Source organism: Convolutriloba macropyga, chromosome 4 (assembly GCF_964194025.1).
Source record: "Convolutriloba macropyga chromosome 4, txConMacr16.3, whole genome shotgun sequence".
In the NCBI taxonomy this organism is placed as follows: Eukaryota; Metazoa; Xenacoelomorpha; order Acoela; family Convolutidae; genus Convolutriloba; species Convolutriloba macropyga.
In genome coordinates, this window is record NC_134471.1 from 19,862,222 (window position 1) to 19,934,310 (window position 72,089).

General features: G+C 36.1%; 2 protein-coding genes across 2 annotated transcripts; both read left to right on the plus strand.

Annotated features, from left to right (window-relative positions):
• Positions 1 to 2,207: 2,207 nt before the first annotated feature.
• On the plus strand, positions 2,208 to 12,256 carry LOC142338306 (uncharacterized). Its single transcript, XM_075387993.1, has 2 exons — positions 2,208 to 2,497; positions 11,681 to 12,256. The coding sequence occupies exons 1-2, from the start codon at positions 2,275 to 2,277 to the stop codon at positions 12,112 to 12,114; spliced, it is 657 nt and encodes a 218-aa protein (XP_075244108.1). The 5' UTR covers positions 2,208 to 2,274; the 3' UTR covers positions 12,115 to 12,256.
• Positions 12,257 to 59,390: 47,134 nt separating this feature from the next.
• On the plus strand, positions 59,391 to 62,986 carry LOC142338307 (uncharacterized). Its single transcript, XM_075387994.1, has 2 exons — positions 59,391 to 59,753; positions 62,462 to 62,986. Exons 1-2 carry the CDS (start codon positions 59,549 to 59,551, stop codon positions 62,899 to 62,901), a joined length of 645 nt encoding a protein of 214 aa, XP_075244109.1. The 5' UTR covers positions 59,391 to 59,548; the 3' UTR covers positions 62,902 to 62,986.
• The last annotated feature ends 9,103 nt before the right edge of the window (positions 62,987 to 72,089 follow it).

Genomic DNA, 72,089 nt, shown 5'->3' on the forward strand with positions numbered 1-72,089 from the left:
AATATCAAAAATCAGTCAAAATACCGCTTGTGATTTAAAAAAACCAATAGCTAGAAACCGAAATTTTGTTCAAACTCCTTTTTCTCATTTTCTGACTTCACTTTAAAAATATAGAGAAAAAACTTAACGCCACAAAATGCAGCATTTTTGTTTTAGCGTGAACAAAATCATCAATTTGACAAAATCCTGGAAATGCGTGAACCGATCTTAAAAAAACATAGCCGGAAGAGTTCCGGAAACGACTCTAAAGTTGTTAGGTGACCGTCATGCCAGACCAAATGCACTTCCTACATAATTTTCTTAGCATTTCAAAACAATAATTGCTAAAAATAAATGAGAAAATTAACTTGTAAATACTGATATAGCATCTGATAAAATTTCTTAAGATACTACTCCATAAAAATTAGGTTTTGATGAAGAGCAGGAAAACTTTTAGTACAGATCGTTTGAAAACAAATGATACCAATCGAGAGATAATCTAAATTAGTTCATACAGAGCGAAACCAACGAAAGTTCAAAAAATTTCTCAACAAAACGAGTAAATTCAATTTACCAACTATGGTTTGGAGGAAAAGTTGGATTCATCTCCTCCTAGATCAGTCCTCACCATACTCAACAGATAAATACTTAACATAATTGAATTGAAGAGAACGAACAACGCGAAAAAATAGAAACTTGAAAATTCTATTTCAGTGAAAAGTGGAAGTGTCTTGTCTGGCTTTCGAGTGTCTTCTGGTCAATTATTTCCACAGAAAACATAATCACATTTTTAACTGGATCAGCCTCACCCTGAATACTCGTCAGCGAAGTATTAAACATCAATTAGAAAATGCACGGAATAAGAACTTGCAAAAACTTTAAACTATTATTCATTTCACTTAAAAAAGTCCTGTCTAGCATTCCAGTGTCGGTTTGCAGTAGCAACAACTATAGAATAGCACCTTATTAAGAGTTTATCAAGAAAAACTTCAGGGAAAAGCAAAATATCGGAAAAAATGAGGCAAAAAATCTTCAAAACAGAAAAAAACTGCAAACATTTGGTCAAACAGAAACAAATCAAAATTAATGCCAATCAAAACGAAAGACAAACAAAACCTCTAGAATAACCAACTTTAACCATAAAAATCACCAAATGCTTTAAACAGTTAAAAAACATTGTTCCCTTATATCTATCCCGGACGGCATACGCGGCAGAGGTGACAGAATGATAGAAAGACTGACCTGGCCAATTTTACAAGAAAACCTTAAAGGCAACAGATTTATCTTGTATAAAACATCACTATCTTTTTACAACCAGTACATATATCGATACATATTTAACAGGTGACTATGTATTAACAGATGTAGAATTTCGATTATCAAAAGTTCAACTGCTGTTCATTTTTATCAAAGAAACAGTAGAAACTCGTATATAATGTATTATCCTCTGTTCTTCGAGAGTTTTATCCTGCATTCTTTTAAACCCTTTCATTTGTTCTTTTGTAAACAAGTTCCTGAGTTATGAAAGTTCGTCCGTTCATTCCGATTCCCAAGTTAGCTTGTCATTCTTTTCTTTTGCAATTTTGAGATAAGTCGCCAAATTCATTCTTGTGTAATCTCGCTTCTGAAATTCAGGTATCAAAAATAAAATTTTATTCCACCAGGCAAAATTAATTGTACAAATTGAACTTGCTGACTGGCTCCGGAAACTCCAATTGAGTTCGTCCGACAAGGTGGTGTGTTGACTTTGTTTTGTTTTTGATTTTCTACTAAAATGTCATTGATTAGAATATTTTAAAGTTCTTTCCGCTAAAGTTTTCACACTTTTGAGGATGATATCTTGTCAAAAATTTCCAATCACTTGCAGAATCACTTTGCCAAAATTTAGTCTTCAGAAAAACGGAGGTTGAGTTTTCCCTGAAAAAAGTTGTTTGCTCTATTTGTCTTCAATCAGCGGGTACCGGATATCTTTCAGGATGTCTATTTGCTTTGAAATAACTGGAGCATGTTAATACTTATGTCTCTGGCTCATGGTTGTGTAGTAAAACTTGAGGTACGGCTGCATTTTAAGTATTTTTTAACAATTAAGAAACATTAATTCAGGAAAGAAAGAAAAAAGGCATATTTTTGCTTCTGCTTAAAATGAGCTGTTTAATGATAGCTGAACGATTTGAGCAAACATACGTCATTAACACACACAGCCTTTGCATACTAAACGAACGAGAGATTCGGCAAATATCGCACTGAATCGATAAATAAAACGTTGTTATTACAAACAAATAACAAAGTAGATGTATGGAAAATATGTTTCTCAAACAGCTCGTATTAACAGCACTGTCATTGGCTAATTATGCACAGAGCATGCAAAATTTTTGCCCCGAAGTGGTCAGTGCTTGGGATGTTTCCCCCGAGATGCTAACGGGAAGATGGTACGAGATTAAGAGAACCTACTTCCCACCTCAGAAGAGGCAGTTATGCAGCGAGTTTCATTTCTCCAATTACAAAGAGTCGGAGAAAGGTAGGACAAATTTTTCAACCATTTCATAATTTCAAATTTGTTTTTATATTTGCAGTGTGAGGAAATAATCCATTAATTATTGAAAGTAACAAAATCCATTTTTAAATAAAGCTGTAAAAATCGTTGCGTCACGATAGAAAGAAAGAAAGAAAGATTTAATTTCGTTGTTGAATAGTTGTAAATGAACAAGCAACGTGGACAAATAACGAGATCAGAGTGATCTTCTTTTTCAATTTGCCCAATAAATTACCGACAACGATGACTTGATATAAGTTCGTTAAATACATGCAAAATATAGCAAACAAATTATTCAAATAGGATATTAATTCAATAAACTAGAGTAGCACATGTTCAACATTGTTGTTCGCTTCAGTTAAAAACGAATCTAATTAGCTCATAATTCTCACATTTAGATTTCTCACATTACAAGCGTCTACCGATACAGAAAAAAACTGTACTTACAATAAATGTGGCTCACGATTTCCCCCTCTCGATACGAAGCAATGACCGTAAAATGGAAACGACATTCGGTCAAATGTGGAATATGGCTTTTGGCACGGTGACCGAGATTCAGGTCCCAGACGGAAGCAAGTATGTCCAGACCGAAGATGAACGTGCGAGGGGGGGGGGCGTGCGTTCAAAATTATAGTCTGGAAACATCGAAAGATGTAGTCTGGATACATCGAAAAATGCACAAAAGTCTGTTGAAGGCACGAAAATCTGGACATAAACGCACGAAAGTCTGGTGAACGCACGAAAGTCTGGAAGTAGGCACGTTCCGTCTGGGACAGTCCGGACATGCTTGCTTCCGTCTGGTACCTCAACCTGGGGGATTATAGTTTGCAAATTTTGAAATCGGCTTTGAAGGAAGCCAATTAATTAGTAAAAAGAAACCACTTCCAGTGGGAGTACTTTCAGCTATTAGGGATAATTGTTCCGACCCAATTTAGTTAATTTCAGAATGTATTGATTTCTACTGCTTACAGAAATTTTGGCAAAACCCATTTACGTGCAAATGAGGCTAAATGAACAAATAAGGTCATTTCAGTGAAATACCAATAGTTTTATTGTTTCAATTTTGTTTGCGGTTTGACTTTTTAAAATGAAAAAATCAATGAATATTTGAGCTTTTGAGCTTTGCCGCCTACTTTTTGTCTGATTTTAATTGACTTATAGTATAATCTCAGCCAAAAGGCATCGTATTCTATTTGAAGCTATAACATATTTTGTTGACCACGAATTTTTAAGTTTTAAGCAATGATTTTTTACCTGTGATTCTATTGTTTTAACTGCTCGGACGCCGTTTTCTTGGAAAATTTAATTTAGTTTTTGATTTTTCTCTGTTTTTTGTTTTTTTTGTAGTCATATGACATAATCTGTTTAATTATATGCCGCATATTTTTTTGGAGGAACAAATGATTTTTTTAGAAAAATTTTTTTACGACGGATTAGAAGGTTATGATGACTTTGAAATTAATTGTTTTAATAAATTTGGAAAATTTTTTATTTACTTTTTGCTCTTCTTGTTCCTCGTTTGCTTGTTACCTAGTCTCATTAAGGTTGGGTGAAATATCTTTAGTAGTGAAATACAATTTTCTTTTGTTGATAGCTACGCTACTGTCAGCCTCCAAACAGCTAACATTATGCTGCTCTTTTTACAATCCATAGCGTTTGGATGGTATTGGTTAGCAATCGTTTTTTTTAAAGAAAAGAGGTCTGTTTACATTTCTTTCAGTTTTCTAACCTCAGTGAGAAGTCCAATTTGTTTGGTGGTTTAAACCCAGTTGGCGTAGTAAAGGGAGGAAAGGAGGGAGTAGGTTTGAAGCGTGATCTGTTTTCAATGTACCTTTAAAGTGGACTGAGAAGTGAGCAATTTGTATTTGAATAGAATTTTGTATTTGAACAGAATTTTGGATTTTGAAAGCGATTTTTTTCACGTACAGCAACCTGGTATCTGTTCAAAGTGTTTTTATTGCGAATGATTTTAATGGGATACATATGTATTCTAAAGGCGCCTATCTGAAATTACTTGACTTTTTCGATAGTCAGCTAATTCTCTTACAACTTTGACAATATTTGGTGTCGAAAATTTTTTGTAAATATATGACATTAGCCAATTTTTAAATTATACTGTTGTTGTCTCACCACGTAGTGTCGATGATGACAGGTGTGATTGGTTAATTATGAGGTGTAAATGATTTTAATTAATGTTTCAACTTCTTAGCTAACTGTTTTCACGACTTTGACATTTTCAGTTTGACGAGTTTCGCGCTTAGACAATCAACGTTTGGATGTCTCATCATTTAATCTTCTGAATGACAATTATTGTAGGTTGCCATAAGAAATTAATTTAGGCGGTTTATTTTCTAGTAAAGAGGCCTAAAGTTGATAAAAAAAATCGTTTGTAAAAAGCTAACAATTTGTATGACTTATACGGTGTTAGTTTTCCAAAAGCGATTTTTTGAGTTCTGCTAGTAATTGTTGTACTTATTGCTGTTTTATCAGGTGACAGATAAGACTATAGTGATGGCAGGTTTGGGCTGCTGATATTGGAGGAAAGTTGAATCTAGTTAGTATATTGAGCTCATAGCAGCCGCTTAAATGATTTTGAGAGTTTCTTCTCAAAAAAGTTGAGTTTTTAGTATTGTATTTTTTGTTGTTTTTCTCTTGCTTTTAATGATTAGTCTCAAAAGAGACCCTTTCTATTGTTCTTATGTTGTGGCGGAAAGTTGGACATTTTGCTGCCTCCAACTCTTAGCGAACGTTTTCATTTACTGTTTCGAGTCGAAGTCTTTCAGTTGATTTTTGAACCTTGCATTCATTTATTGTTCTCTTGTCCTAATTTTAACCGTTATAACTGATAAAATGTGCTTCAAGGCTTCCTAAGTTTTATGATATTCTTTGGATGAGGATCTTGGCATCTAATTGTATAGCTAATGGTTTACGTCGTTTGAGGCAACTGGCCCTTAATGTTTTTTAATTTTGCGAATTTCTTTAGCTTGATTTTGCATCTTTTTTGCTTTGTCTGTCCTTGATTCCTGCAAAATTGTTATATGTGTATTATTTTGAAGGACGTGTAGATCCAAAATTTTAAAGAAAATTTAATATTTGTACTAACTCCCAATACTTAATAAAAAGATTTTCTAGATATTTTTACGTTTAAATTTACTCTTTTTTTGCACAAATGGTGTCATGGGCATCATTAACTTTTGTTGTCTGGTGTTGCTGTAGAAAATTTAATTTTCAGCTTAAAAATTAATCCAATTCTTTTTGATTGTACACAGGTCTGATGTTGCTATGTTTTATATTTCATTTACCTATCGATCAATTGTTTTGCTTTGTATAAGTCACGGCTTTCACATTTGGCTACTGACTTACCTCACTCACTGCTTCAATTGTATGGATTGTTATTCTTTTCACTGATTGAGTTACGCAATGTAGGAACACTTATGAATGGTTTATGTCATTTTTACTTCTTTCGTTAAGTGGGCCAGCTGTGGCTTGTTTTCGGCAATTTACAGGCTATGTTTTATTTTGGGTTTTATGGAATGCTGTTTTGATTTTGTTTTTGTTTTTTTTAAGAAAAAACACACGTTTAGTTTTGGTCGTAAATAATGTTTGTTGTTATTAACTGACCTTGTTGTTTGTCTTGTCCAATAGTCTCGTTAATGTCAGATCTCATCGGCCCTATAATAAAGCGGCAATATTTATCTCATTTGTGATTTCAATTTAAAGCGATTTATTATTCATATATCAATTATTTTCAAAGAAAATGTGAGTTTTTGAATATTTTCGCTTCCTCATTTGGAAGTCAATTAAATCAAACTTTTGGATGAGGGGTTGGAACATTAGGTGCAAACGCACATTACCGTGCCTCTTGTTGTAATTCATTGGCACCTGATCATACTCCATTTCATAATAAATACATATCATTTTTGTTCTCTACCAATTTCGGGGATTGAATTCAAAATTCAAATTGGCTTAATTATAAGTGGTTACGGATCCAATATTTCGGAACGTGGACTGTGCTTTGCAATTATATAAAAGTTAACTACGTCTAAACTATGATATCTAGTTACAAAGCGAACTTACTGGCACTCAGCCAATTTTGCTGGCACCCAGTTGGTTTGTAAGATGGGTTCACTATATTGAATCGAGATAGTAAAAGTGAAATCTATCGTACAAGTGAGTAAACATCAAATTTTGTTTAATGTAAACTCTTGTAAGGTTCCTTAGCTCAGATTTCTTTGAATCAAGGCCGATAACTTTTGAGCTGACATTTTAACACAGCTTTGGCTAAAGGTTTGAACTGGCCCTCTTTATCTGAAGAGTAAGTTAATAGGCAATTGAAATTTTCAGCAAAAAAAACATTTCGTTTAGGTTCATATCTTTATATCTTCGCTTTAATCTAGAAGTTTCTTATCTCTTTGTGTATCATGCAAATTAAAGAAGTTGGCTGCATGTATTGTTTTAGATTAAAGTTGCTATAATGGGGCGGCAGTTGTGGCCCCCTGATTATAAAAATTAGCGCTGCAAGTTCCTTGAATCGAGCCTTTCAGTCATTACCCTACTCAACTAGACAAAGGCATCGCCGAAACATCCTTGCAATCCCTAGACTGAGTGAAAATTCTTGAGCAGTCGACAAGGCGGAGACTGTCCAGTACCATTCGACGCGAAATCTTCGAGAAGAACGCGAGGTGTTGTTGTGGCACGACGTTGTGAACAATTCTATCACCCTCTCATCCAAGCAACAAGGTCAATTCGTTGTCACCTTTGAAGTTGATTGGAATCTTCAAAGGTTTGAGTTGTAGAGTGAACATTTTGTAATGCCACCGTGAGAGAGCTGAGGACATCTTTGAATTGTTAAAGAAATCAGGCGTTTCAACTATCCACGTCGTCAACGACTTGCTATTCAACAGGAAGATCAAGGACGCTTAGCTGATTCAACATTCTCGGGTGGTCCATCAAGAAACTTTAGATGCCAAAAATTTAGCCATTATCAACAAGAATTTAACTAGTCTGCTTTCTTTGACGGCACAGAAGAACTGTCTGTCTAGAAGAAGGCGAAAAACATTGAAAACCAAGCAGAGGCTTCTATAGCTGCTGAATAGCGTCTTGACCACTGATTAGGTTTTCACAAGTTGTGATCCTGCACCTTTTAAGTAGTGGTTATAAGTGCACCCATTTAATGAGAAAATGTTGCGCTCGTGTTATACGTGTACGAAAAAACTCAACGACAGTGAACCAACGTATCACTGTGTGCGTTGCAGTTGTGATTTGCATTTGAAACAAATCCGTACCGGTTTGTCTAGTGTAGCATTAAATGGCATAAAAGAGCAGACTGTTACAGATTTGTTACTCCTGTGCAATAAGTGTTTAGAGACCGGCAAACAGGAGCGACTACTAGCGACTACTATGGCATCATCGAATGAGATGTCAGGTCGAGGCCAGGGATCCAGAGAAATCACGGAATGAGAATATTTTTGCCAACGAACGAGAAATTGATAGAAGTCTTGAACTCTCTTGGAGTAAGCCCGAAAATTGAGCAGTTGCGACAGCTAAGAAAATTCAATAAAAATCGTTGCAAACCAAGAACATTGTTGGTTACAATGACTAATGAAAATGACTTTCGCCTCGTGCTATCCCGAAAAAACGCGAACTTCTGATGCTGTAGAATGTCTTTTTGTTGCCCACTCTGTCAAAAGACGTCTCATATAAAAGAACAAGCGTCTGAAGAAAAGCCCCGAACTGTTGAACGCGAGAGTACCAAGAGATAAGCTGAAAATTCGAAGTCTCGAGTTTTTGAACGACGGTTTTAAAATTGATTTGCCACGCAAGAATGCTGAATCCACTCAGCATTCAGCATGATTAGTATGCGTAAACATTTCGCAAATTAATGCAAGAAGCCTGATAATATTTGAAAGAGGGTTCTAATTTGTCAATGCGTTAACAGCTCATGACTATGACGTTGCATGCGTTTGTGAAACGTGGCTCAGCGAAAACATCGCAGACTCAAAAATTCTATGTCAGAGTATGACGTCTACAGACCTGACCGGTCAACTAGCGAAAGTTAGGCTCACTGCAAACTCTCTTCTATCCTTGAAAATGTCAACATCGTCTACCTGAGTAAATGCTGATCTTCCAGAAATTTGAGTTCTCCGTCAAATCAAGATGAACAACAAATTTATCTTCGTTTGTAACTCCTATAATCCACCCAAGGACAGTCAGTATCAATACGACCTAAATAAATTTGAAAGGACATTAAGTGCCATGCCGAATGAGTGGGACGCTTGTATCTTGCACGGAGAGCTCAACTTTCCGTCCACAAATTGGCATACTTTGTTGAGCAACAGTGAGGAAGAAAGCCAAATCATTAATCTACTGGATTCCATTATATTTCAGCATGAAATAAAGTTTCCGACCTGCTTTCGCAACACATTGCATGCCGTTTCTGACCAAATTATCGTCCACTCTGCTGAAGTGGTTGAAAATTTCAACGAAGTCAATGCCTGTTCTGATCATGTAGCAATCAAAGTGTCAGTCGATTGTTCTATTGAGGAATCCAATCCTCTCCTTCAATTTTTCAGGAGTTTCGGGTCTGTTGACTACGCAGGTTGTTGACTGTGCGAAACACTATGAGTCAAAAGAGCTTACATACACAACATGTGCCATGAGTTCTACGACTACGTGGATCAATTAGTTGTTGAGCATATTCTGTTCAGATTCAGACATCGGCAAATGTTGTGTCCCTAGATAACATCCTCAACTTCAACCCTCTTGAAACGGTTGAAGAGGCAAAAGGATATCCTGACACAGAACCGGCTAGTTATCGGAAGCTGAAGGTAACACAAATAGAGAATAGTTTCGCAGAAGAATGTGAAAAGAATCGAAAGGCGTATCGAGAAGCGGTGATGAGTACCAGAAACACCGATGCTGTCTTCAAACACTTGAAATTTTAGAAACATTCGTCAACTTTACATGAAGAAATCACTTCGGGTGAAAGAACATGCAAGATTAACTAATTTAAAGCCAATCATTTAAATGAATTTTCCCTTCGGTCTTTTCTCCGAAAAAAGAGATCAACTTTAGGGAAAAAATTGCGAGAATCCTCTTTTGACGAATTTCTCCGTTTCACGCAGTTAAATTTCAGAGATCTATCTCTTGACTTTGCAAAGACTCATGGGCCAGATGGTTTACCACAAGTCTTTTTCAAGCAAACAGTGAATCAAATGAGCGAAATTCTTCAAAAAGTTTTCAAGAACATCAAGACGTTACGAAAGACAACAAACCAGTGGAAAATGGCGTCAGTTTCACCGGCCTTCAAGAAAAGACATTAGAGCCAAGTCAGCAATTATAGATCTGTGTCGCTACTGAACAACTCAACGTTTTCGAGAAATGCTTGTATGAGCCATTGATGAACCATTTTCGTAAGCTCTTGTCTTCTTGTCAACATGGTTTTGTGAAAGAGATCTGTCGCGACCAACATGGTTGGTTTTCTACGGAAAAACTATCAAGCATTACATGTTTTCTCAAATGAGTAAATTGTGGCTCTCTACATCCATTTCTCAAAAGCCTTCGGTAAGTTTTGTCACTTTGAGCTGATGAAGAAAGTAGCTAATATTGGAGTCGGAGGTTGTCTCTCGACGGTTCTCTCTTGGGGCCGCTATTGTTCTCCATTTTCGTGAATGATCTTCCAGTTGTCGTCAAGTTCGGCAATCCTTTTCTGTTTGCGGATGATTTCAAACTGTTGGCACACGGAAATCTTGAGTCAGAGATTGAATCTGACCTCGAACAAGTTGCACGATGGGTGAAAGAAAGCAAGGTGGAGATGACCCCGAAAAAGTGTTCTCAATTAGCCATCAAAGGACGTATACCCAGTTTTTGACTCGCCGGATGCCCTCTAGAGTCAACAAACATGGTAACCGACCTTAGTGTAGTTGTCAATACCTCGCTAACATAGTTTGAGCATACGGAAAATCGATTAAAAAGACCAACGATGAACTTTTATTTGAGAAGATATCTGTCGAAAAAAGTGAGCGAGGAAGTCAAGATGTGTCTCTACAAATCGTTGCTACTGCCGATTTGGCCGTATGGAGTCCAGTTCAATCACGTGTCTTGATTGGATTTGCAGATGCTGGAGGAGTTTCAATAGAGAGTACAAAAGTGGATAAGGAAGAACTACAAACTTAACTACGAAGAAATTCTGTTACGAGTGGATTTACTGCCTCTATCTATGTATCCACAATTTAACTTCTTACTTTTTTTCGAGTTTACTGGAGCAGAAGTTCTACTCGTGCCCCATTCCAAATCCTCGTGACGCAGGAACGAGAAAAAAAATCTATTCTTCAACCTCAAAAAGGTCAGAACCGAAAAAGCCCGACATGCATGAGTTCTTCTACCGAATGAGCCGGATTGTCAATATTATCGGAAATGAAGTGGATTTCTTAAATCTGATTGGGCTAAAAACTCCAATTATAAAGCTTATGAAAAATCATCAAAACAGCTTCTCAGAGCGAAACGTGTGTTCTTGGCAGCTGGCATGTGATTGCCACTTTTGCGGAGACCAGTGATCAAGATTTTAATCCAACAACAGGTAGAAATCCCTCATAACAACTTGAAAATCCACAACAACAACAACAACAACAGCAATTAGAAAATTATGTTACGTTTTTGCGATGACCTTTTTTAAATCATTACTCTAATCTTAAAACTATTGTACTGATTCAGACTGATTTTCTTCCCTCGCCTGTTCTCACTCTTTAGTTCCCCTGTATACCTTAGTTCTTCTACTGGGCATCACTGACTAGGACGCTGGGGACATTTTGATGACCTAGAAAGTGGGCTGTTCAATTGTCGCCTGATTAATAAAGTAATGGGATCTTTTCCGTTTGTGCCCTCCTCAGCTTAGTGGGTGCATATTATTTACAACACACAGACGCACGTGCCATATTTTTACATAATGATCACAATGTGAGGGAACGTGCTCTGTAACCGGGGGGGGGGGTGCATAATCTACTGGGGGGGGCACACAAACAAACAGAAAAATCCAAATAATGTTCCTAACCTACGTGAAATAGTTGTTTATTATTGTCGTTCATCTTGCATTTTTTGTCGCAATATCTCTCCGACTTATCTTGCATTTTTTGTTGCAATATCTCTCCGACTCCAGTAAGGTTGTTCCAGGTATAACGAGTGAAACTTCAATGGACCTTGAAATGAAAGGCGTCTTGCCCTCTATGAGCCCGAGCTATGTATTTGCAGCTGTGACAATGACTGATGAATCTTTCAAGAAAAACAACGTTTCCTACTTTTCGACAATGACATTTAACATTCACAAATTCCGACAAATTGAAGTTTACGTGATTGATTATTTGGAGGACAAGTACATGGTTCTGTATTCGTGTTTTCAACAAAAAGCGTCACTGTTCGGCTATGGATACAGTGTTAAACATTACGCGTGGATTTTGGCCCGAGAAGCCGAATTAGACGATGACACAATGATTAGAATTGGCGATAATATGCATTTATTGTTTGAGTTCAAAAACAAATGGTTTCAAAAGCGCGGATTTAGATATGGTAGATGTTTAGCAATGGATGAAATGCAGTTAAAAGATTAGATCAAAGTATTGTTCAGAAAGTGAAATTGTTTTGGTCTAAATATAGGAGTTTAAAATTAGGATCCATTAAAACTATTTTTCATAGTACATTACATGCGTTTTTATTGAGACATTTGTGGTGGAAGAATTTTGCTCAACTGGGTTTTTTGTTCAGTCAATTTTGGCCGATAAATTCATATTAGAGAGTTGAGTGGTATCAATAGTAAGGCAGACCCAATGTGGGCTCGTTTTACAGCCTTAAAGTATAAAGAGCTAGGGATACTTATTTCTGCGCGCGAAGTAGACTTACCTATATCTCTAAGACTAAACGACTCTGTAAAACACTGAGAGTAAACTTCTATTATTACGGTGGTTAAGAAGTATAGCACCGGAGTCAATGGTATACACATGGTGTATCTAACTAAAAGACTGACTACAGTTAGTTCAGATCTCTCTATATAAAAGAGAAAAGTGTCTTCTCAGTCTTTGATTGGTTGAAGGTGCACATTCAGTATTTCCACTGCTACATCTATTGGTGTTGAGATTTTCAAATCCGAATCTGTGAAGTGTAGCAGAAATACGTTTAAAATGTCATTCTCGTTGAAGAGTCGGGTGAAGTGAGTGACGAGTTGTGTCCTCTCTGAAGTGGATTGTTACTTGTGTCATCGTCTGGAGTCCCTGTCAGTGAAGTAGTGACTAGTGTCGTCAGTGAAGAGGTTCGTCTTGTGTAACCAGTGAAGGTGCCAGTTACAGGGTGTGCTGGCCAGTAACGTCAGTCCTGTTGAGAGTATGCCCAACTGCTCTCACTGTCCTGTAGTGAGGATTTATTCCCAGTTGGAGGATCGCTTGTAGTCCCTAGTCTATGTCTGGTTTGCACGAGGAGATTTCCGTTTATCTCCACCTGGTACAAAATTTGAACCAGTCGGATTTACCAGCTTACCTTCTGGTGGAAATCCGTCATTTAGCTACTGTGTGAGCTACTTATCCTATTAAATCTATTGGTGAAATTTAATACCTTCTTTTGTAAGTCCCGACCGGGAAGAAGAAGAAAAGAACTGGTCCTAATGTTGTCTTGTGGAAAAAAAGAATATGGAGAAGATAGAATTTGTATAAAGGAGAATTTTAAGATAGCAAGAAGGTTAAAAGAAAGGAAAAAGAGTTTCTGGTGAGTTTTTTGAGAACAGTGAGTCTCTTTTTGTGGGTCTGTGAGCCCAAGGTGTTGCTGTAGGTCTGTGGCCTACGTCTCATACTCGAACTCGAAGTCCGGAGCTCGGTGAGCTACTTATCCTATTAAATCTATTGGTGAAATTTAATACCTTCTTTTGTAAGTCCCGACCGGGAAGAAGAAGAAAAGAACTGGTCCTAATGTTCAGCCTTGTGGAAAAAAAGAATACGGAGAAGATAGAATTTGTATAAAGGAGAATTTTAAGATAGCAAGAAGGTTAAAAGAAAGGAGAAAGAGTTTCTGGTGAGTTTTTTGAGAACAGTGAGTCTCTTTTTGTGGGTCTGTGAGCCCAAGGTGTTGCTGTAGGTCTGTGGCCTACGTCCTATACTCGAACTCGAAGTCCGGAGCTCGATTGTCTGGATCACGGAAAAACGCGAGGAATTCCGGATCACGTGCCAGACAAGCAGCAAGGGCACGAGGATACAGATCAGCGTTACAGTGTGGTTGTAGGGCAAGAAGGTGATTGAAGACCTGTGTTTCTTCTTGTGAGCTTGTGAGCCGATTGTCGAGCTTATCGACCATCCAGTCCCAGTAGAGGTGGTTGAAAGTGTGGCCATAAGCACACTTCGTGGCGCCTACTTCTACGCATTGTAGATATTCGATTGGGTCGAGGATGGGACGATTAGTCTTGGCATAGAGTGGAGAAAAGATGAAGTAATTTTTGATTGGATCACAATTACGGAGGGTTCCTTCACAATAGTTGGGTTGAATGATGTAACTGTAATTCATATAATATGGTGGAGTCAGTTTTCTATTAGTGTACTGAAGACGCGAATTCATGTGGACAATTGGATTAGTGTGCTGAAAGTGATGCTGCACAAATAAGTAGTTGTGCATCGTTTGACGCATCTTCACCCGATTTACTTTGTGAGTAGTGTTATTTACCTCCATCTGTGTGGGATGTAAAAACCAAATTGCAAATAGAAGGGGTCCTATTTAGCATAAATTTTGTAGGGTGCGGTGTCGAGAGTGAAGAAAGTATTAAGATAGTCGTTTGGGCGATCTGCAAGTGCAAAAAAGTACTTAGACAGATGCCAAAGTCGTTCCCTGAAGCGAGGGTTTAGAGGAAAGTGCAGGCATTTGAGTGGCAAATGCTTGTCCCGTCCTTCTTGGACATATTGAATCTCCAATTGCTCAAGAGAACAGGAACTGGCTGTGGGCTTCAGCGTGTGCAGAGGCGGGGTGGACGTGTAATTGATCCTCTCTGGCACATGTATACCCTGGATGGTATTAATGCCGAGACGGTTTGTTATTTCGTGAAATCTAAAATTTGGTCCATTTGACTGGTGTGGAATGCCGTGTGTTGGTGCGAAAGGGTTAGGCCTTCCGCGAGAAGATGGAGGCTGTGGGCCTCGTGAAGGGCTCGCTGTGTGACGAGCAGGCGACTGTGAAGCCTGTATTGGTGAGGAACGAACGGGGTATATTTCGTGCGCTGTAGCTCGTGGGCGTCTCCTGGGTCAGGGGTCAGTGCACGGGTATTTATCTGTTGACGTGGGTCGGTCGTAGGGGGGTGGCTGAGGGAAAGATTGTGGTGACCTTAGAGGCGGTATAGCCGGGCCGTATCGCGGTGAGGGTACCGGCGGGCGTTGTGTATGCGGTGTTGGCCTTACTGGCTTTGGGTAGACCAGTGGCTGTGATCGTGGTCGTGCTCCAAGGATCCTACAAGAGTACGCACAATTGGGGACAACCGTCTCTGGTGTGGAGTGACCTGACTGTTCCGCTGTGGCCACCTCATCAGCCCAAGAGGGAATGCTCGTAGGATGGATTGGTGGTTGTGATGTAGATACTGCTGTGTGCGCAGTAGAAAAGAGTGGAGGTGGCTGTGGCACCTGGCTGGTTCCCTGGAGGAGCAGCTCTTGTGACGAGCTTTGCAGTCCTGTAGGAACTGACGGTGACCTCGTGTCACTGTCTATGTACAGGTGAAGTTCACTTGAGCTCGAGGAAGAGGTGACGGGTGAAGGCAGTGCGTTCACCCGCGCATAATTTGCCGTGTCCACGAGACTGTGGCTGTGGGGAGGATTGCGCCATCGTGAAGAGGGCTGGTGTTTGCATTTCGCAAACTGGCTCGGGTACTGTGGGTACCAGTACCAGTGGAGTGAGGGGTGGTGGCAGAATAGGTCGTATGCTGTAGGATCGACATTTGGGGGGGAATTGGTTAGCCTCCTTCTTGGTGGGTAGGAACTGCAGTGGAGTTACTAAAACAAAAAGATTGTTAAAGGCGGGTACTTGGAGGGTTAAGAAAAAGTTCTGCTGCAATTTCCTGATAGTCAGGATCTTTGTCAAGAGAGTCTCGTGAAAGAGAAATTCCACGTGAGCGTTTACGTTTATTAGGTTAAGTGTGTAGATGTAGAGATTGAAAATCTGGTTTCGTGCGAGAATCAATTGATGTTTCGTAGCATTGATAAATAGAAGCTGGTAAAGTGGAAGTGTGTCGTTTATTTGAGTTATTGTGTAGAGGAGAAGAGAATTTCTTATAGAAATTTTCAAACTTTTTGTGTAATAATTTCAATTTATGTTGAGAGTGTGGAGTGCAACTGTCAATTGAGTGTCTTCGGCGTTTTTAGGTGATGGTGGTTTAAACTGTGTGGAATGGGATTGTAGCAGATGGAATATTGTTTGTGAAAATACTCCAAAAAATCCGGAGGTTATATTCTTAGCCAATGTGATATTGGGTCCTAAATGTGATTTTATATTTTAGGTGTTAAATGCACTACGAAATAGGCCGAAAAAGCACTGTAAAAAAATAAAAACAGTCCATATTATGGCTATTTCTTTTAATACGTACCAAGTGTATCCAAAGACGCCTATGAGGGATGCCTTTAAATAGTTGCCATTATTCAAGTCACGCCAATCAAGTCTGCGGAGGGTGAATTCTTTGCCGTTAATAAAAAGCTTGTTAAAATGATCATTATATTCTGTGCGTAATTGTGAGAATTGAGCTTGTAGTTGTGCTTGTTTTGCAAGATCTTCAAACTTTACTACCCGTGCTACTTCGAATTTTTTGGCTGCGTCATCGACTAATTGGTTAAATTTCATTTTATCTATTCATTTAGTCCAGTCGTGTTGACTGTAGATTCCAAGTTGTTGCGCGGTAAAATCAGCGTGGTTGAAGCGCTTTTCAACTTCGTCAGGCGTGAAAGTTTTAACGCGGTTTCGCGCCCTAATTGGATAGGGTGTTAAGCTATATGTGTCATTGCCGTTTTTGTCGAATGAGATTTTTTGATCAAAATTTTCAGATTTACATGGTGCTTTAATAGACCAGGGAAAGTCTTTCGGGTGACTTGGTCTACAAATTGTAATTTGTGTTGGTAGTATATAGGAATACGTTCGAAGCATTGATTTTCTAATACATAAAGCGGTGATGAAACAACTTTACATTGAAAGAGTGATATTACTTTTTGACTTTTAAGTGTAGCGAATGTGTTTCGCTGTCCCGTAATAATATAACCAACTAAAGGAAATTTCTGTGTGAGTAAAATGAAAGCGGTTCGTTTTAAATCGCGGTCTAAGTCGCAGAGTTTTTTTTTATAAATATTCAAGTTTGTTTGATCCATTTCGAGCAAGACTCGACTAATCATGTAATCAGGTTTTGCATCTATTTGGACTTTTGGGTGAACAGCGCCAAACCAATATTGTTTTCTAAATAACTTGTATTTTTCTGATTTGTGGTGTAATTGTCATTCTTGTGGAATAAAATATCCATCACGGATATTTGCTTTTGTGTAGGGTGTTAAAGAAGGTGGTCCGTCAGGGACTGTTATGTGTGTGTTATCAAAGTCGGGTGACAGTTCTCCCGAGACAAAATTGAAACCTTCTTTGTATTGTATAAAAATGTCTTGATATTGAGTGGCATAATATTGGCGGTCTTCATTACATTTCTAGAGTGGTTTTGTGTGAACCTCAAAACGAGAAAGTGCGGATTCATCGTAAGGGTGTTTTCGAAAACCACTTGAATACATGTGTGCATTGTGTTTGTGACCAGAATTAGTTTCAATATTTTCGAGGGTTTCAATGAAGTATCTTTTTTGAAATTTAATCATGCTTGCGTGTGATATTCCAACATCCAAAATACGGCAGTGTTTTTCGGATTCCCAAATTACTGTGGCTTTAATAGCGTCTTTTGGAGGACAGTGACCTCGTTCTAAATTGCACTTAATGCGAACTTTGCCATAGTACATGTGTTCTGAGGCAACGTCAAAAGTGATAGTGATGTTAATTAATTGAAGTGACCCTGCTAGTGTGTGGATAACATGATATTCGTGTTCTGGGTCTTTACCGGAACAGTTAGCCCGGGGATGATCTATGGCATTAGGAATCCAACTATGATCGCGTGGGTTATAAACCATGCTTCCGTGTTGGAATGAAAAGAGTCTATGACGATATAAACGAAAACGGCCTTGTTTTTCTTCTACATTAGCTTGCCAGCGAGGGTCGTCTAGTACGTCAAATTGTATCATCTGAGGGCGATAGTGGTGTTTACTTATGAGACCAACGCGTGCAAGTTCTCTACGAGCTTCAATTTCTATGGGAAAGAAATGTCGTTCTATATTATTTACAAACCAATTATCGTGATCAAACCGAAAACCTCTTTTTAGTGCGATTTTGTGACAATAACTTTCTTTGTCCCTAAGTTTAGTGTGTATGGCGTAAGAGCGTACTTGTAGAGTTCGAATTTGTGAAAAGATTTGTGCTTTGGCGGGGAGGATTTTAAAATCGGCCGGCTTAATTTTACATTCGCCAGTTTTATTGAGCTTATAATACTGCATATTTGTGATATGCTTTGGGGAACAATCAAAGTGTGTGACGACAAGATCTTTTATGCCTGTTTTAGGTGTGGAAATGTTATGTTGGTCAACTTTAATTGGTTGTTTTATTTGAAGTGGACATGAAAAGAATAAATTATGTAATATGAGAATTAAATTTATAGTGGACATGTGTAGGAAAGTCCAGAGTGTGGATTATAGAAGACAAAATATCCTGCAGTGTTTTTTGTGTATCTATCAAATTTGTAGTGTGTTTCTTGACAAATAAAGGATGATGGATTAGTTTTTAACTCTAAATATAGGTGGTGCTGCAGCTTGTGGGTGAAAGATAAGTTTATCTTGTTCGACAACTATTTCGACAGAGAATGTGATTTTCGATTGTTTTAATAATTCGTGAGCTCTATGCTTTTGAACGGGTGTTATTTTATAAGAATTAGAGATTCTTTGTTTAGCCCAATTATGTAATTGTGCTCCGTTGTTATGGTCTCCAAAGAGAGCGGGTGGGGGTACAATAAATTTAGGATCTAATTTTAGTGGTAGAGTAGGGTAAGTTCGTGTCGTGTCGGGTTGTTTCCCAATACAGTGATCAGAATGTTGATCAGGATCTGGTGTAGGTGAATTTGAATTTAAAGTGATTGTGGGTGGTGTACCCGGAAAACTTAGTGGTAGTGAGCTGAAATGAAGGTGATGAATTGACTATATTAAAAGAGTGGTTCCAGTGTGCTTGTGATAATAAGCGTCCAAAATTTGTTATTTGTCCTTGTGGCGGATTAAAAGGATTATTCACAATTTGTGATGCAGTAGGCGAAGAAAATTGAGAACTAATTGGATCAAAATTAGAAGTGTCAGAAAGTAGGCTAATATCATGTGTGGTATCGTGAATAATTGAGACAGTGTGAATTGGTTGTGGCAATTCTGAGCTACTAGTTTTATCGGTGTTTGCAAAGTTTATTGGTTGAGTGGAGAACTGTGGAGTGTTTGAGTAATTAAGTAAATCAAGTTGTGGTGCTCGCGGAGGAGCTGGTATAAGTGTGGCTGGTGGGAGTGTCGTATTTGGAAGAAAACCAGAGTATGGCAATTAAGTTTGCGCAGTTATTTGTTGTTGTTGTGCTTGCGTTTGGTGTATTTGCGTTTGACTTTGATGGGGGATATGGGATTACCGATTGTGGGGTAAAGTGGGGGGAGTGTCCAGTAGGACGAGGTCTATCTGCAGATTTGGCAGTAGTAATGACTGAGTATAGGTGTACCTCGGTTTCTTGTGCTCGTGATTTTTTATTAAAAAATTTAAATGATGAGGACGCAATTAGAGGACGCAATTGTGATGATAATTTTGGGCTCAGAGTGGGGCATTGATCTCAATAATGGATTCTATAGTCAGTGGATGTTGGAACAACAATAATTAAAAGATTTAAAGTAAGTAAACTAACTTGGATTGCTGCGATGGGTGACTCTGGTGGGATGACATTATGGAGATAGATGAGATATAAAAAATCAGCAGAAAAAAGTGTTAAGAATTCAGCAATCGTATAGTCTTTTCGTTCAAATGAAAAGACAATGTGTGGGTATATGATTTCACTTTGTGAGTTGTTGTTTTGCGATTTGTTGGCATTGTTCATCCAACCTAAGAAGTTCTCTAATATATTTTACATCGTACGAGGCTGGGTTAGTGTCAATATTAATAGTGTATACAATGTCTGTAGAGAGAAGTTACGATCATTTAGGTGTTTCTTGTTGTGGAAAGATTGGAAGATAGAAAAGAGCAATATGTTCGTTATTAAATTCTCTAATATAGAGGAGGGGTATGCTTTCAGTACTGTTTTATTGGAAGTGGATGTGAAAGGAAGAAATTAAACAATAACAGGATTAAATTTCTAATGGACATGTGTAAGAAAGTCCAGAGTGAGGATTGTAGAAAAGAAAATATCCTGCTGTGTTCTAAGTGTATCTATCAAGTTTATAGTGAATTGCTTGACAGATAAAGGGTGATGGATTTGTTTTTTACTCTGAAAATATGTGGTGCCGCAGCTTGTGGGTGAAAAATTAATTTGTCTTATTATACAACAGTTTCAACCGAAAATGTGATTTTTGACTGTTTGAGTAGATCATGTATTCTTAGTTTCTGTACGGGTGTAATCTTGTAGGATTTAGAGATTCGTTGTTTAGCCCAGTTATGGAGTTGTTCGCCGTTATTATGATCTCCGAAAAGGGCGGCAGGGGGAACAACAAATTTTGGGTCAATTTTTAATGGTTGGATAGGTTCTAGTAGTAGCTGGGTGTTTTCAGGTCCAGTGGTGAGAAGGTTGATCGGGATCAGGTATTGGTGATTTAGAACGTAGTGTGATTATAGGTGGAGTACCTTGGAAACTGAGTGGTAGTGAACTTTGAAAAGACGGTGATGAATTGACTACATTAAAAGAGTGGTTCCAATGCGCTTCTGAGAGTAAGCGGTCAATAATAGAGATTGGTTCTTGTGGCCGAATAAAGGGGTTACTCGCAATTTGTGATGGAGTAGGTATAGTAAAATAAGAGCTGATTGGGTGCGATATAGAAGTGTCGGAAATTAGGTTGATATCTTGTGGTGTATCACTAAAATTCAAGACAGTGTGAATTGGCTTTGGCAATTCAGAGCTATGAGTTTATCTGTGTTCGCAAAATTCATAGGTTGAGTGGAAAATTGTGGAGTGTTTGAATAGTTAATTAGTTCGGGTTGTGGTGCTCGTGGTGGAGCGGGTATAGTATTTGGCAGTTAGAGTGTTGTGTTAGATAGAAAGCCGGAGTATGGTAGCAGAGTTTGTTTGTTTATGTGGTGGGGTTGTTGTGGTTGTTGTGTTTGCGTTTGGCGTATTTGCGTTTGACTTTGATGGGGGATATGGGATTACCGATTGTGGGGTAAAGTGGGGGGAGTGTCCAGTAGGACGAGGTCTATCTGCAGATTTGGCAGTAGTAATGACTGAGTATAGGTGTACCTCGGTTTCTTGTGCTCGTGATTTTTTATTAAAGAATTTAAATGATGAGGACGCAATTAGAGGACGCAATTGTGATGATAATTTTGGGCTCAGAGTGGGGCATTGATCTCAATAATGGATTCTATAGTCAGTGGATGTTGGAACAACAATAATTAAAAGATTTAAAGTAAGTAAACTAACTTGGATTGCTGCGATGGGTGACTCTGGTGGGATGACATTATGGAGATAGATGAGATATAAAAAATCAGCAGAAAAAAGTGTTAAGAATTCAGCAATCGTATAGTCTTTTCGTTCAAATGAAAAGACAATGTGTGGGTATATGATTTCACTTTGTGAGTTGTTGTTTTGCGATTTGTTGGCATTTTTCATCCAACCTAAGAAGTTCTCTAATATATTTTACATCGTACGAGGCTGGGTTAGTGTCAATATTAATAGTGTATACAATGTCTGTAGAGAGAAGTTACGATCATTTAGGTGTTTCTTGTTGTGGAAAGATTGGAAGATAGAAAAGAGCAATATGTTCGTTATTAAATTCTCTAATATAGAGGAGGGGTATGCTTTCAGTACTGTTTTATTGGAAGTGGATGTGAAAGGAAGAAATTAAACAATAACAGGATTAAATTTCTAATGGACATGTGTAAGAAAGTCCAGAGTGAGGATTGTAGAAAAGAAAATATCCTGCTGTGTTCTAAGTGTATCTATCAAGTTTATAGTGAATTGCTTGACAGATAAAGGGTGATGGATTTGTTTTTTACTCTGAAAATATGTGGTGCCGCAGCTTGTGGGTGAAAAATTAATTTGTCTTATTATACAACAGTTTCAACCGAAAATGTGATTTTTGACTGTTTGAGTAGATCATGTATTCTTTGTTTCTGTACGGGTGTAATCTTGTAGGATTTAGAGATTCGTTGTTTAGCCCAGTTATGGAGTTGTTCGCCGTTATTATGATCTCCGAAAAGGGCGGCAGGGGGAACAACAAATTTTGGGTCAATTTTTAATGGTTGGATAGGTTCTAGTAGTAGCTGGGTGTTTTCAGGTCCAGTGGTGAGAAGGTTGATCGGGATCAGGTATTGGTGATTTAGAACGTAGTGTGATTATAGGTGGAGTACCTTGGAAACTGAGTGGTAGTGAACTTTGAAAAGACGGTGATGAATTGACTACATTAAAAGAGTGGTTCCAATGCGCTTCTGAGAGTAAGCGGTCAATAATAGAGATTGGTTCTTGTGGCCGAATAAAGGGGTTACTCGCAATTTGTGATGGAGTAGGTATAGTAAAATAAGAGCTGATTGGGTGCGATATAGAAGTGTCGGAAATTAGGTTGATATCTTGTGGTGTATCACTAAAATTCAAGACAGTGTGAATTGGCTTTGGCAATTCAGAGCTATGAGTTTATCTGTGTTCGCAAAATTCATAGGTTGAGTGGAAAATTGTGGAGTGTTTGAATAGTTAATTAGTTCGGGTTGTGGTGCTCGTGGTGGAGCGGGTATAGTATTTGGCAGTTAGAGTGTTGTGTTAGATAGAAAGCCGGAGTATGGTAGCAGAGTTTGTTTGTTTATGTGGTGGGGTTGTTGTGGTTGTTGTGTTTGCGTTTGGCGTATTTGCGTTTGACTTTGATGGGGGATACGGGATTACTGATTGTGGGGTAAAGGGGGGGGGGGGGGGGTGAAGTGTCCAGTAGGACGAGGTCTATCTGCAGATTTGGCAGTAGTAATGACTGAGTATGGGTGTTCTTCGGTTTGTTGTGTTTGTGGATTTTTATTAAAGAGTTTAAATGATGATTTTAAGGAGTTTAAAGAGTTTAAATGATGAGCAACTAGGCGGTTCTGAGACGGGGAAATACTTGGGTTAGTGTTTGATTGTAGACTAGAGGACGCAATTGTGAGGATAATTTTCGGCCCAGAGTGGGGCAATTATCGCAATAATAAATTTTATAGTCATTAGAGGTGGGCATAACAATTATTAAAAGATTTAAAGTGGGTACATTTACTCTGATTACTGAGCAGGGTGATTCTGGTGGGGCGACATTATTGAGATAGATGAGATCTAAAAAATCAGCAGAGAAAACTGTTAACTCAGCAATTGTATAGTATTTTCGTTCATATGAAAAGATAACGTCTGGATATATATATATATATATATATATATATATATATAATTTCACTGGTTGTGTTGTTGTTGTTTGACATATTGTTGGTATTGTTCATCCAATCTTAGGAGTCCTTTAATATATTTTATATCATATGAGGCTGGGATAGCGTCAAGATTAACGGTATAGACAATATCTGTATAAAGAATATCAGAGAGTTTAGACGTTGCTTGTCGTGGGAAAATCGGAAGATAGAAAAGAACGATGTGTTCGTTATTAAAGTCTCTATTATTAAAAACCCATTCACAACAAGTGTGTGAATATAGAATGTGATCAAGGTTGTAAGAGATACCTTGAAAGCGGACTTGTCTAGGTTGAAAATTATGAATATATCAAAATGTATCCGCGTAAGGTGTTCTTTTATACAATACTTCTAGTCTGTGTTGAGAAGTTATGTGCATACCTGGTAAACTTTTGTCGAAGAGAATTCTTTCAGTACTGTGAGACCGAAAGTTGTGATTTGAGTGCTGTTGTTGTTGCTTCCGTGAGCAGATTTTTGGGAGCTTTCTGTGAGCTGTCAGCGAAGTCACAGAAGTTAGGTGTTAAAAAAGATGAAGAACTGTACTGTGAGGCAGTTCCTTTTTGTTAGAGAGAGGAGAAGTGAAAAGTGAAGATTAGAACTTAGAAAGTGAGAGATTTTTCTAAGTTAAAAGTTAGAAGAGTTGAGAAGAGAAGTTTGGAAGTAGAATGTTTTGAATATTGTTGGAAGAGAAGAAAGAAGAGAGAAGCAACTAAGTTTCGAGAGTGGTGGACTGAAAAGTGAGTTTAGACGATATGATTTTGCCTGACCACGACTTTTTAGTCGGGTACAGAAAAGTTAACGAGTCATATCTTTGCCGATAAATTAGATTAGGGAATTGTTCCCGGACCGAGCTGTGGTTCGGTTATTAACTTAATTTTTATTTAATTTCCTTTTTATTCTTGTAGTGGGGAATGGCCTATAATTCCCTTCTTTTCATTTCCTGATGGAGGGATTTTTGTGGTTCTTCTAGGGTAGCAGGTGAAGAGATAGTCCGTGTGCTTTGTTTACTGGGCTAAGTTGTTTGATTAACTTTCCCCAGTGAAAGTAGTTGTATTACGGGGGAGAGGGGTGGAAGAACTATCAGAATTGTCCCTCTCGTATAAGAGAACGAGGGAATTGTATTTTTATTTGAATTATATTTTGTAGCTATTTAGCGTGTTGTGCTAAATTGTGTTCGGCTATTTAAAGCGAGAAGAGTGATCTAACGTGTGTTCTATTAGTGAAGTGTGAAAGGTTTTAAGTGTGCGTTGTTCTTGAAGCCAAAATTTTTGATTGTGGTATAAATTCTCTGTAGTCTTTTATTGTTTGTCGTCCAAGATGATTGTTTCTTGTAGTGTAGTTTTCCGAAGTGTGTTCGGGTATTTCTAATTGGTTAAATTTCATTTTATCTATTCATTTAGTCCAGTCGTGTTGACTGTAGATTCCAAGTTGTTGCGCGGTAAAATCAGCGTGGTTGAAGCGCTTTTCAACTTCGTCAGGCGTGAAAGTTTTAACGCGGTTTCGCGCCCTAATTGGATAGGGTGTTAAGCTATATGTGTCATTGCCGTTTTTGTCGAATGAGATTTGTTGATCAAAATTTTCAGATTTACATGGTGCTTTAATAGACCAGGGAAAGTCTTTCGGTTGACTTGGTCTACAAATTGTAATTTGTGTTGGTAGTATATAGGAATACGTTCGAAGCATTGATTTTCTAATACATAAAGCGGTGATGAAACAACTTTACATTGAAAGAGTGATATTACTTTTTGACTTTTAAGTGTAGCGAATGTGTTTCGCTGTCCCGTAATAATATAACCAACTAAAGGAAATTTCTGTGTGAGTAAAATGAAAGCGGTTCGTTTTAAATCGCGGTCTAAGTCGCAGAGTTTTTTTTTATAAATATTCAAGTTTGTTTGATCCATTTCGAGCAAGACTCGACTAATCATGTAATCAGGTTTTGCATCTATTTGGACTTTTGGGTGAACAGCGCCAAACCAATATTGTTTTCTAAATAACTTGTATTTTTCTGATTTGTGGTGTAATTGTCATTCTTGTGGAATAAAATATCCATCACGGATATTTGCTTTTGTGTAGGGTGTTAAAGAAGGTGGTCCGTCAGGGACTGTTATGTGTGTGTTATCAAAGTCGGGTGACAGTTCTCCCGAGACAAAATTGAAACCTTCTTTGTATTGTATAAAAATGTCTTGATATTGAGTGGCATAATATTGGCGGTCTTCATTACATTTCTAGAGTGGTTTTGTGTGAACCTCAAAACGAGAAAGTGCGGATTCATCGTAAGGGTGTTTTCGAAAACCACTTGAATACATGTGTGCATTGTGTTTGTGACCAGAATTAGTTTCAATATTTTCGAGGGTTTCAATGAAGTATCTTTTTTGAAATTTAATCATGCTTGCGTGTGATATTCCAACATCCAAAATACGGCAGTGTTTTTCGGATTCCCAAATTACTGTGGCTTTAATAGCGTCTTTTGGAGGACAGTGACCTCGTTCTAAATTGCACTTAATGCGAACTTTGCCATAGTACATGTGTTCTGAGGCAACGTCAAAAGTGATAGTGATGTTAATTAATTGAAGTGACCCTGCTAGTGTGTGGATAACATGATATTCGTGTTCTGGGTCTTTACCGGAACAGTTAGCCCGGGGATGATCTATGGCATTAGGAATCCAACTATGATCGCGTGGGTTATAAACCATGCTTCCGTGTTGGAATGAAAAGAGTCTATGACGATATAAACGAAAACGGCCTTGTTTTTCTTCTACATTAGCTTGCCAGCGAGGGTCGTCTAGTACGTCAAATTGTATCATCTGAGGGCGATAGTGGTGTTTACTTATGAGACCAACGCGTGCAAGTTCTCTACGAGCTTCAATTTCTATGGGAAAGAAATGTCGTTCTATATTATTTACAAACCAATTATCGTGATCAAACCGAAAACCTCTTTTTAGTGCGATTTTGTGACAATAACTTTCTTTGTCCCTAAGTTTAGCGTGTATGGCGTAAGAGCGTACTTGTAGAGTTCGAATTTGTGAAAAGATTTGTGCTTTGGCGGGGAGGATTTTAAAATCGGCCGGCTTAATTTTACATTCGCCAGTTTTATTGAGCTTATAATACTGCATATTTGTGATATGCTTTGGGGAACAATCAAAGTGTGTGACGACAAGATCTTTTATGCCTGTTTTAGGTGTGGAAATGTTATGTTGGTCAACTTTAATTGGTTGTTTTATTTGAAGTGGACATGAAAAGAATAAATTATGTAATATGAGAATTAAATTTATAGTGGACATGTGTAGGAAAGTCCAGAGTGTGGATTATAGAAGACAAAATATCCTGCAGTGTTTTTTGTGTATCTATCAAATTTGTAGTGTGTTTCTTGACAAATAAAGGATGATGGATTAGTTTTTAACTCTAAATATAGGTGGTGCTGCAGCTTGTGGGTGAAAGATAAGTTTATCTTGTTCGACAACTATTTCGACAGAGAATGTGATTTTCGATTGTTTTAATAATTCGTGAGCTCTATGCTTTTGAACGGGTGTTATTTTATAAGAATTAGAGATTCTTTGTTTAGCCCAATTATGTAATTGTGCTCCGTTGTTATGGTCTCCAAAGAGAGCGGGTGGGGGTACAATAAATTTAGGATCTAATTTTAGTGGTAGAGTAGGGTAAGTTCGTGTCGTGTCGGGTTGTTTCCCAATACAGTGATCAGAATGTTGATCAGGATCTGGTGTAGGTGAATTTGAATTTAAAGTGATTGTGGGTGGTGTACCCGGAAAACTTAGTGGTAGTGAGCTGAAATGAAGGTGATGAATTGACTATATTAAAAGAGTGGTTCCAGTGTGCTTGTGATAATAAGCGTCCAAAATTTGTTATTTGTCCTTGTGGCGGATTAAAAGGATTATTCACAATTTGTGATGCAGTAGGCGAAGAAAATTGAGAACTAATTGGATCAAAATTAGAAGTGTCAGAAAGTAGGCTAATATCATGTGTGGTATCGTGAATAATTGAGACAGTGTGAATTGGTTGTGGCAATTCTGAGCTACTAGTTTTATCGGTGTTTGCAAAGTTTATTGGTTGAGTGGAGAACTGTGGAGTGTTTGAGTAATTAAGTAAATCAAGTTGTGGTGCTCGCGGAGGAGCTGGTATAAGTGTGGCTGGTGGGAGTGTCGTATTTGGAAGAAAACCAGAGTATGGCAATTAAGTTTGCGCAGTTATTTGTTGTTGTTGTGCTTGCGTTTGGTGTATTTGCGTTTGACTTTGATGGGGGATATGGGATTACCGATTGTGGGGTAAAGTGGGGGGAGTGTCCAGTAGGACGAGGTCTATCTGCAGATTTGGCAGTAGTAATGACTGAGTATAGGTGTACCTCGGTTTCTTGTGCTCGTGATTTTTTATTAAAAAATTTAAATGATGAGGACGCAATTAGAGGACGCAATTGTGATGATAATTTTGGGCTCAGAGTGGGGCATTGATCTCAATAATGGATTCTATAGTCAGTGGATGTTGGAACAACAATAATTAAAAGATTTAAAGTAAGTAAACTAACTTGGATTGCTGCGATGGGTGACTCTGGTGGGATGACATTATGGAGATAGATGAGATATAAAAAATCAGCAGAAAAAAGTGCTAAGAATTCAGCAATCGTATAGTCTTTTCGTTCAAATGAAAAGACAATGTGTGGGTATATGATTTCACTTTGTGAGTTGTTGTTTTGCGATTTGTTGGCATTGTTCATCCAACCTAAGAAGTTCTCTAATATATTTTACATCGTACGAGGCTGGGTTAGTGTCAATATTAATAGTGTATACAATGTCTGTAGAGAGAAGTTACGATCATTTAGGTGTTTCTTGTTGTGGAAAGATTGGAAGATAGAAAAGAGCAATATGTTCGTTATTAAATTCTCTAATATAGAGGAGGGGTATGCTTTCAGTACTGTTTTATTGGAAGTGGATGTGAAAGGAAGAAATTAAACAATAACAGGATTAAATTTCTAATGGACATGTGTAAGAAAGTCCAGAGTGAGGATTGTAGAAAAGAAAATATCCTGCTGTGTTCTAAGTGTATCTATCAAGTTTATAGTGAATTGCTTGACAGATAAAGGGTGATGGATTTGTTTTTTACTCTGAAAATATGTGGTGCCGCAGCTTGTGGGTGAAAAATTAATTTGTCTTATTATACAACAGTTTCAACCGAAAATGTGATTTTTGACTGTTTGAGTAGATCATGTATTCTTTGTTTCTGTACGGGTGTAATCTTGTAGGATTTAGAGATTCGTTGTTTAGCCCAGTTATGGAGTTGTTCGCCGTTATTATGATCTCCGAAAAGGGCGGCAGGGGGAACAACAAATTTTGGGTCAATTTTTAATGGTTGGATAGGTTCTAGTAGTAGCTGGGTGTTTTCAGGTCCAGTGGTGAGAAGGTTGATCGGGATCAGGTATTGGTGATTTAGAACGTAGTGTGATTATAGGTGGAGTACCTTGGAAACTGAGTGGTAGTGAACTTTGAAAAGACGGTGATGAATTGACTACATTAAAAGAGTGGTTCCAATGCGCTTCTGAGAGTAAGCGGTCAATAATAGAGATTGGTTCTTGTGGCCGAATAAAGGGGTTACTCGCAATTTGTGATGGAGTAGGTATAGTAAAATAAGAGCTGATTGGGTGCGATATAGAAGTGTCGGAAATTAGGTTGATATCTTGTGGTGTATCACTAAAATTCAAGACAGTGTGAATTGGCTTTGGCAATTCAGAGCTATGAGTTTATCTGTGTTCGCAAAATTCATAGGTTGAGTGGAAAATTGTGGAGTGTTTGAATAGTTAATTAGTTCGGGTTGTGGTGCTCGTGGTGGAGCGGGTATAGTATTTGGCAGTTAGAGTGTTGTGTTAGATAGAAAGCCGGAGTATGGTAGCAGAGTTTGTTTGTTTATGTGGTGGGGTTGTTGTGGTTGTTGTGTTTGCGTTTGGCGTATTTGCGTTTGACTTTGATGGGGGATACGGGATTACTGATTGTGGGGTAAAGGGGGGGGGGGGGTGAAGTGTCCAGTAGGACGAGGTCTATCTGCAGATTTGGCAGTAGTAATGACTGAGTATGGGTGTTCTTCGGTTTGTTGTGTTTGTGGATTTTTATTAAAGAGTTTAAATGATGATTTTAAGGAGTTTAAAGAGTTTAAATGATGAGCAACTAGGCGGTTCTGAGACGGGGAAATACTTGGGTTAGTGTTTGATTGTAGACTAGAGGACGCAATTGTGAGGATAATTTTCGGCCCAGAGTGGGGCAATTATCGCAATAATAAATTTTATAGTCATTAGAGGTGGGCTTAACAATTATTAAAAGATTTAAAGTGGGTACATTTACTCTGATTACTGAGCAGGGTGATTCTGGTGGGGCGACATTATGGAGATAGATGAGATCTAAAAAATCAGCAGAGAAAACTGTTAACTCAGCAATTGTATAGTATTTTCGTTCATATGAAAAGATAACGTCTGGATATATATATATATATATATATATATATATATATAATTTCACTGGTTGTGTTGTTGTTGTTTGACATATTGTTGGTATTGTTCATCCAATCTTAGGAGTCCTTTAATATATTTTATATCATATGAGGCTGGGATAGCGTCAAGATTAACGGTATAGACAATATCTGTATAAAGAATATCAGAGAGTTTAGACGTTGCTTGTCGTGGGAAAATCGGAAGATAGAAAAGAACGATGTGTTCGTTATTAAAGTCTCTATTATTAAAAACCCATTCACAACAAGTGTGTGAATATAGAATGTGATCAAGGTTGTAAGAGATACCTTGAAAGCGGACTTGTCTAGGTTGAAAATTATGAATATATCAAAATGTATCCGCGTAAGGTGTTCTTTTATACAATACTTCTAGTCTGTGTTGAGAAGTTATGTGCATACCTGGTAAACTTTTGTCGAAGAGAATTCTTTCAGTACTGTGAGACCGAAAGTTGTGATTTGAGTGCTGTTGTTGTTGCTTCCGTGAGCAGATTTTTGGGAGCTTTCTGTGAGCTGTCAGCGAAGTCACAGAAGTTAGGTGTTAAAAAAGATGAAGAACTGTACTGTGAGGCAGTTCCTTTTTGTTAGAGAGAGGAGAAGTGAAAAGTGAAGATTAGAACTTAGAAAGTGAGAGATTTTTCTAAGTTAAAAGTTAGAAGAGTTGAGAAGAGAAGTTTGGAAGTAGAATGTTTTGAATATTGTTGGAAGAGAAGAAAGAAGAGAGAAGCAACTAAGTTTCGAGAGTGGTGGACTGAAAAGTGAGTTTAGACGATATGATTTTGCCTGACCACGACTTTTTAGTCGGGTACAGAAAAGTTAACGAGTCATATCTTTGCCGATAAATTAGATTAGGGAATTGTTCCCGGACCGAGCTGTGGTTCGGTTATTAACTTAATTTTTATTTAATTTCCTTTTTATTCTTGTAGTGGGGAATGGCCTATAATTCCCTTCTTTTCATTTCCTGATGGAGGGATTTTTGTGGTTCTTCTAGGGTAGCAGGTGAAGAGATAGTCCGTGTGCTTTGTTTACTGGGCTAAGTTGTTTGATTAACTTTCCCCAGTGAAAGTAGTTGTATTACGGGGGAGAGGGGTGGAAGAACTATCAGAATTGTCCCTCTCGTATAAGAGAACGAGGGAATTGTATTTTTATTTGAATTATATTTTGTAGCTATTTAGCGTGTTGTGCTAAATTGTGTTCGGCTATTTAAAGCGAGAAGAGTGATCTAACGTGTGTTCTATTAGTGAAGTGTGAAAGGTTTTAAGTGTGCGTTGTTCTTGAAGCCAAAATTTTTGATTGTGGTATAAATTCTCTGTAGTCTTTTATTGTTTGTCGTCCAAGATGATTGTTTCTTGTAGTGTAGTTTTCCGAAGTGTGTTCGGGTATTTCTAATTGGTTAAATTTCATTTTATCTATTCATTTAGTCCAGTCGTGTTGACTGTAGATTCCAAGTTGTTGCGCGGTAAAATCAGCGTGGTTGAAGCGCTTTTCAACTTCGTCAGGCGTGAAAGTTTTAACGCGGTTTCGCGCCCTAATTGGATAGGGTGTTAAGCTATATGTGTCATTGCCGTTTTTGTCGAATGAGATTTGTTGATCAAAATTTTCAGATTTACATGGTGCTTTAATAGACCAGGGAAAGTCTTTCGGGTGACTTGGTCTACAAATTGTAATTTGTGTTGGTAGTATATAGGAATACGTTCGAAGCATTGATTTTCTAATACATAAAGCGGTGATGAAACAACTTTACATTGAAAGAGTGATATTACTTTTTGACTTTTAAGTGCAGCGAATGTGTTTCGCTGTCCCGTAATAATATAACCAACTAAAGGAAATTTCTGTGTGAGTAAAATGAAAGCGGTTCGTTTTAAATCGCGGTCTAAGTCGCAGAGTTTTTTTTTATAAATATTCAAGTTTGTTTGATCCATTTCGAGCAAGACTCGACTAATCATGTAATCAGGTTTTGCATCTATTTGGACTTTTGGGTGAACAGCGCCAAACCAATATTGTTTTCTAAATAACTTGTATTTTTCTGATTTGTGGTGTAATTGTCATTCTTGTGGAATAAAATATCCATCACGGATATTTGCTTTTGTGTAGGGTGTTAAAGAAGGTGGTCCGTCAGGGACTGTTATGTGTGTGTTATCAAAGTCGGGTGACAGTTCTCCCGAGACAAAATTGAAACCTTCTTTGTATTGTATAAAAATGTCTTGATATTGAGTGGCATAATATTGGCGGTCTTCATTACATTTCTAGAGTGGTTTTGTGTGAACCTCAAAACGAGAAAGTGCGGATTCATCGTAAGGGTGTTTTCGAAAACCACTTGAATACATGTGTGCATTGTGTTTGTGACCAGAATTAGTTTCAATATTTTCGAGGGTTTCAATGAAGTATCTTTTTTGAAATTTAATCATGCTTGCGTGTGATATTCCAACATCCAAAATACGGCAGTGTTTTTCGGATTCCCAAATTACTGTGGCTTTAATAGCGTCTTTTGGAGGACAGTGACCTCGTTCTAAATTGCACTTAATGCGAACTTTGCCATAGTACATGTGTTCTGAGGCAACGTCAAAAGTGATAGTGATGTTAATTAATTGAAGTGACCCTGCTAGTGTGTGGATAACATGATATTCGTGTTCTGGGTCTTTACCGGAACAGTTAGCCCGGGGATGATCTATGGCATTAGGAATCCAACTATGATCGCGTGGGTTATAAACCATGCTTCCGTGTTGGAATGAAAAGAGTCTATGACGATATAAACGAAAACGGCCTTGTTTTTCTTCTACATTAGCTTGCCAGCGAGGGTCGTCTAGTACGTCAAATTGTATCATCTGAGGGCGATAGTGGTGTTTACTTATGAGACCAACGCGTGCAAGTTCTCTACGAGCTTCAATTTCTATGGGAAAGAAATGTCGTTCTATATTATTTACAAACCAATTATCGTGATCAAACCGAAAACCTCTTTTTAGTGCGATTTTGTGACAATAACTTTCTTTGTCCCTAAGTTTAGCGTGTATGGCGTAAGAGCGTACTTGTAGAGTTCGAATTTGTGAAAAGATTTGTGCTTTGGCGGGGAGGATTTTAAAATCGGCCGGCTTAATTTTACATTCGCCAGTTTTATTGAGCTTATAATACTGCATATTTGTGATATGCTTTGGGGAACAATCAAAGTGTGTGACGACAAGATCTTTTATGCCTGTTTTAGGTGTGGAAATGTTATGTTGGTCAACTTTAATTGGTTGTTTTATTTGAAGTGGACATGAAAAGAATAAATTATGTAATATGAGAATTAAATTTATAGTGGACATGTGTAGGAAAGTCCAGAGTGTGGATTATAGAAGACAAAATATCCTGCAGTGTTTTTTGTGTATCTATCAAATTTGTAGTGTGTTTCTTGACAAATAAAGGATGATGGATTAGTTTTTAACTCTAAATATAGGTGGTGCTGCAGCTTGTGGGTGAAAGATAAGTTTATCTTGTTCGACAACTATTTCGACAGAGAATGTGATTTTCGATTGTTTTAATAATTCGTGAGCTCTATGCTTTTGAACGGGTGTTATTTTATAAGAATTAGACATTCTTTGTTTAGCCCAATTATGTAATTGTGCTCCGTTGTTATGGTCTCCAAAGAGAGCGGGTGGGGGTACAATAAATTTAGGATCTAATTTTAGTGGTAGAGTAGGGTAAGTTCGTGTCGTGTCGGGTTGTTTCCCAATACAGTGATCAGAATGTTGATCAGGATCTGGTGTAGGTGAATTTGAATTTAAAGTGATTGTGGGTGGTGTACCCGGAAAACTTAGTGGTAGTGAGCTGAAATGAAGGTGATGAATTGACTATATTAAAAGAGTGGTTCCAGTGTGCTTGTGATAATAAGCGTCCAAAGTTTGTTATTTGTCCTTGTGGCGGATTAAAAGGATTATTCACAATTTGTGATGCAGTAGGCGAAGAAAATTGAGAACTAATTGGATCAAAATTAGAAGTGTCAGAAAGTAGGCTAATATCATGTGTGGTATCGTGAATAATTGAGACAGTGTGAATTGGTTGTGGCAATTCTGAGCTACTAGTTTTATCGGTGTTTGCAAAGTTTATTGGTTGAGTGGAGAACTGTGGAGTGTTTGAGTAATTAAGTAAATCAAGTTGTGGTGCTCGCGGAGGAGCTGGTATAAGTGTGGCTGGTGGGAGTGTCGTATTTGGAAGAAAACCAGAGTATGGCAATTAAGTTTGCGCAGTTATTTGTTGTTGTTGTGCTTGCGTTTGGTGTATTTGCGTTTGACTTTGATGGGGGATATGGGATTACCGATTGTGGGGTAAAGTGGGGGGAGTGTCCAGTAGGACGAGGTCTATCTGCAGATTTGGCAGTAGTAATGACTGAGTATAGGTGTACCTCGGTTTCTTGTGCTCGTGATTTTTTATTAAAAAATTTAAATGATGAGGACGCAATTAGAGGACGCAATTGTGATGATAATTTTGGGCTCAGAGTGGGGCATTGATCTCAATAATGGATTCTATAGTCAGTGGATGTTGGAACAACAATAATTAAAAGATTTAAAGTAAGTAAACTAACTTGGATTGCTGCGATGGGTGACTCTGGTGGGATGACATTATGGAGATAGATGAGATATAAAAAATCAGCAGAAAAAAGTGTTAAGAATTCAGCAATCGTATAGTCTTTTCGTTCAAATGAAAAGACAATGTGTGGGTATATGATTTCACTTTGTGAGTTGTTGTTTTGCGATTTGTTGGCATTGTTCATCCAACCTAAGAAGTTCTCTAATATATTTTACATCGTACGAGGCTGGGTTAGTGTCAATATTAATAGTGTATACAATGTCTGTAGAGAGAAGTTACGATCATTTAGGTGTTTCTTGTTGTGGAAAGATTGGAAGATAGAAAAGAGCAATATGTTCGTTATTAAATTCTCTAATATAGAGGAGGGGTATGCTTTCAGTACTGTTTTATTGGAAGTGGATGTGAAAGGAAGAAATTAAACAATAACAGGATTAAATTTCTAATGGACATGTGTAAGAAAGTCCAGAGTGAGGATTGTAGAAAAGAAAATATCCTGCTGTGTTCTAAGTGTATCTATCAAGTTTATAGTGAATTGCTTGACAGATAAAGGGTGATGGATTTGTTTTTTACTCTGAAAATATGTGGTGCCGCAGCTTGTGGGTGAAAAATTAATTTGTCTTATTATACAACAGTTTCAACCGAAAATGTGATTTTTGACTGTTTGAGTAGATCATGTATTCTTTGTTTCTGTACGGGTGTAATCTTGTAGGATTTAGAGATTCGTTGTTTAGCCCAGTTATGGAGTTGTTCGCCGTTATTATGATCTCCGAAAAGGGTGGCAGGGGGAACAACAAATTTTGGGTCAATTTTTAATGGTTGGATAGGTTCTAGTAGTAGCTGGGTGTTTTCAGGTCCAGTGGTGAGAAGGTTGATCGGGATCAGGTATTGGTGATTTAGAACGTAGTGTGATTATAGGTGGAGTACCTTGGAAACTGAGTGGTAGTGAACTTTGAAAAGACGGTGATGAATTGACTACATTAAAAGAGTGGTTCCAATGCGCTTCTGAGAGTAAGCGGTCAATAATAGAGATTGGTTCTTGTGGCCGAATAAAGGGGTTACTCGCAATTTGTGATGGAGTAGGTATAGTAAAATAAGAGCTGATTGGGTGCGATATAGAAGTGTCGGAAATTAGGTTGATATCTTGTGGTGTATCACTAAAATTCAAGACAGTGTGAATTGGCTTTGGCAATTCAGAGCTATGAGTTTATCTGTGTTCGCAAAATTCATAGGTTGAGTGGAAAATTGTGGAGTGTTTGAATAGTTAATTAGTTCGGGTTGTGGTGCTCGTGGTGGAGCGGGTATAGTATTTGGCAGTTAGAGTGTTGTGTTAGATAGAAAGCCGGAGTATGGTAGCAGAGTTTGTTTGTTTATGTGGTGGGGTTGTTGTGGTTGTTGTGTTTGCGTTTGGCGTATTTGCGTTTGACTTTGATGGGGGATATGGGATTACCGATTGTGGGGTAAAGTGGGGGGAGTGTCCAGTAGGACGAGGTCTATCTGCAGATTTGGCAGTAGTAATGACTGAGTATAGGTGTACCTCGGTTTCTTGTGCTCGTGATTTTTTATTAAAGAATTTAAATGATGAGGACGCAATTAGAGGACGCAATTGTGATGATAATTTTGGGCTCAGAGTGGGGCATTGATCTCAATAATGGATTCTATAGTCAGTGGATGTTGGAACAACAATAATTAAAAGATTTAAAGTAAGTAAACTAACTTGGATTGCTGCGATGGGTGACTCTGGTGGGATGACATTATGGAGATAGATGAGATATAAAAAATCAGCAGAAAAAAGTGTTAAGAATTCAGCAATCGTATAGTCTTTTCGTTCAAATGAAAAGACAATGTGTGGGTATATGATTTCACTTTGTGAGTTGTTGTTTTGCGATTTGTTGGCATTTTTCATCCAACCTAAGAAGTTCTCTAATATATTTTACATCGTACGAGGCTGGGTTAGTGTCAATATTAATAGTGTATACAATGTCTGTAGAGAGAAGTTACGATCATTTAGGTGTTTCTTGTTGTGGAAAGATTGGAAGATAGAAAAGAGCAATATGTTCGTTATTAAATTCTCTAATATAGAGGAGGGGTATGCTTTCAGTACTGTTTTATTGGAAGTGGATGTGAAAGGAAGAAATTAAACAATAACAGGATTAAATTTCTAATGGACATGTGTAAGAAAGTCCAGAGTGAGGATTGTAGAAAAGAAAATATCCTGCTGTGTTCTAAGTGTATCTATCAAGTTTATAGTGAATTGCTTGACAGATAAAGGGTGATGGATTTGTTTTTTACTCTGAAAATATGTGGTGCCGCAGCTTGTGGGTGAAAAATTAATTTGTCTTATTATACAACAGTTTCAACCGAAAATGTGATTTTTGACTGTTTGAGTAGATCATGTATTCTTTGTTTCTGTACGGGTGTAATCTTGTAGGATTTAGAGATTCGTTGTTTAGCCCAGTTATGGAGTTGTTCGCCGTTATTATGATCTCCGAAAAGGGCGGCAGGGGGAACAACAAATTTTGGGTCAATTTTTAATGGTTGGATAGGTTCTAGTAGTAGCTGGGTGTTTTCAGGTCCAGTGGTGAGAAGGTTGATCGGGATCAGGTATTGGTGATTTAGAACGTAGTGTGATTATAGGTGGAGTACCTTGGAAACTGAGTGGTAGTGAACTTTGAAAAGACGGTGATGAATTGACTACATTAAAAGAGTGGTTCCAATGCGCTTCTGAGAGTAAGCGGTCAATAATAGAGATTGGTTCTTGTGGCCGAATAAAGGGGTTACTCGCAATTTGTGATGGAGTAGGTATAGTAAAATAAGAGCTGATTGGGTGCGATATAGAAGTGTCGGAAATTAGGTTGATATCTTGTGGTGTATCACTAAAATTCAAGACAGTGTGAATTGGCTTTGGCAATTCAGAGCTATGAGTTTATCTGTGTTCGCAAAATTCATAGGTTGAGTGGAAAATTGTGGAGTGTTTGAATAGTTAATTAGTTCGGGTTGTGGTGCTCGTGGTGGAGCGGGTATAGTATTTGGCAGTTAGAGTGTTGTGTTAGATAGAAAGCCGGAGTATGGTAGCAGAGTTTGTTTGTTTATGTGGTGGGGTTGTTGTGGTTGTTGTGTTTGCGTTTGGCGTATTTGCGTTTGACTTTGATGGGGGATACGGGATTACTGATTGTGGGGTAAAGGGGGGGGGGTGAAGTGTCCAGTAGGACGAGGTCTATCTGCAGATTTGGCAGTAGTAATGACTGAGTATGGGTGTTCTTCGGTTTGTTGTGTTTGTGGATTTTTATTAAAGAGTTTAAATGATGATTTTAAGGAGTTTAAAGAGTTTAAATGATGAGCAACTAGGCGGTTCTGAGACGGGGAAATACTTGGGTTAGTGTTTGATTGTAGACTAGAGGACGCAATTGTGAGGATAATTTTCGGCCCAGAGTGGGGCAATTATCGCAATAATAAATTTTATAGTCATTAGAGGTGGGCATAACAATTATTAAAAGATTTAAAGTGGGTACATTTACTCTGATTACTGAGCAGGGTGATTCTGGTGGGGCGACATTATGGAGATAGATGAGATCTAAAAAATCAGCAGAGAAAACTGTTAACTCAGCAATTGTATAGTATTTTCGTTCATATGAAAAGATAACGTCTGGATATATATATATATATATATATATATATATATATATATATATATATATATATATAATTTCACTGGTTGTGTTGTTGTTGTTTGACATATTGTTGGTATTGTTCATCCAATCTTAGGAGTCCTTTAATATATTTTATATCATATGAGGCTGGGATAGCGTCAAGATTAACGGTATAGACAATATCTGTATAAAGAATATCAGAGAGTTTAGACGTTGCTTGTCGTGGGAAAATCGGAAGATAGAAAAGAACGATGTGTTCGTTATTAAAGTCTCTATTATTAAAAACCCATTCACAACAAGTGTGTGAATATAGAATGTGATCAAGGTTGTAAGAGATACCTTGAAAGCGGACTTGTCTAGGTTGAAAATTATGAATATATCAAAATGTATCCGCGTAAGGTGTTCTTTTATACAATACTTCTAGTCTGTGTTGAGAAGTTATGTGCATACCTGGTAAACTTTTGTCGAAGAGAATTCTTTCAGTACTGTGAGACCGAAAGTTGTGATTTGAGTGCTGTTGTTGTTGCTTCCGTGAGCAGATTTTTGGGAGCTTTCTGTGAGCTGTCAGCGAAGTCACAGAAGTTAGGTGTTAAAAAAGATGAAGAACTGTACTGTGAGGCAGTTCCTTTTTGTTAGAGAGAGGAGAAGTGAAAAGTGAAGATTAGAACTTAGAAAGTGAGAGATTTTTCTAAGTTAAAAGTTAGAAGAGTTGAGAAGAGAAGTTTGGAAGTAGAATGTTTTGAATATTGTTGGAAGAGAAGAAAGAAGAGAGAAGCAACTAAGTTTCGAGAGTGGTGGACTGAAAAGTGAGTTTAGACGATATGATTTTGCCTGACCACGACTTTTTAGTCGGGTACAGAAAAGTTAACGAGTCATATCTTTGCCGATAAATTAGATTAGGGAATTGTTCCCGGACCGAGCTGTGGTTCGGTTATTAACTTAATTTTTATTTAATTTCCTTTTTATTCTTGTAGTGGGGAATGGCCTATAATTCCCTTCTTTTCATTTCCTGATGGAGGGATTTTTGTGGTTCTTCTAGGGTAGCAGGTGAAGAGATAGTCCGTGTGCTTTGTTTACTGGGCTAAGTTGTTTGATTAACTTTCCCCAGTGAAAGTAGTTGTATTACGGGGGAGAGGGGTGGAAGAACTATCAGAATTGTCCCTCTCGTATAAGAGAACGAGGGAATTGTATTTTTATTTGAATTATATTTTGTAGCTATTTAGCGTGTTGTGCTAAATTGTGTTCGGCTATTTAAAGCGAGAAGAGTGATCTAACGTGTGTTCTATTAGTGAAGTGTGAAAGGTTTTAAGTGTGCGTTGTTCTTGAAGCCAAAATTTTTGATTGTGGTATAAATTCTCTGTAGTCTTTTATTGTTTGTCGTCCAAGATGATTGTTTCTTGTAGTGTAGTTTTCCGAAGTGTGTTCGGGTATTTCAGACGGGTTACAAGGTAGTTGGGGGGGGGACGTCATCTGTGGATGATACTTTTAAATTGTCTAGACTGAACGAGACAGACTTCGACTTGGTAAGTGGTGGCTTTTTCGGATGGAATTTTAAAAGTGAATTATCCCAGAAGTATTTCTCAATTTGTTCTTGAACGAAGAATTCTTTGGGATAATATGGTACTATATTACTTATATGACGGGTGATTTGTTTACCAGAGAAATCGTGTAGTTTATATGTAACTAATGTAGAAGTATCTATTATTTTCTAAGGTCCATTTTTTGTTGTTGGATCTTTTTTGATACTCCAATTTGTGTGGTTTTATTTACAACTAAAACATAAGTGTTTATTTTGAATGGTTGCCCCGTTCCAAAACGGCGATTTATAAATATGCTTAAATGTTTATTTTGGTTTAAGTAATTGTGTACTTCGTTATAAACTTCGGAGTGTATCTTTTCACGATTAAGAAACCAGTGTGCAAAGGGTCCTTTCTGTAACTTTTTAATTTGAGGGTGATGACCAAAGTGGTCAGTATGTGTATGTTTAGGTAAAGAATTGAAAGGTGAATTTTTCTGACGGTTTACAGTTTCTAAGCTATCTGTAGTGGAAGATAGGTTGAACATTATGGGTTCTTTGGTTTTTGACCAAATACAAATTCATATGGTGAAATGTTCATATTGGTCCTGACTTGTGAATTGAATGCAAACGGAAAGACTTTAAGTTTCTGTGACCACGTGTCATATTGTGAGTCTAAGACTGTACGAAATTTGTTTAGTTGGCGATTACTGTTTTGAACGAGTCCATTAGACCACGGTGCATATGGCGTACGTGGTTTTAATTGTACCTTATATATACGGCAGAAATGTGTGAGTTCTCCGTTAATGTATTCATTTCCTTTATCAGTTACCAGAATATCTGGTATTCCAATTTAAACAAGCTAATGGTTAAATAAAACTGTGAGTGCATGAGTGGCATCATTTTTGGGTGAAGGGTGGAGTACAACATAATCTGTAAATGCGTCTACAATAACATAGACGTAAGAGTTCCCATCAGAAGACGGTGAGATTGGACCTTTTTGTATCCATTGAAATACGGTGATTCAAGTATGGTGAAACTTCTAAGAATGGCTGTTGTTGTGCCATTAAGACGTTTGACATGGTTTTGCTAGTTTGGCAATTCATGCAATCTTGTGTAAGTATTGCTATCCATGTATTAATGTTCGGAAAATAGTAGTGATCGTTGCGTGTGCTTTTTTCAGGGCCAGGGTGTCCTGAAAGATCATGAGAGTGTGCTTTATAAAAAATGAGTAGGAAAAGAGAGAGTGGTAGACAAAATTTTGGTTGTTTCTTGTATGTAATACAAGAGATTATTGCTTTCATTAATACTTAAGTTTTGGAAACGTCTGTAATAGGGTAATAATACTTTATTTGCTCTTATAGTTAGTGAAGGGGTTGGGGGAAATTTTTGTAGTGTTTCGCAAGTAGAAGTTGTCTAAGAACTGGGTCTTGTTGTTGTGTTTCATAGAAAAATGAATCTTTTATTGCAGTTTGTTCTTCGTAGAAGTAATTATAAAGGGTTGGCGCATTTGGTATAAAGTCATCCATTGCTGGGAGTGAAAATTTTATAATATTTATTAGATCGGCATTATTTGCGTCGTGATAGAATTGTGTGAAAAGTTCTGTTTCGTTTGTGTTTAGTGTAACATCTGGGTGTTGTATGATAGGACAAATTTCTGGGAGTGAGTAGTTTTTTTTAAAATTGTTCCAGTTTTTGTTGGTGCATATTCTATAGAGGCTTTGCTTTAGTTTCAAATTCATAATGTGAAACTGGGAGATAAAGATCGTTTTCTAGTTGTACTTTGAAGTAATTGTCTTTAATCTGTAAGTAGATTGGAATGTGTGGTGATTCTACATGAGTGTCTGTAGATACTGAATTAATGTATTCTTTTGATAAAGCGTAGTGACACCGTATAGCTTGTGTATTTTGATTGTGCGTCATATAGAATTTAATCGAATCTGGTATTTCGACTGTACGATGACGGTGTTCGTCTTGTGTTGTTGTCGTCAGTGAGCGACTTAGTAAATCTTGAAGTGAATGATTTTTTCATTCCGTCCAAACTATGTGTAAGTTTGGACATTTCATTAGAATTAATTGAAGTTTGTAAACTCTGTGGTTTGGTTTATTCTTTTGTGTGAATAAGAATAAAACGGTCAGTGTATAATAGGTTTATGGCCAGTTTATAATATTATTGGGTGTTTGGATCCTTGAATGAGGAACTCATATTCTGAAAGTGCATAAATGATAGCTGAACATTCACGGAGAATGGTGGATAGTCTAAGTTCTGTGGTTGAAAATAGACGAGAGTTTGCCGATACTAACTCCATTTTTCCAAATTGATTTTTTTTTGGAGGAGTGCAGCTCCAATTCCATAGTTAGAGGCATCGCAGAGGATATAAAATGGTTTTTCTTAATTAGGGATTGCGAGGCTGTGTGTTGCGTCCGTAAGTTCTTTTTTCACTCTATCAAATGTTTGTTGTAATTCAGGAGTCCATTTAAAATCTGTTGTGTCTCTGAGTTGGAGATAAAAAGGTCGAAGAATGACTTGTAGATTGTATATATATATCTTGAAATAAAATTGAGAAATCCGACATAATTTTCAATTTCTTTTTTATTTTTGTGTGGCTGCAGTTTTTAAAATCCGTTTATTTTTGATTTGATTGGGTGTATGTGATTATTTTGAATTTGGTGTCCAAAAAATTTAACTGAGTCTAAGAAGAAGAGTTTATAGAAGAAGAAGTGTTTATTTTGAATGGTTGCCCCGTTCCAAAACGGCGATTTATAAATGTGCTTAAATGTTTATTTTGGTTTAAGTAATTGTGTACTTCGTTATAAACTTCCGAGTGTATCTTTTCACGATTAAGAAACCAGTGTGCAAAGGGTCCTTTCTGTAACTTTTTAATTTGAGGGTGATGACCAAAGTGGTCAGTATGTGTATGATTAGGTAAAGAATTGAAAGGTGAATTTTTCTGACGGTTTACAGTTTCCTAAGCTATCTGGAGTGGAAGATAGGTTGAACATTATGGGTTCTTTGGTTTTTGAACAAATACAAATTCATATGGTGAAATGTTCATATTGGTCCTGACTTGTGAATTGAATGCAAACGGAAAGACTTTAAGTTTCCGTGACCACGTGTCATATTGTGAGTCTAAGACTGCACGAAATTTGTTTAGTTGGCGATTACTGTTTTGAACGAGTCCATTAGACCACGGTGCATATGGCGTACGTGGTTTGAATTGTACCTTATATATACGGCAGAAATGTGTGAGTTCTCCGTTAATGTATTCATTTCCTTTATCTGTTACCAAAATATCTGGTATTCCAAATTTAACAAGCCAATGGTTAAATAAAACTGTGAGTGCATGAGTGGCATCATTTTTGGGTGAAGGGTGGAGTACAACATAATCTGTAAATGCGTCTACAATAACATAGACGTAAGAGTTCCCATCAGAAGACGGTGAGATTGGACCTTTTTGTATCCATTGAAATACGGTGATTCAAGTATGATGAAACTTCTAAGAATGGCTGTTGTTGTGCCATTAAGACGTTTGACATGGTTTTGCTAGTTTGGCAATTCATGCAATCTTGTGTAAGTATTGCTATCCATGTATTAATGTTCGGAAAATAGTAGTGATCGTTGCGTGTGTTTTTTTTCAGGGCCAGGGTGTCCTGAAAGATCATGAGAGTGTGCTTTATAAAAAATGAGTAGGAGAAGAGAGAGTGGTAGACAAAATTTTGGTTGTTTCTTGTATGTAATACAAGAGATTATTGCTTTCATTAATACTTAAGTTTTGGAAACGTCTGTAATAGGGTAATAATACTTTATTTGCTCTTATAGTTAGTGAAGGGGTTGGGGGAAATTTTTGTAGTGTTTCGCAAGTAGAAGTTGTCTAAGAACTGGGTCTTGTTGTTGTGTTTCATAGAAAAATGAATCTTTTATTGCAGTTTGTTCTTCGTAGAAGTAATTATAAAGGGTTGGCGCATTTGGTATAAAGTCATCCATTGCTGGGAGTGAAAATTTTATAATATTTATTAGATCGGCATTATTTGCGTCGTGATAGAATTGTGTGAAAAGTTCTGTTTCGTTTGTGTTTAGTGTAACATCTGGGTGTTGTTTGATAGGACAAATTTCTGGGAGTGAGTAGTTTTTTTTAAAATTGTTCTAGTTTTTGTTGGTGCATATTCTATAGAGGCTTTGCTTTAGTTTCAAATTCATAATGTGAAACTGGGAGATAAAGATCGTTTTCTAGTTGTACTTTGAAGTAATTGTCTTTAATCTGTAAGTAGATTGGAATGTGTGGTGATTCTACATGAGTGTCTGTAGATACCGAATTAATGTATTCTTTTGATAAAGCGTAGTGACACCGTATAGCTTGTGTATTTTGATTGTGCGTCAAATAGAATTTAATCGAATCTGGTATTTCGACTGTACGATGACGATGTTCGTCTTGTGTTGTTGTCGTCAGTGAGCGACTTAGTAAATCTGGAAGTGAATGATTTTTTCATTCCGTCCAAACTATGTGTAAGTTTGGACATTTCATTAGAATTAATTGAAATTTGTAAACTCTGTGGTTTCGTTTATTCTTTTGTGTGAATAAGAATAAAATGGTCAGTGTATAATAAGTTTATGGCCAGTTTATAATATTATTGGGTGTTTGGATCCTTGAATGAGGAACTCATATTCTGAAAGTGCATAAATGATAGCTGAACATTCGCGGAGAATGGTGGATAGTCTAAGTTCTGTGGTTGAAAATAGACGAGAGTTTGCCGATACTAACTCCATTTTTCCAAATTGATTTTTTTTGGAGGAGTGCAGCTCCAATTCCATAGTTAGAGGCATCGCAGAGGATACAAAATGGTTTTTCCTAATTAGGGATTGCGAGGCTGTGTGTTGCGTCCGTAAGTTCTTTTTTCACTCTATCAAATGTTTGTTGTAATTCAGGAGTCCATTTAAAATCTGTTGTGTCTCTGAGTTGGAGATAAAAAGGTCGAAGAATGACTTGTAGATTGTATATATATATCTTGAAATAAAATTGAGAAATCCGACATAATTTTCAATTTCTTTTTTATTTTTGTGTGGCTGCAGTTTTTAAAATCCGTTTATTTTTGATTTGATTGGGTGTATGTGATTATTTTGAATTTGGTGTCCAAAAAATTTAACTGAGTCTAAGAAGAAGAGTTTATAGAAGAAGAAGTGTTTATTTTGAATGGTTGCCCCGTTCCAAAACGGCGATTTATAAATGTGCTTAAATGTTTATTTTGGTTTAAGTAATTGTGTACTTCGTTATAAACTTCCGAGTGTATCTTTTCACGATTAAGAAACCAGTGTGCAAAGGGTCCTTTCTGTAACTTTTTAATTTGAGGGTGATGACCAAAGTGGTCAGTATGTGTATGATTAGGTAAAGAATTGAAAGGTGAATTTTTCTGACGGTTTACAGTTTCCTAAGCTATCTGGAGTGGAAGATAGGTTGAACATTATGGGTTCTTTGGTTTTTGAACAAATACAAATTCATATGGTGAAATGTTCATATTGGTCCTGACTTGTGAATTGAATGCAAACGGAAAGACTTTAAGTTTCCGTGACCACGTGTCATATTGTGAGTCTAAGACTGCACGAAATTTGTTTAGTTGGCGATTACTGTTTTGAACGAGTCCATTAGACCACGGTGCATATGGCGTACGTGGTTTGAATTGTACCTTATATATACGGCAGAAATGTGTGAGTTCTCCGTTAATGTATTCATTTCCTTTATCTGTTACCAAAATATCTGGTATTCCAAATTTAACAAGCCAATGGTTAAATAAAACTGTGAGTGCATGAGTGGCATCATTTTTGGGTGAAGGGTGGAGTACAACATAATCTGTAAATGCGTCTACAATAACATAGACGTAAGAGTTCCCATCAGAAGACGGTGAGATTGGACCTTTTTGTATCCATTGAAATACGGTGATTCAAGTATGGTGAAACTTCTAAGAATGGCTGTTGTTGTGCCATTAAGACGTTTGACATGGTTTTGCTAGTTTGGCAATTCATGCAATCTTGTGTAAGTATTGCTATCCATGTATTAATGTTCGGAAAATAGTAGTGATCGTTGCGTGTGTTTTTTTTCAGGGCCAGGGTGTCCTGAAAGATCATGAGAGTGTGCTTTATAAAAAATGAGTAGGAGAAGAGAGAGTGGTAGACAAAATTTTGGTTGTTTCTTGTATGTAATACAAGAGATTATTGCTTTCATTAATACTTAAGTTTTGGAAACGTCTGTAATAGGGTAATAATACTTTATTTGCTCTTATAGTTAGTGAAGGGGTTGGGGGAAATTTTTGTAGTGTTTCGCAAGTAGAAGTTGTCTAAGAACTGGTTCTTGTTGTTGTGTTTCATAGAAAAATGAATCTTTTATTGCAGTTTGTTCTTCGTAGAAGTAATTATAAAGGGTTGGCGCATTTGGTATAAAGTCATCCATTGCTGGGAGTGAAAATTTTATAATATTTATTAGATCGGCATTATTTGCGTCGTGATAGAATTGTGTGAAAAGTTCTGTTTCGTTTGTGTTTAGTGTAACATCTGGGTGTTGTATGATAGGACAAATTTCTGGGAGTGAGTAGTTTTTTTTAAAATTGTTCTAGTTTTTGTTGGTGCATATTCTATAGAGGCTTTGCTTTAGTTTCAAATTCATAATGTGAAACTGGGAGATAAAGATCGTTTTCTAGTTGTACTCTGAAGTAATTGTCTTTAATCTGTAAGTAGATTGGAATGTGTGGTGATTCTACATGAGTGTCTGTAGATACCGAATTAATGTATTCTTTTGATAAAGCGTAGTGACACCGTATAGCTTGTGTATTTTGATTGTGCGTCATATAGAATTTAATCGAATCTGGTATTTCGACTGTACGATGACGATGTTCGTCTTGTGTTGTTGTCGTCAGTGAGCGACTTAGTAAATCTGGAAGTGAATGATTTTTTCATTCCGTCCAAACTATGTGTAAGTTTGGACATTTCATTAGAATTAATTGAAATTTGTAAACTCTGTGGTTTCGTTTATTCTTTTGTGTGAATAAGAATAAAATGGTCAGTGTATAATAAGTTTATGGCCAGTTTATAATATTATTGGGTGTTTGGATCCTTGAATGAGGAACTCATATTCTGAAAGTGCATAAATGATAGCTGAACATTCGCGGAGAATGGTGGATAGTCTAAGTTCTGTGGTTGAAAATAGACGAGAGTTTGCCGATACTAACTCCATTTTTCCAAATTGATTTTTTTTGGAGGAGTGCAGCTCCAATTCCATAGTTAGAGGCATCGCAGAGGATATAAAATGGTTTTTCCTAATTAGGGATTGCGAGGCTGTGTGTTGCGTCCGTAAGTTCTTTTTTCACTCTATCAAATGTTTGTTGTAATTCAGGAGTCCATTTAAAATCTGTTGTGTCTCTGAGTTGGAGATAAAAAGGTCGAAGAATGACTTGTAGATTGTATATATATATATATATATCTTGAAATAAAATTGAGAAATCCGACATAATTTTGAATTTCTTTTTTATTTTTGTGTGGCTGCAGTTTTTAAAATCCGTTTATTTTTGATTTGATTGGGTGTATGTGATTATTTTGAATTTGGTGTCCAAAAAATTTAACTGAGTCTAAGAAGAAGAAAGATTTATCTGGAGAGGCTTCGAGGTTTTCATTCTTTAAAATAGTGTGATTTTGAGTAAGTGTTTGCAATATTGTGTCTGTTGTTGTATCTTGAATGAAAATGTCATCAAGATAAGTGATTATTTTGTTTTTTTAATTAGTGGTTTGAAAATACTGCTCATGAAGGATGTGAAAGCTGCTGGGCTAATAGAAATACCATAGAATAAGCGTTTAAAACAGTACTGTTGTCCAACAATCACAAAATTTGTGAGCCTTTGTGATGGTTTATCAAGTGGCATTTGGTTTTATGCACTGTTCATATCAGCTATAGAGAAAATTGGCCCCTAATCCGTGTTAGAATAATCTGGATTGGTTCTATGGGCCAACTACATTTTGTTTCGTCAATCATTGTGTTTAATTGACGAGCGTCTAGGTCAATTTTTAAGGGTTCTCATTTTTTAAGGATGATTACTGGGTTAATGAATGTATTTCCGGTGGTTAGAGAGTCTGTATTTTCGGGTGCTATGATGTCAAAGTGTGATAAGATGTCGAGTAAGTGTTGTACTCTATCTTGTAATTGGAGTGGTATATGAGTAGCGTTTTGCTTTTTAAAGATAGCTGTTGCTTTAAGGGGGAGATTTAGTTCTACCTCTTTTTTTCCAACATCGAATTTGGAAGTTGCATAACATTTTGAAAATGTGTGAGGAGTTGTGCTAATTTTTCAAACTGTGTTTGTGTTAATTTTGTGTGTTCAAAACTAAACGTAGTGAGAAATTCTTTTTCTGCTTCAGTGAATTTTGATACATCAAGAGGTATTGTGAATTTTTTCTGTTGTGATTTGTATTCGCTTTCTTGTTGTTTACTAAGATTTAAACAATAGAGTTTTTTAAGTGTTTCTGAAATACCTTGTGTGAGGTAATTTAAAGTATAAGCATCCATGAAATCTGTGTGTTCATTTATGCAATATTTTGTGGTTTGATAATCATTAAGTGAAACAAGTTTGATAATCATTGTTGTGCATTACCAAATATTCATTTTACGAGTGTTATTGGGTGATTTAGAGGATTTTGTATTAATGTCTGGATAAATGACTGACAAGGTTATTCGGGATTTTTTATATCCATTATAGAGAAAAACATATTTTTTCGTAGTGGTATAAATGAAAAATCAGATGCATAGAGGATAGTACCACTCGCATTTTTATTCTTACATTCTTATGCGGTTAAAAAATAAGTTAAAATTCGATGTTCAGATGGTGTAAAGTATACTGAGTTATCTCCAATTACTGGAAATAATCGTGAATAACACGGGGTTGGTTTAATTGATGAATCGTAAAATTTTAGTGGCTTTATATCATTTTTATGTTTGATCTCGAGTGTATGAGATGAACATTTTATTGAATCTACGAATTTTTCTTGGAAAGGTGCGCCTAGAATATTAAATTTGGTGTTTGATACATGAAACTTGAGTGTACACGAAGTGTTTTTGAGAGTTCGACTCTCGGTTACGTCTGAGTTTTTACTGTACCTTTTGACTGTAATTTAGAATTATTTGCTGCTGAGAGAACAAATGTTGATGCTCTCAGCTGTAATTTGTGGTATTCTTTAATTTCGTTCCAAGTGTCAGTATTCAATATATTGAGTGTTGCATCAAAGTCTAGTAGAAACTCTATTCCTAGATGTGCTGGGGAGATTGTTTTCTTATGATCAAGTGTTTGTTGTGTGTATATTGTAAGTGGTAGTACCCATATGTTGTTTTTACAGGAGGAAGAGAGAATTTTTTCTTCTGTGAGAGTGTTACATTCTTATTGGCAATTGAAATATTCAGCTTGTGTATCCTGATTTAATTTAAAAGTAAATCATTAAAATCTTGTTCGAAAAGTGTTTCCTCGGAGACACTGTGGTGTCTATATCTTCAGTGTTTGACGTAGTGTTATATGATTGTTCTTGATCTAGCAATGAATTAATGTATTTTCTAACATTACGATGTCTATTTCGTGAGAACGGTCGTCGTGAGGGATTTCCGTCCCGATTATAGTGAGGTGATTGTGGTCTAGAATTTTATTGTGAGTTAGTTTGAAAATTTGGTATTGGGTATGGTGAACCATTTCTACTCGGTGGTTTGAAGTTACTGTTCCTATAATAGGGTTTTGAGTTATTTTGTGAGACATTGTTTGGACTTCTCAGCCTTCAATGATTCCGGTGTTCTCTGCTATTGCTGCGAGAGCGATTTGAAAATGGTAGTTGTTTACCTGTCATATTATTCGATATGACTTGTCTGTTGGGAAGATTTTGATTGCCTTCATTGCTTGGTTAAAAATTTGTTTTTAAAAATTAGGTTTATCAAGTGGTTTTGTATACCGTTTTTCAAGGCACGTAGAAACACTATGTCCTGAGCGTGAACATCTTTGGCAAAATTTTAGGAAGAGTAGTTTTCCTTTAAAGTTAGGCTCCTTTGAGTACTTGTGTTGTTCTACATTCATTCCGTGAGCAATATCGGTTAAAGAGTAGAATTTGTATTTAATTTGTGTCTATCAATATGTGTTCTTGTAATATCTTCTTGGTGTATTTTTTCAACAAGTTGTGCAAATGGAAGTTGTGGTTCCAATGCGGTTGATTTGTGATTTGAAATCTTTTTAAGTGCTATTCTAGCGAGTTGTGAATCAAGTGCTTTGACGAGTGCGTCATTCATTTGCGCATTTCGCATATCCGGGGCATTGTTAATATATGCTTTTCGAGTCTTTTGTTCTATTCTGAGTGCTAGCGTTTTAATTTGTTCATCAGAAGCAATTGTTATGCTTTCTAGTAATAATTTCGCTTGTGTTTGCGATTGTTGATTGTCAAATGTTTTCTGAAATTCACGGCAAAACGCTTGCCAATTCTTTTTAATTTCTAGTGGAAGATGTGAATACCATTGTTGTGCTGGTCCTATTAGGGCCGTTTGGATCATGGAAATTTTTTTCAAGATCCAGGATTCATAAAATGGTGAATCAGTCTGCTCTGGTCCTGCTGTCATTACCATATTTGCTGTGATAGCATTTAAAAAATCTTCTGTTGTATAGGTGGGATCAGTACCATCAAACGGTCTTGAAGACTGTTGCGTTGGCACCGAGCCGCCTAGGTAGGGATACATCATTTGTGTATTCCTACGAACTACAAGTGATGTCCTTTGTGTTGACGCCGCTTGTAAATAATAAGGAGTCGGTGCGTTTGTACTTTGTTGTGTACTTTGTGAATTTATTTGCCTAACGATGTTTACTAATGGTTTTGGAGTGATTTGAATATTTTGATTAGTCCCCTGTATTGGTTGGGTTGAGTTATTTGGAATGATGGGTTCAGTATTAAAGTGTACGGAATTCTGTCTGTGTAGACGTGGTAAAGGTTTGTTTACATTCGGTAATATTGGTATATTTGTATTTAATGGATCTGAGTTTTGTGTCAATTCAGTTGAGTTTACAGGTTGTTTGTGCTGGTTATTTTGGTAAATATTCGTGTTATCGGTGGTATTAATAGTAGAGTTATAATTATTATTACTATTATTGTTATTTTGGTTATTGTTTTGATCATTGTGTCCAAGATCCATTAATGTGTTTACCGTGTGTGATGAAAAGAGTGTTCCATCGTCTAACAGTGTTGGGTTGAAATCTGTTTAAGCAGTTTCGTTTATACGACTTTCTGATTGTTGAGAGTGGATTATTGTATCCATATTTCCATATTGTAGGCCATATGACTTCATAATCTTTTTCTCGTGAAAGTCTGATGAATTATACTAATTGCGAAGCATTTGTATCAATTGTAAATATACGCTGTTCTCTGAACAAGTCTTGGCAACTAAAATTTTCGTTGATTACTTCGAAACTATATGTTTTTGTAAAAGAAAGTGTAAGTTTTAAAATTATATGTTTTTTTCTGCAGGTTTGTAACAGTCTGAGCATTGAATGATCTCAGTTATTAGAGTAGTGACATGAAACAAGCTGATGGATTTTATGACTGCACGCTAATTTTTTTTCATAACTGAGTTTTAATTTCGGAGCGTTTTAGTGTTTTTGTTGACTTTACCTTCAGTCTCACTAATTGAAGTCTTCGAAAGTCAATGTTAAGAAACATTTGAAATAAATTTTATTTTCAATTGATAGCTGATTTCTGATGAAAAATAAAATTATTCAATGTTGTAAAAATTTGTGTAGTTTTTAAATTTTTCTTGCAATTGGTTTTCAAGCAGTTGGATTTTTTGGTTAAATTTGACTGTTCACAATTGAATTTGTAATTTATTCTGGTTGCTGACAAGTGGATTTGCTTTTCCGAAGAATTGTGACTGTCAAATGTTGGCGCGTTTGACAACAAATGTTTTTTAAAACTTGTTTCAAAAATAACTTTGACATTTTTGGAAGAAATCTTGATATTCAAAATTGTTTTGTCCTCTTGCAAAATAATCTCATTAATCTCAAGCTGTCGTAACTGCTTCTTATTGAAAACTCTGTGCTTGTGTTGAGTGGTTTCAGTTTTTGGAAATTACTAAAGGATTTTATGTTTTATTTATTTTTTTTAAATTTTCAGCATTAAAATTTTTCAATGAAAGGAATTTTATTCAGGTTTTTTGTCTACTATGTCCACTTTGCTATAAAATTGATATATAAGTTCCGAGGGCAGACATTTGAACTGATATGAACCCGGTTGTTTTATAGTCGTGTTTCGTTTTTTATGAATCACTTCTTAAAAGGGAATCTGTTTCTGCTTCAGTTGGTAGATAATGGAGATAAGGTTGTGAACCAGCGGGGTCGGAACATAGCGAGCCTACTTGATATTTTGTGGACTTCACTTGCATAAAGTAACGTCCACAGTGAGAGATGTAAGCGTATGTGGACTACTCCACTTACAAAATTATGCAAGTACAGTTCACATTTCTGTAATTAATTTTTCTGGCGGAATAGACCAGAAAAGGTTGAATTTAGAAGGGCTGGGATAGCTGGTAGTGAGCTCCTTCTTCGATTTTCTTGTTTGTGGTCCATTATTAAAAAACTTCGAGCTGCTACTAATACATCCCATTTCATATAAATGACTGAATGCACAAAACCTGATAGCAGTGCTCTATTTTAAATGTTCTGTAACTCTTAGTTTAAATTTCTGAAACTGGTCTCAAAGGTTAGAACTAACTGTAGATCAAGCATATAATACATAAATTCACTAAACTAGTGATATCAAAACATTGTGTTAGTAGGAAAATTAGAAAAAAGAAGCTTCTAGACTACATCTGATCAATTTTGCGAGAAATTGAGTCGCTTATGTCTCAAAGGCGATAATTCTGATGGTTTTGACTGACGACTGAACTTTTCTTCGTTAATATTTGAACTAGCGGGGGGGGGGTGGCGGTGCATAATCTACTGGGGGGTGGGCACAAACAAACAGAAAAATCCGAATCCTAACCTACGTGAAATAGTTTATTATTGTCGTTCATTTTGCATTTTTTGTTGCAATATCTTTCCGACTTATCTCGCATTTTTTGTTGCAATATCTCTCCGACTCCAATAAGGTTGTTCCAGGTATAACGAGTGAAACTTTAATGGACCTTGAAATGAAAGGCGTCTTGCCCTCTATGAGCCCGAGCTAAGTATTTGCAGCTGTGACAATGACTGATGAATCTTTCAAGAAAAACAACGTTTCCTACTTTTCGACAATGATATTTAACATTCACAAATTCCGACCAATTGAAGTTTATTTGATTGATTATTTGGAGGACAAGTACATGGTTCTGTATTCGTGCTCGCAACAAAAAGCCTCACTGTTCGGCTATGGATTCAGTGTGAAACATTACTCGTGTATTTTGGCCCGAGAAGCCCAAATAGACGATGACACATTGATTAGAATTGACGATAATATGCATTTATTGTTTGAGTTCAAAAACAAATGGTTTCAAAAGCGCGGATTCAGATATGATAGATGTTTAGCAATGGATGAAATACAGTTAAAAGTTTAGATCAAAGTATTGTTCAAAAGGTGAAATTGTTTTGGTCTAAATATAGGAGTTTAAAATAAGGATCCATTGAATCAATTTTCCATTATAGTACAGTACATGCGTTTATGTTGCGACCACATTTGTGGCGGAAGAAATTTGCTCAACTGGGTTTTTTGTTTGGTCAATTTTGGCCGATATATTTATAGTAGAGAGTCGAGTGGTTTCAATAGAAAGCCCGCTAAGCGTAGAGTCTAAAAATTGCGCAGTTTCTTCAGACTTTTTGTCTCTTTGAAGAGTTATAGATGTTTAAATTTTTTGTGAACATTTCGCTTTCCACATTTCTTCACATTTTTGGTAGATTTGTTAAATTTTCGCCCAATTTTAATTTTGATCAGTTATGTTACCATTTTCAACATTTGCGGGTTTTAGTAACTCTTTTGCGATATTGAGGCTATTTTTCTGTCGTCAACGCGGATTTTAAAATAAAACGGATTGAGATTAGGACCTAAATTTTTCGGTTTTTAGAGCCACGTTTTTGTTTTAAATTTTTGCTGCCATATGACTTCATAATTTTTTTCTTGTGGAAGTCTGATGATTTATATTAATTGCGAAGCATTTGTATCAATTGTAATTATATACGGCTGTCTGAGCTTGTCTGTTGGCAACTCAACTAAAATTTCGTTGATTACTTCAAAACTATATGTTTTTGAAAAGGAAAGTGTAAGTTTTGTAAGCTTTTAAGTTTTGAAATTATATGTTTTTGTTCTGTAGGTTTACAACAGTCTGAGCAATGAGCAATCTCAGTAAATAGAGTAGTGACATGAAACAACCTGATAGATTTCATGACTGGACGCTAATTTTTTTCATAACTGTGTTTTAAGTTCCGACCGTTTTGCTGTTTTGTTGACTTTACCTTCAGTCTCACTACTTGAAATCTTCATAAGTCAATGTTGAGACACATTTGAAATTAAATTTCGTTTTAATCGATAGCTAAACTCAGATGAAAAAATGAAATTATCTAATGTTGTAAACATTTGTTTAGTTTTTCAATTTTTCTTACACTTGGTTTTCAAGCAGTTGGATTTTTTGGATAAATTTGGTGGCTGTTCACAATTGAATTTATTCTGGTTGCTGACAAGTGGATTTGTTTTTCTAAAGAGGCGTAACTGTCTAATTTTGACAACGAATGTTTTTTAAATTTTGTTTTAAAAATAATTTTCACATATTTTAGAAGAAATCTTGATTTTCAAAATTGTTTTCTCCTCTTGCAAAATACTCTCATTATTCTCGAGCTGTCCTAACTGTTCCATATTCAAAAATCGTGTTCAGTGGTTTCAGTTTTTGGAAAATACTAAAGGACTTTATTTAACTTTTTTTAAAAATTTTCATCATTAAAGTTTTTCAATGAAAGTGGAGTTTTATTCAGGATTTTTGTGTACTGTGTCAACTTTGCTATAAAAAGATATATGAATACCGAAGGCAGACATGGCTAACTTCAATCCCTTTACAGAATAATTTCAAACTAAATAGTCTACTTGCCACTAAAAAGACATTTCAGTTTGAGATTTACTTTGATAACGGGATAGATGTTGATTTTTGAACTGATATGAACCCGGTTGTTTTATAGTCGTGTGTCGTTTTTTTATGAGTCTAACAAAGTTTAACAAAAAATGAATCACTTCCTTAAAGCCAATCCGTTTCTGCTTCAGTTGGTAGATAATGGAGACAAGGTTGTGGACCAGCGGGGTCGGAACATAGCAAGCCTACTTGATATTTTGTGGACTTCACTTGCATAAAGTAACGTCCACAGTGAGAGATGTAAGTGTATGTGGACTACTCCACTTACAAAATTATGCAAGTACAGTTCACAATTCTGTAATTAATTTTTCTGGCGGAATAGGCCAGAAAGGGATAAATTCAGAAGGGTTGGGATAGCTGGTAGTGAGCTCCTTCTTCGATTTTCTTGTTTGTGGTCCATTATTAAAAAACTTCGAGCTGCTACTAATACATCCCATTTCATATAAATGACTGAATGCACAAAACCTGATAGCAGTGCTCTATTTTAAATGTTCTGTAACTCTTAGTTTAAATTTCTGAAACTGGTCTCAAAGGTTAGAACTAACTGTAGATAAAGCATATAATACATAAATTCACTAAACTAGTGATATCAAAATATTGGGTTAGTAGGAAAATTAGAAAAAAGAAGCTTCTAGACTACATCTTATCAATTTTGCGAGAAATTGAGTCGCTCATGTCTCAAAGGCGATAAATCTGATGGTTTTCACTGACGACTGAACTTTTGTTCGTTAATATTTGAATTCTGGTTGAAACCATGAAGCAATGGAAAATGAAAGGAGCGATTGGGTAATGCAACAAAACGACAAAAACTCTGCTGAAGTCGAAAAACGGTTTGGACAAAAACTAAAAAAAACGTAAAGGCAGAAAATTAGTCTGGATTCCAGTTCACCAAATTTTTACCAATAATGAGCAAAGTTTATAATTTCCCCAAGCCAGCCAATTAGATCAATAAAGTCCTCATTTTAAAAATTTAAAAATCTTTTCAGCGAACAAGTATCTCATCCGTATCATTTAGACAGATGTGATGTGAATCAGAGAGTGGTTATTGCAGCAAAATATCCCACACCTTTTTAGGGTTTCATCCCGAAAAAACCCCATACTTGTTTATAGCTGTTCTGAGTGCTGACGGTTAATGGTGCTGCCTCTAGTTATACGAAGTATAAAAACGGACACATATTTGACTTGTTTTATTTTTTTGTTCTTCTTAATCCAAATCGGTGTTTGTGAAGGTGTATTTTGACTCAGATTGTCCCGTAGAATAATACTGGACAATAGACCATACTTCAAAAACACTTATGTCTGTAATATGAGAAGCAAACCCTTCTACCAAATTTTTGTCAATATTTTGAAAAGCATTTTAGCTTTAATCTTTTCAATTCTAGTCATATCAATTGCGCCAATTCAATTTTCATTTTACGGCAAGCAAATAGTTTTTTTTTCATGATCGATGAAGACATCCCTAATTTACGAACCAAATGAGCACGACGGACTTGAGACACGTGCGGAGTCCAGTGCATCGCAGTATCATAGTCTAGAGCAATATTTGGTGGAGTCAATCGTCGCGATGATTGTTTTTGGTCTTATCGGCTTGTTTGGCTTGTTTGGTCTGGCACAGACCTGGAAAATGGTCTGACCAAAAGCCTTTTGTTCTATATAACCTTTGTTAAAAGTTAATATCAAGATTGTAGGTTTCGATCGAAGCCCGTCTAAATTGCCCGGAGGAAGAGCTGCTTTACTGCAAAAAGATAACGTGGGATCATATATGGGATCATTGGCAACCAGTCACGATGAGCCGGTGCTGTGATTCAATGGTTTCGCCAAAATCGTTCACAGATAATGCGGTTTTTAAAGAGAACATTTCAAATTCAATTCAAGTAAAAAGACTTCAAACTGACTTAGGGTTTGATTTTTCTGGTGAATTTCCTGTCCCATGCCTACAGTTTGATCAAGGCCAATGCACAAAGTTTCTTCCAATAAATGAAAATTGTGAATTTTTTAGAGTATTTGGTGAAATAATTCGGGACACTTTTTTCTATATTTTCTCAAATTTGTCAGACTATAATTCACTAGAATCAACTTTGTAGCAATTATATTTTAGTCCTGCGGACTTTTTACGAGTCGAAGAGGAGTATTGGTGTTTTACAGTCTTTTTTAAAGCTGAAGCAAATTTGAACGTATTTATTTTTGAACTTCTAATTTTGAAAGTTGACTTTTGTTTTCGAACATTCGACTTGGACAGTAGCTTAGTTTTTATTATAGATTAATTAGGAATTGCCGGTAAAATTTAAGGTCGAAAGGTCATTTTGAAAGATTTTCTTCCCATTACAGTCCCTCGTCCCTATTCAAACTATTCAAAATACAGGCTTAAGACACACTAAACTACCTGACAACCTAACTACAGTACAACAAATCCTCCCCGACCTACGTACCGCAAAATTTATGTAACCTCTCCCCCCCCCCCAAACATATCTAACCTATTCCCACACCAACCCCCTTACCACCAACAACCCCCTCCCCTCACTTACCTAAACCCCTAAACTAAAATCCAGGCCCCTAAACTTGTAGACTCAGACACTAAACCAGACCACTAAACTTGTGTCTGAATTTATAAAACACTTTCTATAGGATTATTAGGCTATTAATTTTCTTGTTAATTTTCTTTTTTTTCAAGAGTTTTCTGTTTCTAGGTACTGTTGAGGTTGGTGATTATATTGCATGACTCTTTGAGTCGTTTCCAGTAATCTACCGGCTATGTTTGTTTTGCACTTTTTCGCTTGACCGATTTTTCGTCTGAGCATTTTGACTTTTCCCTAAAAACATGATAAACAGGTAAACACCGGATGGTACTAAGTTCTCTTAGAGCTTCACGGCTCACTAGTCTCTAAGTATTCTAGTGTGCGATTCACCAAAGAAGTTTTAGAGAAATAAATACATGATATGAGTGGCGGATCATAGAATTTGACCCCTCTCAACTAACCCCTCCACATTCCACCTCATTTCACCCATAACCACGCAACTAGCTTCACCTACGCTCACCACCCTCCCCCTTCCCCTCCTCACTCCCCGTCATCTTCACCCCACCCCCTCAATTAAGCTAAAGCTCACCTCTCGAAACCACTGCTAGCTTCAGACGAAGCCAACCGCTGGTCAGTCGTTTGAGAGCAATTCGCGCAACGTTAGTCGGCTATGTTGTATCTGTTACATCGGATGCTTCTGGAAATTTAATGGCTCGAGAATACATCGTTTTGATCGCAGAGTTCAGACCGAAATTGTGCGACACTCGTGCACTTGTATCAGACACTCGTGCGTCACACACTAGGAATGTCAGTCAGGTTTGAGTTTTTACGGGAGTTTCCAGAAAACCAGATCTAATAATGCTCTGATCAGACCAGAAAAGCTAAACATTATTAATTCTTTTATTTTAAAATTTAAAAATAAAGTATTCATTTCATTAAAATTGATGTCAACAGGAACCACTTTTAACTAATATTTTTCCCCTTTTGCGTGAAGAGAATTACAGCTATTTAAATTGCTCTCAAATGTAGTTTGTAGCAATTATTTATTTCGTGCTTATCTACTTTATGCGGTGATTCCTGTTAAAAGTTTTTGGTGTAACCATTTTTCGATCAGACCCAAAAATTTCTTAATATTTCGTGTGGCCGTCTTGATAAACAGAATGTACCTGTAGAACCCGAGGGCATTAGATTAATGAGCAGATATTTAGGAGCCTTGTTGTTCTCTAAGTATGTGATTCTCCAAAATTTTTCTATGCAAATTGCTGTGGTCCATCACCTCACTCCGTTCACTTTTTGCTCTGATGTCTAGTCGTACATTTTTTTGTGAAAATGCATTCCTAGGTTCTTAAAAAAAGTTTTAACCTCAGAACTTTTATATTGGAACATTGACTTCATAAATCAAAAACTTTAAAAATATTGATAAGTTACAACTCTGTCATAAATGAAAGTCCTATGATAAAAGCTTTTGTAAAAGAAAATTCTATTGTAACTACTTCTCCATTAAACCAAACAGGAGCCATTTAAAGGGTCTGGGTTATTTTGTGAGACTTCATGTTCTTCCTAAACTACAAGAGAAAACAGTTTAACTGTTTTCCTTGCAATATAAGCAAAATGGAGGCTCTGTTTTCCAAGATATGCTATAGATAAAATCTAAAACATATTCCCGGATAGGCGAGGAATTATAAAATATCACGAAACTAAAACACATCTCAGTGAAAATTTCATGACTACAACTTTTTATAGGCGCCATAACAAGAAGTTGTAATTTTATAAATTTTTGTATTATGGGGTCAACCCGGGTTCCAATGTGATTTTGGCACTACCTGTCCACTCCCAACCCTCGTGTTGCACCCCCCCACCACTTTCATGATCCCTCACCCAGGAAACATGGAAGCCCAGCTAGCTTATTCGCCTGACGTTAGAAGGTTACGTTTGAAGCGTGTAGTTTAAATCACTCAAATATTAAATGCTTTTTTTTTCCAGTGAGATTAACTTCGCAACTTCTAGTATTCTAAGTTGGATTTTCTTAAAATTTGAATAGGACGCTGCGTATAGAAAATAATCCAAATCCACCCCCCCCCCCCCCCCGAAAACCAGATTTAAAGCAGTAATGACGTAAGATTTGGAGGCTAATTGGGGCAATCAATGAGGAAGCGAAATTATAAATACACCCTCCCCGCCCACACGAAATGTTAGATTAAAGGTCTAACTTGATAGTGGATAAAATTATGCAAGATTATTAGGACAAAAGCTGTGAGTCAATAGAGAGCAAAAGTCAATATCTTTCGGTCAACGACATTGAGAGCATTGAAAGTTGCAAACTTTAATTTTACAAAATGACCCATAATGATATTTACTGTATTCTTAATACTGAATAAAGGGTATGACAGCATCGCAAACATATCTGTACAAGCAGCAACCGAACAATAGTGGTTAACAATATTGTAATTATCAGAAATGAATATCGACGGGTTGATATTAGGAGCTTTAGTTTTGCATAATTTTGGGCAATGTATGCCAAACCTTTGCCCTGAAGTGTTACGTGTACTGGACGTGTCACCCGAAATGCTGAGTGGGAAATGGTACGAGGTCAAAAGGGCTTACTTCCCACCCGAAAACACATTATCATGCAGCGAATTCTACTTTGACGAATTCAAGATAGGTTAGATTATACTCCTATTTTTGTCCCGGAGTGACTATATCCGCGTGACTATATTAATTAACAGAGCAATCAATTTTTGATTGATCTGTTAATTAAGTTGCGGGGGGGGGGGGGGGGAGGACACAAATCTTTTACGTGTGTTGCCACCATTTTAGTTGGGCATATTCAGGCACACATGCTGTTAACAAAAAATTTTAAAAAATCTAATGACTCATATTTTGTACCGGGATATCGTATTTTGGAGAAATGATTAAGAATTTAATCGACAAGACCTGCAAGGATAACCATGCCAATTAGGTCAGCTTCAGAACTGTTCTCAAATAATGTTAAGAGGTCAACCAGGATTGCAATTTGCTTCTACTCACCCAATTTGGAGACATTCTCTGTAAAGAGATAAGAGATCATTAAATTGACCGAATTGATTAACTAAGAAAAAGAAATACACATAACTACAGGTTCAGGTCTCGAACTGATTATCCCCAATTCCGAATCAAAGAAATACAAAAAAATGAAGTTTTGAATTTTCGCTTAGAAACTTCTATCTAACTCTTCTTTGTTTTCTCTTACCAGAGGTTCATTATTCCTGACTATTGATATTGTATTCTCGCTGCTCGAAATTTGGTCGTGTCTGCAGTTTTTGCGTCTTGACAATTTTTATCTTTTATTTTTTATTTCTTTGTTTCTTTTACTCTTGAGAAAAATTGTCCCCTGAAAAACAGACAGCTTGGCAATAACCAAAGTTTAATTTCTCATGCCTCATTTTTGGCAGAAAAATATCAAAAAGATTTATTACACAACTTTTGATATTTTCTAAAAATTAAATTTCGAGACATCAATTTATCAATTTCTAGGACTTTTTATGAATTTCTAGTCGGATTAAGTTGAACTGTAAGATGTATTCTCTAGGCCCAATAAAAATAATTTAAGAAAAAGAAATACACATAACTACAGGTTCAGGTCTCGTCCAGAATTTCCCAGGTTGAGGTTCAGACCGATATCGCCTCTGATCAGACCATCCCAGACAAAAGTGACCATTGATCAAACTATCGTGAGCTCGAAAATCCGCTCGAAAGGGCACTGGAATGCCTCCTCTGATCAAATTTCAGACAGCTTCTATTAAAAACTTGATTTAAATTCGCCCTCCTCTTCTGGACGAATTTAGACAGCTTTCCATTAAAAAAACTAGCTGGACCCCTTGGTTCTGATTAGCGCCATCAGAGTGTAGATGAGTATCTGGTTATAACACTGCCGTATTGTTGGTTCTTGGCAAAACCAACTCCTCTCAGTAAAAATTACCAGAAAATTAATAGAAAAAAAATGCGCTCAAAATGGTTTTCGATCAGACCCAATTGCGCGCGAGATATTTTCCGATCAGACAATTTTACGCTCGAATCCACCTCTGATCATACCGAAGTGACCGCTGATCAGACATATTCCAGACTGCTGTTCAGACTAACGTGCTTTCGAAGAAAGCCATAATGGCTTGAAACATCAAAATTAAGCTAGATATTAAGCTGAAATTTTGTTGGTTTGTCTTTTTTGCGAAAAAGTTTAGAAAACCGCTTTTTTGAAAAATACCAGTATTTTTACAAAGAAAGATCAAAATAAATGGTCTTTAGACAGTTTGTTGGCTTCGTTTTTAAAAATAAAAGAAATTCGAATTGTTTAAACAATTCTCTAAAATTATCATCGATTTGAATATTTCACTGTTGAAAATTTGCAAGTAGCCGCATCGGTTGTCAACGTTTTTTGAAATTACAAATTACAAATACGTCAACTTTGCAATTCTGGCGAAATTTTTTTTTTTTCGTCTTCAATTAAACATAATTTCCAAAAGCCTCCTCTCTAGTGACTGTCTGAAAAATAAGAGCTCCGTTATGATCCGAAATAATTCCTAGTTTAAAATTTTTGATCAATAATGTTTTTCAGGTGTACGTTTTCAGGATGAGTTTTCTTCTTCGACTGAAAAAAGCACTATCGATATAATTTAAATAATCGTTCTGCAAACTGATTATCCCCAATTCCGAATCAAAGAAATACAAAAAAATGAAGTTTTGAATTTTCGCTTAGAAACTTCTATCTAACTCTTCTTTGTTTTCTCTTACCAGAGGTTCATTATTCCTGTCTATTGGTATTGTATTCTCGCTGCTCGAAATTTGCTCATGTCTTCAGTTTTTGCGTCTTGAAAATTTTAATCTTATATTTTTTATTTCTTTGTTTCTTTTACTCTTGAGAAAAATTGTCCCCTGAAAAACAGAGAGCTTGGCAATAACCAACTTTTAATTTCGCATGCCTCATTTTTGGCAGAAAAAATCTCAAAAAGATTATTACACAACTTTTGCTATTTTCTAAAATTTAAATTTCGAGACATCAATTTATCAATTTCTAGGACTTTTTTTTATCAATTTCTAGGAATTTTGTTGGAAATTTGTAGGTTCGGATTAAGTTGAACTGTAAGATGTATTCTCTATGCCCAATAAAAATAACTTACCTATGAACTAATGGGCTTTTTGTACTGGTTCGTGTTTGCCTTCATGTTATTATTAGAACAATTTTTTGAATCATATATAATCTCTTTAGGACACTCGAGCCAATTTCTGAAGCTAAATGTTGATGCTCGATATATTAAACAGACTATTACCAACAACTTCCCAATCCCATCCTTTAAGCTTCATTAAGAACACTTAGAAACCTAGCTTATGTTCTAGGTACATCAACCAGCAAGCAATTCCAGATCAAAATAAGCGGAGTTTTGCCCTTCGGAAATTGGAAGTCAATATCGGGAGTCGCAGAGCTGAACGAAAAATCCTTGCAAAGAAACAGCACAACCTATTATTCGCACATGGCGCTTCAGTTTCGAAAGTTTCATCAAATTGATGTTTTTGTGATGGACTATGTGGCCAATAAATATTTGGTTCTCTATTCTTGCTGGCAACACAAAACATCAATTATCAGCTTTGGTCGAATTGGTTTTATTGTTAAACATTATGCATGGATACTGTCGCGGACACCGAGATTGGACAAGAAAGTTGTCGCTAGAATTCAGAGTGATCTTATTGGTCAGATTGGATCATCGATTAAAATGTACAGTCAATATGGTTTTCATTTTGGCAAATGCTTGCACGTGAATGAAACTCATAATGAGTAATAAATTCAATAAAAACCAACCGCCTTCAGGCCTGAATTTTATTTTCTAGCTCAATTATTTTTTACTAATTGTAATTATTTCTTAATTGCCGTAATACTATATGGTTTGGATGGTAGTAGACATACTCGTTCTTCCTATTTGAAGTTTTCATAAGGTAGTTAAAGCTGTTCAACCATCTGTGTTTTTCATTTTTCTGAGTTACATGATTACTGCCAGATTTTAATATTTTTACAGCGACTGAAGGTTTGTTAACATCTTTATCCAGAGGGAAAACATTTTCGCTCTTTTTAAAAAACATTACTAAGGTGGTAACATAACAGGTTGAAAATAAAAGAACCTGAGAAAAGCAAAGACGATTTTTCTTCCAAAGTTGTTGTAGATGTCGTCGAAAAACAAGAAGACCATATAACATCACATTAAACACAATAAACGACAAAACAAAAATCGGAACATTCAAGGAGAGTGCGAGGAAACGAAGGAAACGAGTAAAGAGAGAAAGAGAGAGAGAGAGAGAGAGAGAGAGAGAGAGAGAGAGAGAGAGAGAGAGAGAATACAATCACACTTTTCTTTAAGAAGTTTCAAGCAGAGCTAAACATGTTATACCATTCGAGAAGTTCATCACACTCGAGAATTGAAAAACTGTTTAAGGTCAAAAAGTTAACTGGCGATTGATCCAGATTTGTTGAATGACTGGCTTGAAATCAGATAAAAACTTCTTTTTAAATTTTGTGTCATATTTTTTCAAGCTTTATTTTGTTTTTGTTATTGAAAATTTTATAACAAAAAGTGATTAGATTTAAAACTTTCATTTTGAGACGTATAAATGATGACAAATCAACAAAATATGAAACGATTCCGTCCTTTTTATTTTGCCGATCGAGTGTAAATAAGATTAACAAATTTTTCCAAAAGAATTTTGATAAATTGAAAAAGGCGCTCTTTATCGGAAGTATGCGAAAAAAAAAATATTTTAAGGCTTTTAAATAGAACTAAATTTCTATTCCCCAATCTAGTTTGGGCTGATAAAAATTTCTTAATCTCTAAAACTACAATATTCAAGATGACCAGCTGAATCCAATATTTTGAGTGTTTTCGGAAAGTAGAGCACGACTTTCAAAAGCCCTCTGAGAGGTTTCGGGCCAAAAAGCCTAAAAATTAATCCACTTATAGAAAGTACCGTAGGAGTTGACTTAATGACAAAGCTAACATGAGTAATAATGACAACATTTTCGCTATGTTTATGCAACATTGCTAAGGTGTTAACATAACAGGTTGAAAATAATTGAACCTCAGAAAAGCGAAGAAGATTTTTCTGATTCTAGATGTTGTCTAAAAACGAGAAAACCATATAGCAGAACGTTAATAAAAAACAAAACAAAAGTCAGAATGTCCGAGGAGAATCACAGGAAACGAACAAAAGAAAGAAAGAGAGAGAGAGAGAGATAGAGAGAGAGAGAGAGAGAGAGAGAGAGAGAGCAAGAGAGAGAGAGAGAGAGAGAGAGAGAGAGAGAGAGAGAGTGAGAGAGAGAGAGAGAGAAGAAAGCGAGAATGACAGAGAGAGAGAGAGAGAGAGAGAGAGAGAGAGAGAGAGAGAGAGAAAGATAGCGAACAAGCAATCAATTGAGAGATTGGACGACAAGCACTAAAAAATTATGATGCCCAAGTGAATTCAACTCTAGCCAACATTTGTAGGAATGCCAGAGTGTTGCGTTTATATTAAATAGGTTAACAATTTTTGAATTAGAATCCTCCCACGGAGACGAAAGTTCCAGTTCAATTTCAATTGCATTTGGAAGATTCAAAATTGTGACTTGATTGAATAGCGTTTTTGCGGAAGTTTTAAAACCCCTTTGGTACCATAGTATACCGAACAATTATTTTTACTATTCTACAAAGTTTAAACTAAAAAACTGTTTTGCGTTGATTCTTCCTGAACAAGGAAACTTCCAAAGCTCCAAAGCTCAGTTTTGATTTCATTCGCAAAACTTGATTGGTTTAAAAAGCGCTAATTTTAAAACAATGTTGTGACAAGTGGTTAGCGTTTAGACTTTCCACCTTTCGCAAACACAATCTTTTGAAGCAAAAAATACTCAAAACATTAATAAAAAATAAATTGAGTGTTTTGAAGATAACTTTTCTCTATTAATAAGCCGAATTGTAAATTTAAAAACATAAATGCTTTGGATTTTTGATGGATAAATTTCACTTTTGTCTAAGTTGCAGCCTAACTTGAGAATGTGGAGAACAAAACAAAAAACTGTGAAACAGTTATCTGAAAAGAACATTTCACAGCAGTCATTTCTCGAAAGATCAGATTGTTGCTGAAACCAGGAGAAGGAGAAAATACTGTTCACAATCTTTGAAAAAAGTTGGGCTAGGACAAGTAAATACGGAATTGTCTTTTTGCTCAGAGGAAAAGAATTAGAAGTTGCTGCTAAGAAAAAAATTGAAGTGTCGTAGATATTTTTGATCAAATCCATATTTTTTAAAAAATTGTAGCATTCGGTATTTGTACTTGAAAAATCTGGAGCTTAATGATTGGGAAACAACTCCAAGAATAATTTGATGAGGTTTATTTTAGGAACTGGTAATGCGTAAATTAATTATGTAAAAAAAACACACACAAAAGTATAATCTAAGAAAAATTATAGAATGAACGCCATGAAGATTATAAGTGAAAAAAAATTTTGTAGAATAGAGCTCATGCAATAATGGGAACATTGCTTGAAGTTCTGAAAATTTTGTAAAGCAATAGACTGTGACAAAAACGAATTTAACCGGCTACCAAAGAACTAATTGCAAAATAAAAAGTTTTGCTTTTATAAGGTATATGGAAAAGTACTCTGCTCCAAAAAGCTCACTTCTTTCTTTAAAAGGTTTCAAGTAGAGCTGAAGATGTCATTCTGCTCGAGAAGTTATCACGCTTGAGAATTATAAAACTGTTTAATGTTAAGAAGTTAAACGACGATTGATCCAGATTTGATGGAAGACTGTCTTGAAATCAGATAAAATATTTTTTAAAATTTTGGGCTTCATTTTGTTTCAAGCATTATTTTGTTTTTGTTATTAATAAATTTATAACACACGGTGATCAGATTAACAATTTTTATATTTAGATGTATATAAGATGATAAGTCAACAAAATATGAAACATCTTTGTTTTTTTCTTTGTTTTTTTTTAGTTCTTTCATCCAGTGTTAAAAAAGATTAATATCTATTTTTTGTCAAAATTAGTTTTGATAATTTGAAAATGGCGGTCTTTATCGGAAGTATACGGGGAAAAATTTTGTTTTGAAGTTTTCAAATAGAGCTAAAAGTTTTGTTCCACAATCTAGTTTGGGATGATTCAATTTTCTTATTCTCTAAGTTTACAACATGCAAAATCGCCAGCTGAATCCAATAACAGAGAAGTTTACATAAAAAGAACTGTTTTGCTTGGTTGCAAATAATAACAAAACTAGTACAGCTTTTTAAGTTTTTTTTTGCTCGGAAACTAATATATTATAAAAATTATTCAGATACTTTTTCGAGCTGAAAACTATTAATTTAAGCAGAGCAGTTCTGAACATTGTAATTAAGCAATGGGTAATTCAAGCTGAAAGTATTGTCTGGAAAACAATGCAAACTACCTACATGGCTGAAAGTTTACAGAAAATGACTTGAAAGGATGAATAGTCTGGTTGCGGACAATACTTCTGAAAAGTGCTTCAATATGAGTTTTTTTAGCTCGCTAATTTGTTTCTAAGAAAGAGTAATTTGAGAGGCATCAATGTTCATTTCTTTTCTCTAAAATTGAGCTCTGCTCCCATTCGATTATTAAATTTTATTTGTTGAAATTCCTAGGAAAAAAGTTTACTTTAACTCAAAAACAGACCAGATTTGCCTTGAATATTGGAAAAAAATGATCTTGTTTACCACACACTATTTTTTTTGATAAAATAAGGCATGAAGTACTTTTATACCTGTTTTCGAACCTGTTTTTACCAAACTGAAACTTAATATCCTTGTTTTGTGAAAAAAATATTTATTACAATAAAAAACTACTTGATGGCGCCAAATATTATTAAATCATCAAAAAAACCTGTTAAATGTTTGCCAGAAAAATCAAAATAGCATCTCATTTTATTTTTTTTTCAATAGCTCCGTGGAACTAACGCACATACTTTAGGCTTCTTTGTTGTTTGCTCAGTTATATATTCTACACTTTTGCTAAACAGAACGTGTGTTTTGCAAGCGTGTGTTAGAAGTGTAAATCAAACATTTTACTAGATATTCAAGAAAATAATGGGCCATAATGGTTAATCATTATAGTTCACTTTTGCTGATTTTCTCGCAATTGGTAAATTTTGTGTGAAAAAAATTTGAAAAATTATTCCATATTAACAGCTAGCTTTTTGCTGAAAAATTTATACGTGTAATAATCTGAAACTTAGTGTTAGGAACACAGTATTTTAATTTTGTCTCCTACCGAGGTGTCTTGAAGGAATTAGGTAGTCCGACGCAATACAGACATCACATCAATGAGTAGTTTAGAAAAATTCTTAATTAATGACGCGCTCTATTGTCAGCCAACGCCATCTTTGATTATTGCATTGAAACTTTTCCCAAACTCCTGCATATGGGGAAATAAATATAATTATTGTCAAGGATTACTAGAATTGACCCTTACTTATTTGCAAAATTTTAAACATATTTTTCATTAGTTTTCTTAGGAGAGGCTGAGAATATTTTATGTTGTTAGGACGAATCCTGTTTAGCAGTTTAATTGCACTATAAAATGGTTCTTGACATCATGTTTACTAAACCGCAGATCGAAATATTCCATATCATTCAATTGAATTCCATTTCCATCAGTTTGAGCATAATTTTGATCCTAAATATCAAATAATCTCTTGATAGAAACCCATTCAATTTAAAAATATTAGCAGCGTTACTTGAGGCAAATCTTATTTCCCACCAAAAGGCATAACGGCTTGAACACAACCAGTCATTGTCTGAAATGAAACCCTAAGACATGAATCTACTTTACGAGCTCGCCTGAGTCACCCTTTCTGAACTATTTTGTTCTTTTCTTTGAGCCAATTCGCTTCTCCCATCTGATCACTCTTCCTTTTCCTTAATTGGAGTGTTCACCTTTTTCTTTTCTCATTTCAAAATTATCACTTTTTTAGCACCTTTTTCCTTTGCTATTATTTTCATTTAACTGGTCAAGCAACGGTCAGTAAATGGTCAAGCAACGGCACTGAATTGCGCTGAATATTTTTGAAACCTATGTAGATATTACCATATGCAGGAATCAAGGCTGATGTGGATTAGGTGATGAATATGAAAGATGCGAGATTCGACAAAAGAAATGAAATTTTTGAAAAATTTGCGAATTTCAGAAGACAGGGCTATGTTTCATAGCTATGAAAAAACTCATCACGCTTAATACAGAAAATAGTTTTAAAATTTAACATTTCTCCAAAAATAAGGGCAAATAAAAATAAAATAAAAATCATAGAATTCAACTGAAGTCGAAGGGAGAAATATATGTTATTGTAAAACAGTTGAACCAAGTTTTAAAAAAATAATCCAAACGTGTAGTTTTTTCAATTAAAAAAAAACTTTAATTGGTTCTCAATTTGTCACCAAATTTAAGATTAGTACTCGGTTTAAGTAGATATCTGTATATTGAAATCCAGATCTTGGATGTTTTCTGCTTTATATAAGTTTTTATAAAGCGTGCAATTGCATCGGAGCAGATCTTGAGCGAAGCGAGCACGAAGGCTTGCAAGATAGCATTTGGTCTTGCAAGGCTTTGAAAGGTAAATATCAATTTGCAATGTCTTGCAAGATAACCATTATCTGGGGGGATTTTTCTGTATTGTAATCCGGGATTCAGAAGTGTAGTTCCATGTTTATTAAATTTTATTTCTTAGGCAACTAAAGTGAAGTGCAGGCAATTTCTTGTATCGATTAAAAGTGAAAAAGAAAGTTGAAATCTACAAACAATACACAAAAATAGATACCCAAAATGGGTGATGCAGCTTTTTCTCCAAAAGTCAGCAGCATTCTCAAAAATGCATTGCCTTTTTTTAAATTTAATTTGATAAAAACTTGACAGTAGTAAAAAAGATACATATTATTGAGAGGAAAGTAAAAACATGGTGACTTGTCAATTATTGAGTTGGACTGTTTTTTTTCTGTTTGCAATAGCTTTTTTGCTTCGTCTAATCAAGATTGAGCTTAATTATACCTATCGACACACTAAGTTCAAGCCAAAAAGTCATAAGGAAAAGACACAAACACACACACACACACACACACACACACACACACACACACACACACACACACACACACACACACACACACACACACACACACACACACACACACACACACACACACACACACACACACACACACACACACACACACACACACACACACACACACACACACACACACACACACACACACACACACACACACACACACACACACACACACACACACACACACACACACACACACACACACACACACACACACACACACACACACACACACACACACACACACACACACACACACACACACACACACACACACACACACACACACACACACACACACACACACACACACACACACACACACACACACACACACACACACACACACACACACACACACACACACACACACACACACACACACACACACACACACACACACACACACACACACACACACACACACACACACACACACACACACACACACACACACACACACACACACACACACACACACACACATATATATATATATTAAAGATGAGTCTGTCTAAAGTTTTTTTGATGTATTTTACCACTGTATTCATAAAATGTTTTTTTTATGGAACGAAATCTTAATTCTACTGTTGTTCTAACTGTGCTATTTCATTGCAAATGTTTATTTTTATGTTCGTCAAATTTTCGTCTACGAAATTTGTTTCCATTCAAATTGCAAACATTTTAAACGAAACACTTATTTTGGGGAAATTTTTTGGCTTTTTTGGATTACTTGATCTCCTCTGTATCCGTTTTTGTTAAAGATCAGTCATTTTGTCTTTTCAAAAAAACTGCTCCAGGCTTGAAGTGGACACATGCACCCCACCTCATCTTGAAAACGGTCACATCAGAGCTTCTGTTCTTCGGGTAGTTTTTATTTCACTTTGAAATCCGGATATTTTACAGAACGTATCTTGGAAGAATTTTGACAGAGCTTCCAAACTTAATTAGGGTTTAGTGTTCCAGTAAAGAAAATATTATGCTTAGCAGTGTTACAGTTGATCTTTTTTGCTAAGATGTTCATAAAGTGAACAACTACACTGCAGATGGCGCTAAGTGCAAATATGATTTGGAAATAGATATTGCGATGTGATACAATGGATATCAAATGTGAATAATTGGGTTCAAGAAAATGTTTATTTGACTCAAATTGTCGTGAAGAACGAATCATTGAACATATGAAAAAAAAAAACGTTTAAATGATCCAAAAAGAAGTGAAACAATGCATTTGTAAAAATATAGGAACGGGAAAACAATTGTGTGACCCAAGTCGAAGTGAAAGTGCGCTAGTGAAGAACTGAGATCAACATTTAACTAAATGGTGACAATTAGTTTAATTAGATATATCTTAAATGAAAACTCATCAATTTTTATCATAAAGTTTAATTTCGTTTTTAATAAATTGAAGTCAAATATTTGAATTTGTTCCCATTAAATATAAACCCAGGCGAAAAAAGTGGAAGCATATTAGGAATTTGTTTGAATTTACTAATATTCGAATCCCACGTTTATTGACATATTTTTGAATGAATTAGAAAGCAGAAATTTTTCTCAGTCGAAATCTTTTTCTGATCACTTCAGTAAAGTATATGAACGAGTGTTGTTCTTTGGCTTGATTCATTTTAATTGCAGAATAGCGTCCGATGGAAAACTAAACAAGTTTTGGCAAAAATATGTTTCGTCTTAACCGAACACATGTATAACGAAAATATATTTTTACGCAGTTTATTATTTGCTGAAATATGTAAATTAAACAAAAACAAGGAAACACAAAAAATTTGAAATTTTTGTACAATACAAACCACTTGCCTCGGCTGGGGTTTATAATACTTACATAACTATATGCGATGAAGTCCGAATATTATACTGTTCTACCTTGTAAAAAAATCTAATTCAGTTTTTGTCACACTGATTGCGTTTTTTTGAGTTAAAAGAATTATTACTGGAATTAAGGACCTTATTATTATTATTTTTAATTTTTCTTCAGACCCCACTTGTTGGGGGAGGAACTATATACTCAAATGGGTTTTCTTTGTTCAGACAATTTTGGCCGATCGATATATTCATCGCAGAGAAATTTAAGTGGTATAATTAATAAGCTCTCCAGCGTAGAATTCGAAACTATAAAGATTACCTGAGTTTCGTTTTTTTTCGAGGAGTTATCGACGATTCAATTTTTGTGTGAAAACGGGATTTTTCGCATGATTTCGTTCACTTTTAGTAATTTTTCTTCAAATAAATATCTTTTTTGATAACAAATGTTAATTCAAAATTACTCTTCACGCCAGAAAAAGAATCAATTTTGAGTTCCTAATAGACGAAAGGCGATAAAAGAAAGACTTGTTCTGGTCTCATAGGAGCTTTACTATACAAAAAAATCAAATTCTATTTGAGAGCTCTTTTTTTCATATTTTTTTCTTTTTGTTAAGTCGCCTAGATACTAGTCACTTTTCATATCGAGGTTCCGTTTATGAAAAAGCCGATTTACAGTCTCATGAAGCCCAATGAACAAAAAATTCGTTTTCAAGGAATCCCGAACGTTTTTTTGGCTTCGACTTTAAGTGTTCTTAATTTTAAATGAAATTTGGATTTCCTCTTTGAGGTTATACTATATATTTGGAGTCCTATGACATAAACTCGTTGACTAAAAGTGCCATAGGTTTCGTAATAAGCAAGCATTAAGTGAACCTATCTAAGGCTTTGACTGGACAGCTAATGGGTGTTAAGACTCTAAAATTGATTTTTCAAGAAATATTAAGCGACCACAAACTTGTTTTTGTGAATTGTAAATCAGTCTCAGTACTTACATGACTACATTTCTATCTTACTGCAATCAAAGTTAATCTGATGAGTAGTTTTATCTTCTAA

Coding starts and splice junctions, on each gene's coding strand:
- LOC142338307 (XM_075387994.1), top strand. CDS start 59,549: ATGAATATCGACGGGTTGATATTAGGAGCTTTAGTTTTGCATAATTTT. Junction 59,754..62,461: donor CTTTGACGAATTCAAGATAG/GTTAGATTATAC, acceptor CTTATGTTCTAG/GTACATCAACCAGCAAGCAA.
- LOC142338306 (XM_075387993.1), top strand. CDS start 2,275: ATGGAAAATATGTTTCTCAAACAGCTCGTATTAACAGCACTGTCATTG. Junction 2,498..11,680: donor TTACAAAGAGTCGGAGAAAG/GTAGGACAAATT, acceptor AGGTTGTTCCAG/GTATAACGAGTGAAACTTCA.